Source organism: Mytilus trossulus, chromosome 9, assembly GCF_036588685.1.
Source record: "Mytilus trossulus isolate FHL-02 chromosome 9, PNRI_Mtr1.1.1.hap1, whole genome shotgun sequence".
Lineage (NCBI taxonomy): Eukaryota > Metazoa > Mollusca > Bivalvia > Mytilida > Mytilidae > Mytilus > Mytilus trossulus.
This window is the reverse complement of record NC_086381.1, coordinates 51,277,896-51,349,984: the sequence shown is the minus strand read 5'-3', so window position 1 is coordinate 51,349,984 and position 72,089 is coordinate 51,277,896. Positions and strand designations below refer to the sequence as shown.

At 32.2% G+C, this 72,089-nt stretch overlaps 4 protein-coding genes across 4 annotated transcripts; 2 read left to right on the top strand and 2 right to left on the bottom strand.

Annotated features, from left to right (window-relative positions):
* Positions 1-18,458: 18,458 nt before the first annotated feature.
* LOC134683988 (GTPase IMAP family member 4-like) lies at positions 18,459-24,577 on the bottom strand. The gene is made up of 3 exons (XM_063543292.1): positions 24,513-24,577; positions 21,953-21,990; positions 18,459-19,776 (listed from the first exon to the last, which is right to left on the bottom strand). The coding sequence occupies exon 3, from the start codon at positions 19,745-19,747 to the stop codon at positions 18,977-18,979; it is 771 nt and encodes a 256-aa protein (XP_063399362.1). The 5' UTR covers positions 19,748-19,776; positions 21,953-21,990; positions 24,513-24,577; the 3' UTR covers positions 18,459-18,976.
* Positions 24,578-40,316: 15,739 nt separating this feature from the next.
* Positions 40,317-46,174, bottom strand: LOC134683987 (fucolectin-6-like). Its single transcript, XM_063543291.1, has 3 exons — positions 45,944-46,174; positions 41,500-41,721; positions 40,317-40,623 (listed from the first exon to the last, which is right to left on the bottom strand). Exons 1-3 carry the CDS (start codon positions 46,083-46,085, stop codon positions 40,400-40,402), a joined length of 588 nt encoding a protein of 195 aa, XP_063399361.1. The 5' UTR covers positions 46,086-46,174; the 3' UTR covers positions 40,317-40,399.
* Positions 46,175-51,185: 5,011 nt separating this feature from the next.
* Positions 51,186-52,985, top strand: LOC134684734 (uncharacterized). Its single transcript, XM_063544041.1, has one exon. The coding sequence runs from the start codon at positions 51,186-51,188 to the stop codon at positions 52,983-52,985; it is 1,800 nt and encodes a 599-aa protein (XP_063400111.1).
* Positions 52,986-53,016: 31 nt separating this feature from the next.
* LOC134684733 (uncharacterized) lies at positions 53,017-55,470 on the top strand. The gene has a single exon (XM_063544040.1). The coding sequence runs from the start codon at positions 53,017-53,019 to the stop codon at positions 55,468-55,470; it is 2,454 nt and encodes an 817-aa protein (XP_063400110.1).
* The last annotated feature ends 16,619 nt before the right edge of the window (positions 55,471-72,089 follow it).

The following is a 72,089-nucleotide window of genomic DNA, read 5'->3' as shown; positions in this document are numbered from 1 at the left end:
CTGTTTTCCATATCGTTGGTACTATTTCAGTTTCATATGATCTTCGATATATCATCGTTAAGATTGGTGTTATATGTAAAGCCATCACTTTATGAACTCTTCGTGTCAAGTTAACTGGGCTTGCTGCTTAATGTTGGTTGAGATGCAGAAGTCATTGCCTCCAAGGTTGTAACTCCATATAAGATAACCCAGGCGTTCCGAGTGATTATTATTATAGTATTAATGTATGGACTTTTTCATATTGGCCCTGTAACATGCCCGAGGTGTTAATAATGGCCAAGGATGGTTGTAATGGCCCTGCGGCAACGCCGAGGGCCATTAAAACTGTCCGAGGCCATTATTAATATCAAGGGCATGTTACAGGGCCAATATGAAAAAGTCCATATATTGATACTTTTATTAACCAACTATAAAGGCAACTTCATTCAAGAACAGTCTTCGAGTCTCGGATCCAAAATTATACAGCTATCCACAAACAACAACAGGACAAATACAGAAAAGCCGGTTTCATAACCTTTTTATTAAATGGTTTTAATTCTTCTATTAAACAAAGAGTAAAAAACTAACCGTGAAGAAGATACAGGAATTTCATAGCTGATCTACAACTTGTCTTTTCGCATTCTATTTCGCATTCAATTTTGGTCAACATTGTGACTGTCAGATGTAATTTCTGATTTCTCATCCAAGTACTTAATTTTATGCTATTAAAATTCATTTCATCTACCAAATAAAAAGTAGCTGGGAAGAATAAATCAGACAGTTTAACTATACTAAAGTCTGCATTCTGAGGATTGAACAACGGAAATGAAACAGTGATAATAATCGAAAGTCGTACTCGAAAAAGGCTGTGAAATATTTCTGTTTCAAGTCGTTAAAAAACGATGTCACTAACATCATTTAAACTTGTTTTTGTGATATTAAATTAATTTTTTTTTTTAAATGTCACACTTATTTAAAGAAATAAAAAAAAAATTGATTTAATCGACGTCCCGTTTCATCTGTTCATAATGCATGACTGTGATTTCGTAATGCACGGGTGTGATTTCGTAATGCATGACTGAGATGTCGTAATGCATGACTGAGATTTCGTAATGACTGGCTGTAGCAATTTCTCCGTTCATAATGACCAGATGTCGAAATTTTCCTTTTATAAAGCATGGGCATTTCTATACATATTGTAGTAAGTTGGTTAATAATGTTTTGTTATAAATTATAAATTCAGATTATCGATGCTGTTGTTTTCAAGATTATTTTTTTATCAAATATCAAAAACCTATAGGATATAGTATGCTTGGAATTACTTTCTTCATTTTAGCCCCGTTGTTGATACTGAGTCAAAGAATTGTATTATTGTATTTCTATCATTGCATAACAACAAGACAACAAATAATAATAATAATGGTTAGAAACATGCACACACGAACCCAGGACGAACGGACCAGCATTCCTCTGCCCCACCTATAATATCAAATAATCATCCCTAGAAGCATTGAAATAATTGTCATTATATGTATGTCTTAATCACGATACTGCACATTGATTTAAAAAAAATGAATCAAATATATATACAAATGGTATTAGTGCCAATGAGACAAATCGACATAAGAGACCAAATGACACAGAAATAAACAACTATAGGTCACCGTACGGCCTTCAACAATTAGCAAGGTCCATTCCCCTTTGTCAGCTATAAAGGCCTCGGAAAACAATGTAAAAAGTAAAAGCACAAAAATACTGAACTTAGAGGAAAATCAATTCGGAAAGTACATAATCACACGGCAAAATCCAATAACAAAACGCATCAAAAACGAAAAAAGGTTTAAACTTCAAATACAAAACATGTAATACTGGTCTTTGTATATAGATTTTGAGTACTTCGTACGAAAAAAACATACAGATATTCTATAATATTGTCTGGGTTGATCTTCTTTTTAATACCTCGGCTAGAAAATCTACATTATTTGTCGTCGGTACTTTTCGGTAAACGAATAAAAATAAACAACAAAAGCGCGCCATTTTTCGTTTGTCGTCGGCAGATGCAAAATAGATTAATTTTACGTGCAAATGAATAAAAGTTTGGCAAAAAAGAACATTGCATAATTCCTTTGAAGTGATGAAGTTTACCATCACACGGAAAAAATTACGAACGCCACCACGAGTTGGTTGACCATAACTGTAGGTATTTACCGTCTCTAGGTAAACAGATACGCATATATATTTTTCGTCACTTCATAACTTGACTAACGTAAATAAAAATTTGTACTTACAACTATGTGCTTACATAATTTATGTATGATACAAATACAGCTTGTTATGGTTCAAACTTAGTTGTCATTGGCAATCAATATGCACGGGTTTGTCAGTAAAACTTTGATTTTGTTTAGTATGACTAAGATGCACTTATCTTACCTGGGATGAGGATCTGCCAAAATGTTTTAAACTGCAAAAATAAGATATGTTTGAATTCTTCATATCTCATATCAAAACAAATAATAAGTACCCAACATTTAAACATAAATTACAATAAATCTCTTAAGTGAAATAATCAATAATTTAAATATTTTTTAATATACTTACCTTGTGTTGTCTCATAATCCTTCTTTTGTGTTTTTTTTCAATTTGAAAATAAAAGTAAATAACACTTAAATTAGTTCAATTACTTTGAAATTGATGATTACCTAATCGCACTATTTTACTGAACATTCATTTTATTTTGATACAAAGTCAGTTTTGGATGTTTGTATGTTCTATTACCAGATGTAAAGCTTAAGGGCTACAGTACTGTACACATCCATGTAATGTAAATTTAAAAGTACATCAAATAACGTGACATAACATTTATAAGTATTTATCAAAATTTACCATGTAGTCTTTTAGGGTAAAAGATATGTAAAGTACTCGAATACTTTCTTGGAAGTTCATATACTGTGATTGTGCAACAAATATTTTTTATCACACCAGGCTGAAACATCTACCTAAGAGCCCTGCAGAATAGCTAGTGAACTCACTTATCAATTGATTTTGCAGAGAAACTGTTTTACCAAAAAAGAATAAAAATCAGCAATAGCTACAACTGTCGTACAGGGACACTTGCCGCTATGTGGTGTGGAGGAGATGGATTTTTAAACCTTATGAACAGTTCCATGTCTATTTGTCATGCTTTTTAACTCGTAAAACGGTTACATTCCGTTTCGAAAAATTAAATGTTGACCAGAATACGCGTTTTGATTTAAAATATCGTCTGCTAAGAGTGCTTCACTCAAAACGGATTCGTTGATCTTTACTATTACCGAGTATTATATTACTGACAACTAGGAATACGTAATATGTTGTGTATGAGAGCAATGCATAAGGATAAACATTGGTAATAAACTGCAATCAATGGTTAGTGAGTTTAAATCAGAACAAGATTTTGTTAGCAAGTTCATGATAATGCCTGAAACATGGAAAGTGCTGGTAAAATATGAACAAAATTGGGCAAAATTTGAATGTTTTTGACGTACTATCCAGCAGTTTTCCAAACCCGTGTTTGGACAAACTTCTGTTTGTAATAATTAATTTCATAATGAAGGACACTTGTTTGTAATTTTAATCTTTCAGCTACTGTAACAGCAGAAGTGCCCAAGAGACAACATTTATTTAATGTGCCTGATCATAAATTAATACGGAATGTTGTACGGAACGTTGTAATGAAGTTGAATTCAACACGATGAATGACGTCACGACGGATTAAACAATGTCGTATCCAACAAGTACTTTGTTAGGCGAGAAAGTAACCAGATGCCGCTGTATGTGTTCCTTATGGCATGAGTTGGAATTGATTTGACCACAGATCTTTTTAACTTATCTAATGCTATTTTATACATTTGTTCAGAAAGCAACGTCATGAACGTTATTTTGTCTGATGTTTATCCGGTTATTGTGTTTATTAACTAATGAATATTCGTTGGATACCAATTTTCGTGGATTTCGTAGGAACAGAAGAACCATGAATTTAAATGATCAACAAATTATAGTTTGTCTATAGTAATGTATTCGTACGATCCATAAAATATAAACGTCATAAATTTGGCAACAATGAATGTTTTACTTAAACCAAAAGGAAGCTTTAGTTATTACCTACAATGCTCCTTTTGTTTCTAGTCGAATAGAATCATGCAAATGTATAAACTGATGTTCACATAATGACATATGACAATATGTTGGCAGTTTACATACATTTTTAATGTTTTAGTTCGCTCTTTTACCAATCATATAGTATTGCGCGATTTGTTCATGCGCAAGAAATTATAAAAAGCTTGTTTATGATTTACAGGTAAAATACTAATCGACAGTAATTTTATTTAAACAAATCTACCAAACAATTTTATTTTAAGATCCCTAAAGCGATTTTGTAGCGAACATTCTCACATGGTCGTAAAGTTGCAGTAACGGAATAGAAAGAAAGACAAATATTCAAAGAGATCAATTTCATTTCATTATACACGGTTTATATTTTGCAGTCCTAAAAATCTGATTTTAATTGAAATTAAGATTGTTCGTCAAAAAGTCGTATTGTACATTTTTATGTATCTATTTTGGCGTTTAGGTAGAAAATTTTACTTCTAATGCCGATCAGAAGTATCATGCAGTGTGACTTTTGATAAAACGACTGCACTCAAATAAGTGTTTGTCAAAATGCTATATAATCAGTGTAAATTTTCTGATAACACGATTGGTTAAACATTTTTAAAAGTTTTATACTTTTGTGAAATGGCCAAGTTCAATAATTTGTCAATATTTTATGAAAATTAATCGAGCCAAATTAATTTAAATGAATGTATTGGGTACCACCTTTAGTCAATGTAAGTAAAAACAATCTTGATTGGTACATGTATGTCACGTCCTTGATAATGTCATGTAAATGGTTGTATTTTGAGTCTTAATAGCTTACTTTTAAGTTTAAGTTTCAAGTTTGAAGTTACGGCGAAATTAGTTTGCTCTTAAATAGCGAATATTCACCTACCATTTCCTTTTTAAAACTACAGTCAATTGTGGGGGAGGGGGGTTATACATTATTTGCCTTTGTTTTGAGTCGAAAATGAGGTAAATTGAAAGCTTTGTGACTACCAGTGAAAATGACATAATAGTAGATCTGTAACACATGATTTTTTTAATAATCACTTAGGTTACGATAAGATCTTCAAATAACACGTTATCTGAAATACTTAAGCATTCATTATATTGCAGGTCTTTTGAAAGATACCAGGATATAGCTTGGAAGATAGGCGAATGATAAAAAACTAAATCTAGCATATACGTACAGTTATCGACAACAAAAATCGCAAATCTTTTTAAAAATTATGTTCATAATGGTTATGTTGCATGGAACATTTGTCGACTGGCTGTCAACAGATCTCGGCATGAACAATTAGTTATTGATTCATTTGTTAAAAGAACGTGCCAATTTCAAAGTAAATTATATTGTCATGCTAAAACAACATAACTTGATGATACACAAAAAAATGTGCACTCCATGACAGTTTATCACCTTCTTTTTTTTAGATCCAGGCACAATTTTCCATTTTCTGTTTATTGAATAGGTGAATCCTTGATTGCTTTAAAGTTAAAAAAAAATTTAATCCGTATAGAATTTTCACCAATAGATTGGTAATTTTAAAAGTTGGGCTCGCCTGCGTCGTTTCAGTTAAAAAAAATCGAAATACCCCCATGGTTTCATCTGTTGGTTACGTTTGAATAAATATCGTTAAGTTGAAACCTGTGCAAAATGGCAAATTATAAATATACAAATTACTTAGTCTCTAAGAAAACTTACATGATTTGAACTATTTTCTTTAATTTTACAGAATAAGTGCAATTTGGGACTCTGGCATGTCTGGTGTGTATCAATGATCATTCTGTTTAACGTTCAGAGTGAGGATTATTTTTCGGAGTTTGGTATTTTTGTGATTTTATTTTTTTCTTATACAGGGTATCATTGGTACTGTACAAAAATTAATATAGCTTATTCATATTAATAACAGTAGATAGAACATGTAAACACTCTGTTGTTGTGATGTCATCAACAAGTCAAATCTACTTCACATATGTGTATACCGTCTTTTGTGTGAAATGACATTCTATAACATGTATAACATGCAGTCATTTTTTTTCAAAACCATTTCTTGTTTAATGTATCCTCTGTACATGAACAAAATGCAATGCAACATTTTGTTGTCTTTTCTAAAGTTTCTAAAGAAATGACACTTTTGTAGTAGTTATCAAAGGTACCAGGATTATAATTTAGTACGCCAGACGCGCGTTTCGTCTACATAAGACTCATCAGTGACGCTCATATCAAAATGTTTATCAAGCTAAACAAGTACAAAGTTTAAGAGCATTGAGGATCCAAAATTCCAAAAATTTGTGCCAAATACGGCTTAGGTAACCTATGCCTGGGATAAGAAAGTCCTTAGTTTTTGGAAAATATAAAGTTTGTAAACAGGAAATTTATAGAAATTACCACATTATTGATATTCATGTCAACACCGAAGTGTTGACAACTGTGCTGGTGATACCCTCGGGGACGAAACGTCCACAAACAGTGGCATTGACCCAGTTGTGTAAATAGTTATCAAAGGTATCAGGATTTTAATTTAGACTCATATCAAACTATTTATAAAGCCAAACAAGTAAAAAGTTGAAGAGCATTTAGAATTCAAAATTCCCAAAAAGTTGTGCCAAATACGGCTACGGTTATCTATGCCTGAGATAAACAAATCCTTAGTTTTTCGAAAATATAAAGTTTTGTAGACAGGAAATTTATAAATATGACCACATTATTGTAGTTAGCTGATAACAAATGAAATTTAATTGTTAAAATGTTTTTTGCTGAACCATAATATATATTATTGTTAAAGGTACAGCTGAAGCCCTCCTTCATGTCCGTTTATTTTTTAGCTCTTTTAGAAACCAATTGATGGCTTTGGGTTGTTTTTCACTCTTTGATCTGATTGTTCTCTTTTCTGCAAAACTTGGAGCAGGATCTGCTTACCCTTCCGGAGCACATGAGATAACCCCTAGTTTTTGGTGGGGTTCGTGTTTATTCTTTAGTTTTCTATGTTGTGTCATGTGTACTATTGTTTGTTTGACTTTTTCATTTTTAGCCATGGCGTTGTCAGTTTGATTTAGATTTATGAGTTTGACTGTCCATTTGGTATCTTTCGTCCCTCGTTTCATACCTTCCCCGTTTCTATTCTCAGTTTTATATTACAGTTTGTGCAAATATTCTTACTTACGTGAATTGTAGTTTTTCTTTAATCTCTGAGACACATATTAATTAGCTTCATGTAGGCCATGTAAGGGTGATTGTGTATTTGTGACGTAAATTTGCAAACAATTTTGAGCAACTATGGGCTTTTTTGTACATATTTCTCTAATCTCAGCTTAAGAATATGCAGAAATTCATATCACAACTCGTTGAGAATTACTTTGTATATTTTTTATAGATAAAAGAAGATGTGGCATTAGTTCCAATAAGGCAACTCTCCATCTAAATCACAATTTGTAAAATTTAATCATTATAGGTATTTAACACTGAGCCTTGACTCACATCCAACAACAAACTATAAAGGACCCCAAAAATAACATGCGTAAAACCATTCAAACGGGAAAACCAACGGTCTAATCTGTATAAACAACGACAAACCAGAAACATTTATTAACCTCATCCACAAGCGACAGTTTCAAAATGGGAAACCGATGTGCCATTTATCTATTTTAAGATTGATTCAAGGAAATATACTTTTCTGCAAACTAAGGTTACTGCATGTCTTCAATGCGACGTTAATATCCTGTAGGTATAATTTACACCCGTTTGTGCCAAATCTCATAATATTTCGATATTTTATATATTATATCTCTTTGTGCTATTTAAGGTATACATTCGAAAACAAAGGTAGGGAAGCGGACAGTTGGTATTTAAAGAGTGGTCGGGAGCTGCTGAATATTTCCCTTTTCCAGGCTTCATGATATATGAAAAAAGGTTAAGGAATTAGGATTAAATATATTAAAAGGTTGATATTATAACTTGCTTCATTATATCATAAGTAACAAAAACTATTCAGATGTCAATACATATATATGGGAAGACAATTCTGCAGAGAAATTCCAAAATGCTCTAGCTTCACCATTGGTTCAAAATAAAATAAAAACATTTAAGATAACACAAACTATACTGGTGACTCAAATATTATGATACAAGATCTGAATAATATCTTTTATGAGGCAGCTAATATTTCTATAAAGAAAAAGATTATAAAAAAGGTAATTAGTACTGCTAAAGTGAAGAAAAGTCAACAGTCTGAATGGTTTGACCTACCCCTTATCAATATGAAAAAACAGTTATGCGATAAAGAAAAGTTTTTAAAAAATATAATAAAGATCCTTTTATTAGATCCTCATTCTTTGCTTTACTGAAAAAATACAGAAAAGCAAGAAAAACTAAATATAGAAATTTCCGTGCTGATCTTATAGATCAACTTGATAATTTGCTTGAGGAAAACCCAAAAAGTTATTGAAATTTATTAGAATCCCTTTAAAATTCAGACAAAAAACAGAAAAATCATCAAATATAACAAGCACGGAGTGGGATGAAATTTTTAAAGATCTAAACAAAAAACAAGTAACTCCTTCTCCTTATATAATAGAATTTTTACGTAATTTAGAAAATGCTAAAATGTTTACTGAGTTAGATATACTAATCACAGATAAAGAAATTTCTGATGCAATTCATACTTTGAGGAATAATAATTAATGTGTCCCTGACAGTATCTCAAATGAAATGATAAAAAACAGTCAAAGTTTTCTAATTAAAAGTTTAAATCATGTTTTTAATAAAAAAACATACTTTCAACTGGAAACTATCCTCAGATATGGGCTAATGGTTTTATAACTTCCTTATTTCAAAATGGTCCAAAGGATGATCCATCAAATTATCGTGGACTAACTGTGACTAGTTGTCTCAGTAATGTATTTACAAAAATTCTTACTAAAAGATTAGAAAAAATTGAATTAAAAGAAATATCAATTGTCCTGTGCAAATTGGTTTCTGCAAAGGCAAGCGTACTTTAGAGTATATGTTTGTCATGCAATGTCTTATTGATAAATATACTCAAACAGGTTCAAAACATTTGTACAGTATACCTGCTTTATTGATTTCAAAAAAGCCTTTGATAGAGTTCTGCATGAAGGCTTATTGTATAAATTAAGAAAACTTGGTGATCTATTTTATAATGTTGTTAAAAATATATATATAGTAAAACTTTATTGTCAGTGAATTTCAAAATTGACCCTAATCATGTAACTGACACTTTTTCATATTTTATAGGAGTGAGACACTAGTGTGGATCTAGCCGGCGTTAATATGCATGAGGCAAGCCCTCAATAATATTCATGAGATGAAAACCGCGTTCGATGAAATGTTTTGGGTAGTTATTAGATTGTGACAATAAAATAGCATTTTGCTGTTAATATCCAATATGGTTATGCTATTTATAGCAATATAAAGTAATTAAGAAATATTAAGTCAATAGGTGTCTTCTGCAAGGTCCGCGTCATTTAAAATGAAAGTAAATGAAAAGTTTAATTGCCTCAGTACACACCAAACAAAACAAAAACAATTCATTAAAATTTTGTTATTATTATATCAATGTAAACTATAATAATTAAAAAAAATATATATATAGAGGAATTAAAGGGAATTAATTGTAATATGGACATTCCGTATTCTGTTCGTTGTCTACAAATACAAATGTATACTCCAATCATAAAACTAAAATATACAATACATACGATAGTATCATCCATTTAAAAAGATCAGAAAAAAACCAACATAGTTAATTGAAGGAATAAAAAAAAAGAAAAAAAATAGAAACTGTCAATCACTATTTCAATGATATAATTCTTCAAAATTATGGAGATCAATCAGAGTCTTTAATCTAAATATTACTATTCCATATTATTGCCTCAAAAATTTCCCATAGGTCGTATGGCCTAGACCCGTACGAGTTAGTCAGGAAAGGATAAGGGGGTACCCTGGTATATCACAAATTCGAAAATAGACTATTGCTGGCTGGCCAAACGAAGAGATTTCCACGTGGGCAATGATACCAGAGGAAGAGGTACTTATTGCCTTTAAAATGGCCAATAGCACTTGGACCCTCGACCCGAACGAGTTTGTCAGTAGACGGTTAAAAGGGGGGATATGGTATCCCGGTAAACTACGAATTCGAACTGAACTATTGCCGGCGGCCAAACTAAGAGATTCTCCACATCGATCATAGAGGTTGGTATTACCTCTAAAATGGCTCATAACACTTATGCCCTAGACCCGTACGAGTTAGTCAAGAAAGAATAAGAGGGGGGTACCCTGGTGAATAAAAAAATCGAAAATAAACTATTGCCGGCTGGCCAAACAAAGAGATTCTCCCCTTGGGCAATGATACCAGAGTAAGAGGTACTTATTGCCTTTGAAATGGCCCATAGCACTTATTGCCTAGACCCGTACGAGTATGTCAGTAGAAGGTTAAAAAAAGGGATATGGTATCCCGGTATACAACGAATTCGAACTGAACTATTGCCGGCTGGTCAAAATAATAGATTCTCCACATCAACCATTATACCAGAGGTAGAGGTTGGTATTGCCTTTAAAATGGCCTATAGCACTTATGGTCTAGACCCGTAAGAGTTAGTCAGGAAAGGATAAGAGGGTACCCTGGTATATCACAAATTCGAAAATGAACTATTGCCGGCTGGCCAAACGAAGAAATTATCCACGTAGGCAATGATACCAGAGGAAGAGGTACTTATTACCTTTAAAATGGTTCATGGCACTTATACCCTAGACCCGTACGCGTTTGTCAGTAGAGGGTTACAAGGGGGATATGGTATCCCGGTTTCAACGAATTCGAACTAAACTATTGCCGGCTGGCCAAACTAAGAAATTCTCCACATCGACCATTATACCAGAGGTAGAGGTTGGTATTGCCTCTAAAATGGCCCATAGCACTTATGCCCTACCAATACGAGTTAGTCAGGAAAGGATAAGGAGGTACCAAGGAATATCACAAATTTAAAAATGAACTATTGCCGGCCGGCCAAACGAAGAGATTCTCCACGTTGGAAATGATACAACAGGAAGAGGTACTTATTGTCTTTAAAATTGTCCAGAGGACTTGTAACCTAGACCAGTATGAATTTGTCAATAGAGGGTTAAAAGGGGGATATGGTATCCCGGTTTACAGCGAATCAGAACTGAACTTTTGCCGACAGGCCAAACTAAGAAATTCTCCACATCGACCATTATACCAGAGGTAGAGGTTGGTATTACCTCTGAAATGATTCATAGCACTTATGCCCTAGACCCGTACGAGTTAGTCAGGATAGGAAAAGGGGGAACCCTGGTATGGCAAATTCGAAAATTAACTATTGCCGGCTGGCCAATCGAATAGATTCTCCCTGTGGGAAATGATACAAGAGGTAGAGGTTGATTTTGCCTCTAAAATGGTCAATAGCACTTATGCCCTAGAACCGTACGAGTTAGTCAGGAAAGGATAAGAGGGGGATATGGTATCCCGGTTTTCAACAAATTCGAACTATTGCCGGCTGGCCAAACTTAGAGATTTTCCACATCGATCATTATACCAGAGATAGAGGATGGTATTGCCTCTAAAATGGCTTATAGCACGTATGCCCTAGACCCGTACGAGTTAGTCAGGAAATGATAAGGGGGTACCCTGGTATATCACAAATTTGAAAATGAACTATTGCCGGCTGGCCAAACGAAGAGATTTTCCACGTATCCAATGATACCAGAGGAAGAAGTACGTATTGCCTTTAAAATGGCCCATAGCACTTATACCCTCGACCCGTACGTATTGTCAGTAGAGGGTTAAAAGGGGGGATATGGTATCCCGGTTTACAACGAATTCGGACTGAACTATTTCCGGCTGGCCAAACTAAGAGATTCTCCACATCGACCATTATACCAGAGGTAGAGGTTGGTATTGCCTCTAAAATGGCCCATAACACTTATGCCCTAGACCCGTACGAGTTAGTCAGGAAAGGATAAGGAGAATACCCTGGTACATGTATATCACAAATTTGAAAATAAACTAACTGTAGAATAGAATAAGTGGTTTAGAGGATAACTTAAAGCCAAAGCAAAATGTTAACTGACCAGCACCAACAAAAAACGAAAAAAAACCAGTGTCTTTACATTTTGAAATAAAGTTGAATTTCAAAATAAAATAATGATATTTTATGTCCGCCTGTTAAAATTTAACCGGAAGTAATGATTTTTAAGACATATGTCTTATTTATTTTATCCATTAACAGCATCAAAGAAAGGTTCCTGAACAATTTAATGATAGTAGCAATATGTCAAAACATGTTTCAATTACCGTCCCTAAAAAATTAGCTTATTTTAGTACAATGTCCGCAATGTTGGATTATACCGAAAGTAACATTTAATCCATATAATATATCAAAAAGAAGTACATCACAAAGGTTTGTACCAAATATTATTATAGCAGAATGATAAAACCCGCTTTTCATACACTAGCCTCTGATATTTGGATGATTTAAGTATGATGTCGGCCAATTTGAATTTTTACTTGAAGTGAGACATTTTTTTTTCAAATGCCTCCTTTTCTGAAATAAAAGAGTAATAGCTGAAGAATGTCTATGCCATATTTTATTCCTATAGCAGGATTTGCACATTTTTTTAAAAAGCGTTCGTATTTGTTTCTGGTACATCCGATCATCGAATCAGCTATATTTCGGTTTATTTTTAAAATCTATACGATGCTTTTTTTTTATCTAGTTTCCTAATGAAAATAATATTAAAAGAGACGATAAATACCTTACAGCTTCCTTTACCGCCGATGCTGAAATGTTTAATGTTAGCGTCTTTGACCTACTTTATCTTTTTATTCGGATACTTGCGGTTATCTTCCCCAGGTTCAACGGGAACATTAGAATGATCTAGAATCATAGAACCCAGATGGAACCAAGAAAAAAGGTTGCTATAACCCGAATGTTGAACCAGTTACCATGGTTTTGAACCAAAGAACTAGGGTTCAGAACCAAAATACCCAGATGGAACCAAGGTTTAGAACCAGAGTGCACGGATAGAACCTATTTGCATTTTGAATTCTCTTGGCTTTTTATACCTTCAACGTATTTTCCAAAATCATTTATTTGTTTAGTATATTTATATATGACTTAATAAAAACTTATATACCTATATGGAGTTATTTTCTTTCAGAACGTCAGGTCATTCTTTTTAAGAATCAACCCGGGCGATACCATGTTTCAATGGTATATGCTCCAAGGCATAAAATAATGACCTGTGTAAGGTCATTATTTTTCTTGATTAACATGCAATCTATGATATACTTTAAAATTTTATTCGTCTAATAGTTTTTTGGTGCCGATTTGGATATTTATTTTCTAAAGTTCAACCGATGATAGATGTAAAAGAAACCGTCATTGTAGACGCGCAATTTAATTTTAGAAACAAATAACGTGAAGTTTTGTTGCTTTGTCGCTATAATAAAGAAACATTATCATATAGGTCAGATGAATTTTATTGTAGACTTTCATAAAATAAATCCAGATTTAACATATTCGTGTGTAAGATTTTGAAAATCTGATTGAGTCAAACTGAATAAGTTGATTGCTTAACGTCCAGTGGCAAATATTTCATGCATGTTCAGAACGATACACACTGAAAAGGAAATCACACTGTGACCTACATGTATTTATATTCGTCTTCGTGTCAGTTCGTAACTTTTTAAAATTTATGTTTACCTTTTACTCTATCAAATGATCAACAAATAAAATAATCTTATATTCTATTGAATCACACGAAAGGGTCGGTGCGTAGGGTATATAATTTTATCCTGATTATCTTTTAATAAAATGTATTGCTGTTCGAAAGACAATCTCTCTGAATTTTTCATTCGATTCAAGTAAAATGGTTAAATAAATAACAACTTTTCCGCGATAGAAATAACATAACAAAACGAAGGAAAAAAACACATACCCCTCCCCCTTTTACATAAGCTAAGTGATACAATAAGTAACTTACAATGTGTCTTGTATTTGTCATACACCGTTATCGGATGGTAACAATACATGTGTGTCTTACTTCATGCAGTTACAGTAATATTTTTATTGTGTATGGATAACAATTTTTAAAAGGTTTATATCTAAATTATTTAGTGAGTTTATTTCACATTTTAAATGAGCCGCAGGGCGTTTTAAACCTGAACGCATTAGAAAGGAATATCCCACTTTAGTATTGTCGGTAAAAAAGAATACTTAATTTTACAAATCTTTATAAAATTAATATTTATGACGGTATATAAGTCAGATAAAGCATATTTTAAGGTTTTTCTTGTCGTAGAACACACCTCGGGGTGTCAGGATTGTTCAAAGAAAGACCTCCCTCCGGTCGGTTCTTTCATTTGATCAATCCTGTCACCCCTCGGTGTGTTCTACGACAAGAAAAACCTTAAAATATGCATTATCTATAACATAATAGTTTGCGTCATCATATAGTGCTTGTCTTTTAAAAAATACCATTTACGTTAAACTATCATATGCTATTCACAGGTATTCGAGAATTTACAACAGTAAAACTAATTATAACGATTGGTGTCTGCCTAGCTTCAAAAACAATACAGTGTATTTCTATTCTAATGCAAAACAAGTATATTATTCGATTCCAATCATTATGTAAGTGTAAAATTTTCATTAAAGAAAATTCTTTGAAGAAATTTTATCGTCTTTGGTCCATAAAATTTAGGCAGCGTCAGTGGTAAGGCTTCTTTTGCCGCTTCACAATGTGATAACCTTTGATAAAAAAGAAGATATATAGGTGCTACATGTGAGTTTTATTATTATTGTAGAAATTACTTGTCAACACGTTCCGCAATTCAAAATGTCGGCTTCCTTAGTTCCTTAGACAAGGAGATAAAAGATTTTACGCTAAATTTCATCCAATGAGAAAAAATTGATACAAAATAATTGCATTTGAATTGAGTTTATTGATCATAAACCAGCTGGGAAAGTTTGTTTTCTTTTTAGATAAACTGCATTAACCCTCCTGCTGCCGGAATAAGACATGTGTCTACACCGAATGTGGCAAAGGGACACATTTGTCAGGGTTTTGATTAATGCTGTTATATTTTATTTATTTTGCACACAAAATGCGAAACTGAAAAGCAACTGGCAGCAAGACAAATTTCTCTAAAAAGAATAAACTCAAATGTAATACAATTATACTTAATCTATCTTGTCATGATAGCAGAAGGATAAATTGTTCTAACAATAGAACAACTTTTCCAGAAAAAGTGTGATACCAATTATCGAACGATTTACAATCCGTTACACTTCCCATCGTAAAAATCGAGAAAAACTCATTGATTTTTATGCAAAACGTTAAAGATTACCAGTAATGTCAAGTACCTGCCACTGTTCTACGGCTAAACGTGACATGCAGCACCATTTTGATGGCGTCATTCGGAAAAACGTTACAATTTTGAAAGTAAAAAAAACAACATTAGTTTGTTATTCAATTCAATCATGGGCACTAATTTCACTAAGTTTATTAAATAAATAAAGGCATACACAATTTATTTTTGGAGTATAGTTTGTGTTTCAATGTGCACGTAACCTCTAAACAAAGTGTTTTCTTCCCCGAAAATTCAATACATGTATATAGGAGCTATTATGTTTTTTTATGTAGTCTTTTAAGATGGTTTGAGGCTTCTGCTAAAAAAAGACGAATGAAAAAAAATGAAGTTTGGGAATGCAAGCGGTAAACGACAAAAAAATCGTTATGTTGCCGAACGGGTTAACGTCATATGGCAAACTTTTTTACCGTTATTCGGCTTGAAGGTACACCCATAACTGCTCACATAAAATATCTTACAACAGATCGAAATAAGTAAAATGACAAAAATACCGAACTCAAAGAAAAATCCATAACAGAAAGTCTGCAATCTAATGTCAAAATCAAAAGCTCTCACATCAAAAGAATGAAAACTAAATGACATATTTCTGACTTGGTACAAGGATGTTCTTAGAATATTTCCTAGCATTACACAAACAAACTCACTATTTGTTTGTACCTGTCCTAAGTCGGAAACCTGATGTTCTTTGGTGGTTGTTTATTGATGTGTGTCTTGTTTCTCTGCTTTATATGGATATGACTGTTTGGTTTTACATTAGGCATGTCTTATGCCGTGTTGCTTATTGCTTTTGGTAATTGTGTCTCAATTTTTGATACCTTAAACACCAGGTTATCTTTTTTCTTACAGTTGGTATATGGTCATTGGAATTATTATGAATATGGTCTCCATGTATGTCTACTGTCTGATCCCTATTTCATTGCCATAGATAATTAATATGTTTTTCTGCTGTACCCATATATTGACAATTTTTATCATGTCTATTTAGTTCACGCATCGTTATAAATATAACGGAATTTGATGAGACTGTCGAACAAAGTGAGAGATTTAGCGCTATAAAACCAGGTTTGATCCACCATTTTCTATATTTAAAAATGTCTGTACCAAGTCAGGAATAAGACAGTTTTTGTTCATACATTTTTTATGTGCTTTATCATTTGATTTTGCTATGTCATTAAGGACTTTCAGATTTAATTTCCTCTGACATGTCTGAATTCAGTATTTTTGTGATTTTACTTTAGTCACGAAATTTACATGATTATACATGTATGTTGACATCAGAATCTCTAGAAATGATTTGCTATAAATTCAACACCAAAGTATCAAAATCAGAAAATATGATAACAAACATCAAATTGTTTGTCTCTAATATTTTATTAACTGTGCATTTGTATTCAGATATCGCAGATCAAATTTATTCGTTCATTGTGTAATCATACGTTTTTTGATTGAGTTAAGTCTGCCAATTGATATTTTATCGTATGTTTGTCTATGTTTTTCTATGTTGTGATGTTATGCTATTGTTTCAGAAAAAATTAAAACGTTTAATCCCGCTGCAAATGTTTGCACCTGTCCTAAGTCAGGAATATGATGTACAGTAGTTGTCGTTTGTTTATGTAATATATACGTGTTTCTCGTTTTCTCGTATTGTTTATATAGATTAGACCGTTGGTTTTCCCGTTTGAATGGTTTTACACTAGTAATGTTGGGGTCCTTTATAGCTTGTTGTTCGGTGTGAGCCAAGGCTCCGTGTTGAAGGCCGTACTTTAACCTATAATGGTTTACTTTTTAAATTGTTATTTGGATGGAGAGTTGTCTCATTGGCACTCACACCACATCTTCTTATATTTTATCAAGATTTAACACGGAAAGTATTGCAGCAAGATTGATTTCAGTATGATGAAGACATAAGCTTTCAATCAGTTGAAATGCAGTCTGGAGCTGGTGTTTCCATTGCTGTGAGTATTATTCTGTTATTGTGATATTTTTTTTTTAAAAGCTGCATGTCAGTAACTGCCAGTACACGTAGTCCACTGTTATTTTTTGCTTATCGTTGTCATTTTGTTTAGTGTCTTCTGTTTCCTGTTCTAACATTTGACTCTTACTACTTTTAAAATGAGTTTTACAGTGTGTTTTGCTTGGTGTTTGTTTATTCGACATTGGCTATAGGTTTAGGGGGTTGAGATATCACAAAAAATGATCAAACCTGCATTTTGCACAAGTCTTAATTTATGAACCTCTAATTGCAAGTCTAGTGTGTGTTTTTTTATTAATTTTTTTTCATATTTATGTTTCGAAATATAGCCTGATGTCTATTTCGCTAAACAAGTATACAAAATGTGTAGGAGCTAGATAGCCTTGGTCTGTTTTTTTTCTGTACTTTGGTCAGATTATTGTGTCTTTGGATCTTTATCCTTTCCTTTCTATTACCCATTTTACACAAACCTTATATAATTTCATAATGATTGATAATGTTCGTATCATACCTATGAAGAGCTGGCATTTTAATGTGATGGATAATTTCAATAATCCTATAAATGCAGTGTAGTACTGTAATAGAAATATTCTCGAAAGTGAAGTACCGTAATAGAAAATCCAGGACATTGTAATTGGCTCGATGATGTAGTTCTTTAATAGAAATCTATTCATTTTGGCGACAAGGAACGGTACATATGATATACTATGTTCGACTAGAATCATTTTTGTTTTAATAGGTTAATTTCAGACATCCTAAGAATCCTTCTATCTCAAAATAGACTCATTCAAGACCCGGCAAATATTTGTTTTCTGTTTATCAATTCTTATTGTAAAACTAACTTACCGTATGGACATTGTTTTATTCAAGAATAAATCATATTGACCAGGCCGGTAAGTAGCATCAGACACAAATAAAAATTGAAATTCATTAATCCAAATAATTATTGACATGAAAACTAATTATTTTAGAACGGCATTTAGTTTCATATAAATATTCATTATTTTTATATCGAGCGTCAACAAAATCTCATCTGTAATAAACCATAAAGAAAACAGTTTTATTTTCTTCTTAGAGAATAGAGCACCTGTCACCTCCTCCTTCTCCTCCTCCAGTGTAAATTATTGGCGTAGAAAATGTTTCCAGTTGTCTTTGATGGCTCGCTTCGCGATTCCTTAATTGCCGTGCGTGCTGCTTATTCATATCCTGTATCTGTTGTGTAAATCGTCGCTCGCTTTCTCTTTGTTCCTTTCGTTGTGCTTCTCTACTCTCGTTATCTCTTTTAATTTGTACTTGTAGTTGTTCTGCTTGTTTTCTTTCCAAATCATGTATTTGTCTTTCTAGTTTTTCTTCTTGTTCTTTATTTCGTTTTATTTCAGTTTCCTTACAATTTTTTAGTTCAGTTTGTAACACAATAATCTGGTCTCTTGTCTGTGCTTCGCGAGACTCTACTGTTTGCTTTTCAGACTCGATTTGTTTTATTTCATTGGAAAGCTTTTCCATTTCCCCATTCACCATTGTAATCTTTTTTATCAAATTCAGCTTGTAGATGTTGTACTTTTCTTTGTTCCTCATCTTTCAACTTTAGCTTAACTTCATCTTCACGTCTTTGCAATGTATTTTTGGCTTCTTCATACATTTCATTTGTGTAGCAAAAACCATTATTGTTTTGCACCATCTCATCAATTTTTTCTATCAAATCTTTCACTTGCAGTTCTTGGCGTGAATCGGAAAGAGTATTATTAAAAGGGATATACCTGTTGTGACAAAGTTCGAGAATTTCTTTAAGGGACTTAGGACAATTTCGGATATACTCTTTGATGTCTTGATCATTAAATTCAAGCTCATCTGCTCTTGTGAAAACAACAAATAGGTGATCGTAAATGCACTCTCCAAAATGATTTGCAAAATGTTTAACAGTATCGTGTTCTTCCTGTGTAAATCGGCCAACGTTGACCGTTAGCAAGATAGCATGTGGTCCTGGTGCAGACATTGCTATGCATTTTACAATCTCCTTTGTACAAAATGTAACCTGCTCATTTGTCATTCCTGTATCATATAGTCCTGGAGTGTCAACAATCGCAATTTTGCGTTCGAACCTGGTGTTCATTTCCAGTTGGCATTCGGTTGTTATGGAAGAACCGCTTAGTGTAGATTTGAATTTACGTGTGCCCAATATTGTATTTCCAGTAGCGCTTTTGCCTGTTCCAGTTTTACCAATTACTACGATTCGCAATTCGGTTTTGTCAATCATTTCACCTATTATGGGGTATTCACTTGTATCTAGAATAAAAAGGTAATCTAAAGCTTGTTTATTGTGTGCTCTTAAATATTATAAAATTATGATTCATACATGTATATTGTAGTTCAAAACTGTTATTTCCTTTCATTCTAAATAACAAAAAAGGCACAAAGTATGACGCATAAGATGTATTCTTTCAGTTGCATTATATTTGAGATAGCTGTATCTTAATTTGAAATGATTTTTTCAACTTAATTTAATAAAAACACAAGATAAAAGCTTTATTTGACTCATCTAAATTATCGATAAATTGCCATATCGCAGTGAGGATTTTACGTCGTGAAGACAATTTCCCCATTACGCCATACACTTTTTTTCAAACTTGAAACCAAATAAATCTCATCATTAAGGTACGTACTTGACCGTAATATTTTCAAAGTTTTTTTTAACGCTATGCATAGATAAATGGCTCCATGGTGCTGATTGTGATATGACACTAGATGTCAAACGCTGAACAATCTGGACAAATATGGACACTACATTCAAGCTTGATACAGATCTTAACTTCAATTTTGATTGAGTAATTGACACATTAAAGGTTTCTGACACAGAATATATGTGGTCGAAGAACTTAAAGATCATATTTTTACTTATAATGGGTCAATATTCATGATATTCAAAATATATTGATACAAGATCAGATACGGCGTTACTTAGAAACTCAATTGTCTAATCGTGATGAGATGAAAAAAATGTTTGATTTTGGACCTTTTGAGTCTCAATGTAGACCAACTTTACATCCGTTTCATCAATAAAGAATCTGATTATAAGGTGTGGTTCATCATACAAAAATTAACATATATTCTATTTGTGTAGCCCATTTTAGACATATTCTAGTTTACCAAACATGTAATCAATGTATTTCTTATTTGACAATATTTGCTAGGTTTTAAACTGGTTTCACTTTGTCGTTACATTTTTCTTTAGCATTCTAAAAATATATATATATACATAGAATAGCAAGCAAACCGAATACGAAAGTATACAAAATATTATAAATTCTTCAGAACTGTTCTCCATTAAAAGTACGGTTCTAAATTTATTTTAATTTTACTTACGGAAACGCAGTTAAACCACTTAGAATGTTTTAAGTAAAAATACAAAATGTTCAAACAAAATTGTTATAACAATTGAAGATGTGTTTGTAGATGATTACAATATGTTGGTTTTTTTTGGAACTGCATTGAAATTACTGTAGAGTTAATAAACAACGTGCAATATCCTATTACTGGTCATATATTTCTAGCATAAATTATACAGTGGAATATGATTCAAATTGATAGGATACTACCTGTATTACTTTAATACACGCGAATTCAGGAATAAAGTTTATTTTTAAACAAATCATCAACAGTGTACCAAGATGAAAATTACATAAAAGTGATTTAATGTGTAGTATTTTCAAATGCTTTTCGTCAAATTTTGAGAAGTTATGTGATTTTCAAAAGTGTATAATGAATGATTATACGAGTATATGACAGATATTTTCAATTTTGAGTTCAACCAAAAGTATTCCATTGATACAAAACAGCTATATCAAAAAGGGTTGTAAAAGTGTCGTCCTTGCGTACGTTTTAGAATGATCTTCGGTTAACACCACAATAGATTTACATAAAGAAGCATTCTATACTTAACTGAGATTGCGTCACAGGACCTTTGTTATATTTTTACCGTCGAGAAGAAAAACAATACAACGTAAAAACAAACTAAGGATTAATCCAACTGGAAATATATGTGTGGTTCAAGCCAACACTAGTATTAAACCTTAACCCTAGATTCTTGAAAATAAGTTTATAACGATCCAATTTTATGTAAAGTGAGTTTCAATAATTGTATCCACAGAATTCTGACAACTAAATGTCAATTAGAAGCATGTTCTACGGCTAAACATGTAACATTCCCGTAAAAGGATGCAACAAAATTTACTGAATTAACCAAAAACCGTTTAACAATAGAAAAATGTTGAATTACCGGTAAGAGCAAGTATAACACTGGAGTCAGATTCGGTTCACACACATTTTTTTGTCTTTAGAGATTTACTGTCTCATCAAATGTTTAAAAAGTGAAGAATTTTTTTTTCATAATGTAATTGAAAACACATACATTTTTGTTTTGCCTTAATTAACTGTTTTTTTTTCAGATAAAAGTTATAATTACCACTTGAAAACGTATTCTCTTGAGATGATGACTCCAATCTATTTTGTACAAGAGAAAATGTATGATACTATTAGTACAATGTGTTTGTAAAAATGAAAACAAACTATTATAAACTTACTGCATCCGAAGAGTTTTTCTAGACTTTCCTTAATCGGAAACACCCAAAGGCAAGTATTTGAAGGTCACGGATGCACCAGAATCGCAAAAGTTGCATAACAAGAAAGGACCTTGAAAATAATCTTATTGATCTCAAGTCAACCTCGCAAAAGACATTGTCATATTGTTTTCGTATACAAGTTTCTCTAATTATTCGTCAATTTATCCCTTTCTGTACCCGTTGTATAAAAAAAAATTAATCAACGTGTGGTTAGTTTGATCTCAGTTCTTCATTGGTTTAAATCCGATTATGACGTCGAATTTTCTTGATTTCCTCTGAATTTCCAATTGTGACGTCACATAGAAAGAACACATCTTTTGCAGATCAGTCACAAAGAAGAAATAACTTTGCCTGCGTATTGTTTAAAATTCATTAAAGAAACAAATTCTACCACCAAAGCTCGTGTATTACGATATTTATCCATTCTCGACAGTTAAATTTTAAATTTTAAAACGCTCGGACAAGCCTCGGGTTTTAAATTTGAAAATTTAACTGTCTCGAGTGGATAAATATCGTAATATCGATGCAGTGGTAGAATCTATACTTATCGCTAAGGCAGTTTAAGGTGTCTTGGATGACCAACGGATAAATTAAAATAGACAAAAATGAAATAAAACAAGAATGTGTCAACAAAACAAAGATGATCCACTCGCACTATCAATGTTTTATGTTATCGTGAAATTGAAAACTAAACTTTATTTGGGCATTACAATTAGAAAGGTCATACCATAGGGAACATGTTTACTAAGTTTCAAGTTGATTGGACGTCAGAGTTATACAAAAACTACCTTGACAAAAAACTTTAACCTAAAGTAGACAGACGGACGAACGGACGAACAGATGAAAGGAGGAACGGACAAACAGACGAACGGACGGGAGAACCAGAAACAATATTAAAAGGGTGAAAGAAAGAGGAATTTAACTTCAAGTTGATGTTACAAAAGCGATTAAAGTATTGCGTATTTGCCTCCAATCTACGGTGCAGATTCGATATAAGTTCTTTTTTGTGTTCTGCAATAGTACACTCAATATGACATTGGCGCATTGTGAAAGATTTGAATTTGAATTAAGCATGTATTTACATGTTTTCAGGGACAATACGTTTATCTATGTGTGTGAAACAACTTTTCCTGTTACAAAAGAAAAATATTGAAAGGGGCACTAATTACAAGATAAATAAACAATTTGAATCATGATTTATTTTGGTTTATTAATAAAAGTCAAATAATAAAACAATAAAGGAGGAACGAAAGATACCAGAGAGACAATCAGACTCATGGATTTAAAATAAACTGATAACGCCATGGCTAAAAATAGAACACAATACACCACATAGAAAACTGCATACTACGCAATACGACACCCACCAACAAATTGGGGTGATCGCGGGTGCTCCGGGAGGATAAAAAGATCCTGCTCTACATGTGACACTCGTCGTGTTTCATATTTCAATAAAAATCCGGTAAATAGTCCAATAGGTTATGTCATGACATTCATGATTGGGGAAGGGTTTTTGAAGGAATGGACTTGTTAATTTGTCATAAATAATAATTTGATTTTCTCCGGCAGTATGATTACATTTCGACAAATTTAGTTAAAAAATTGATCATGAATTATGCACTTGCAAGTGTTATAAATCAATGCTATAATTTTCATAAAAAAAGTCTTGAAATAATTGCATAATGAATACGATAACGATGCAATTGCTTAAATGATGTTTCAATATGCGTTTCTCTCTTTAAAACATTGTTTGGTCGATAAGTTTTTTCTAACTTTTCAAAGACATTGCAATTATAAACCTGGGATTTAAGTGTCATAAATATCATGCAAGAATTGTATAAATGAGAGCACTAACGAAACAATCTTCATTAACATTTTTTTTTCAAAGAGGTCTTATTCTTTTAAAACAACTAATCGGCACTCTTACAGAACTCGTCTAAGGCATTGCAAATATAAACTATGAAAAAAAAAATTCTGACAAGAGTTATTTAAATCATAGCACTAACAAGATCGGACGAACAGACGTACACATGCACAGACATTGGGACACACGTAGAGTCGAATGGACGGACGCACCACAATTCAATACCCCTCAACGCGTATTATGCACGTAGTTGATATTAATTGGCAACTAATACAGATACGCATTTATCAAGTAAAACAAAAACACATTTATAGTTTGTGTTATTTGTACAGGGTTCAAAATACCGTACTTCGATTGACTAGGACAACGACAACATGCACTTTTTTTAGTTAATTTTTGCCAAAAAAAATTGACCATTACATTTCTTTAATTTTTTTGGCTTCATACAATTAAAGTAAAAGGAGATATTTGTTAAAAAATCAACAATGATAATATATTTAAAGATGGAACATATGCCCTAAAATGTAAACGTTACATACTCTGTAGTGGATCTTTGCTTTTCCGATGTCACGTTGCCACCATCTTCTACAATAACTGTGTCGACAGTACTGAAAAGTAAGTTACATAAAAACAATGTTGCTTTACTTAACTATAAATGTTAATTATATACTATGAGGTCATGCCAGATCCACTCAATTGACAGCTGCTATTAACTTCTTTTAACAGCTATAATACATTATGTAATGTATAGGGAATTTAAATGGCAAATGCAACGATTAAGTCCAGGTACTGTGTTATTGCATACGATTTTGTAAAGAATATTTGTTATAAGAAATACAACACACCCTTTCTAGAGATACCGTGTTGTTGTTACCATGGCCAGATCAAGCTATTTGATAAAGAATATTTATCTTACATTTACAAAGTAAAAAAATAAAAGGTAGTTCATACGGGCATATTGTATATATCAAACTGTTAATAGAATGATATACATGTCAATTGAAATTTTACATTACATACATTTGCTGTATTAAAAAGTTGATGTTTAACACTATTACGTTTAAAAAAATCAATAAATCCCTAAACTGCAAATTTTTCATTTAAGTGGTTATTGCATTTAACCCTCGATATATTGTATATTTACACTTGTGTTTCAGAAATTAAAAAGTTTGACGTCATAATTAAAAAGTGTTGATTGTATTTTTTCACACATTTTAAGACATATCAAGATTCACTCGAAGACCATTTATTCAAACACTAAATGTAATTAATACGTATATTGTCGCATTAAACTATGCAAATAGCCGACATACATTTAATTGATAAAAACAAGCATTCTGTGAGTATTGCATGGCAATACATAGTTCCCGCCTGGTTAATATTTGATTGTAATGGAAGGAAATTGTAACTCGATCTTTAACGTGTTATGGTGTAAACTACACGTTATAACAAACTAACCTAGTACCATTAGATTATTTATACGATTAACTAAAACATAAGTGAAAAAAAAAATGCCATTTATATTAATACAATGTCTCTTATAAATCTTTTGAAAATGGGTTATGTCCCTTTGAACAGAAATCTAGTACAATAAGTATTTCATCAAAAATCTAATTATAGGAGAGTTAAGAAATAAGTTATTGGCCTCTAAACAGAAAACTAGTAATAAATTAGTGATTTAATGCAACATCTAATTCTAGGTAAAGGGCGTTGACTTGACAGGCAGAAACGCTGAAGTCGTGAAAATCGAACTTGACCTGTAACTTGTCAGGCTCAAACAGTACACTTACTATCTAATCAATTTCTGTAAGCATATAGTGGAAAGTCTGGAAAACTAATTAGCCGGACTTACAGATGGGCAGACGGACAGACACACGGACAGATTTCAACCATAAAGTCCCTATCAATTACGTCGGTAGAGGACTACTCAACATGAGCATAGTTTCAGGTTTCTCAGTAGCTGAATTTCACCAGGTAATATTATGGTTATCTAAATAAATTTCAACCAGTAAAGAAAGTCCCTATTGTAAACGTTCGTTTTATTTAATTTTTGGGTCTCCTATATACAATTCAAACAAATGAACGAAAGTTCTTTTTTTATTTAACCTTTTATCAGGCAATGCAGACTTATACATTATTTTTTATCAATAATTATTGAGTAATCACCTATCGAATAAAGGAGAATTAAATAGAACCATACCTTTCCATGCTGAAGTGTTATCTAATGAACATTAACTCTGTATAACTTTTATAAGTGTAATATGATCATACAAATTATGGTACATTTTCAGTTTTCGGAAAATCAATTAGTCATACCTATTTTAAGATTGAAAGAAGGGAATTTCCTTTCGGTTTCATTTCATATTCAAACAAATGCTACCTGTTTTATAAGAGACTTTCCTTTTGAATTTTCCTTTTTTGAAACAGTGGCAAATGAAGGAATTATTTCTTAAATGAACAAATCATGCATTGAAGTTTATTTTTGTCTGACGTTGCTGACGTCTGACCCTGTATGCTAACATTGCCTATGTAAATTTTAAAATTGTTTGTATGCACAATGAACGACAAATCTATTTGACGTATAAAATTTTCTGACGTCGGACACTCAAATCAATGAATGTGTTTGAAGATAGTAGATGTTTTGTGTTCTGTTAAAATGTTCCTTTTAAAATTGTTATACGATGATGACTGATGTACCCATATTTTGATTACTTTATTTATTGTGTCTGTTTAGTTAATGCATCAATGTAAATATAACGGAATATGATGAGACTGCCATCAAAGTGAGAGGGTTAGCGCTATTAAACCAGGTTTAATCCACCATTTTCTACATTTGAAAATGCCTGTACCAAGTCAGGAATATGACAGTTTTTCTCCATTCGTTTTTGATGCGTTTTGTTTTTTGATTTTGCCATGTGATTATGGACTTTCCGAATTGATTTTCCTCTAAGTTCAATATTTTTGTGATTTTACTTTTTTTATAGACTGACGCAAACAGTCTGTATGTGGATGTGGATTTTTTAAAGTGATGTTTATCGTGCAATCAATTTTAATAATAGTGTGTTGTCATACAATATCATTTCATGTTTATATCAGTTTCAAATATTTACCTAACGATAACATACATGATCTTGTTTAATCTGTAGGACATTGCTCATATAAAGTAACATAAGGAAATGAAACTACGGAAAATTTGTTTTACGATAAAAAGGTTTAAAATAAAGGAGGAAAATCAATCGCCAGATCTTACAGTGATATTTCTTGAATCACACTGTAGCAAACCCGTCGTTTATGGAAAAAGGAGAAATATGAAAATACTCAGAACGTATTTAAATGCTTTATGATTCTCGCTTCGTGTTAGGTTTGTTTTAACACATGTTTAATAGACTTACAGTATTTGTACATATATATCTTTCCTACTCGATATAGGCTAGAAGATGTTTTGATATTCAAATACTCTAAAACAAAATCATATTTGAGTTGTTTTTTATTCCATTCTCCTTATACACTTCATACTATATATAGAGTAGACTTTGATTTACATAATTAATTATCAGATTATAGTATTTACTCAATTGTCAAAGATTTATTTACAGCATTGTTCAAACTACTCCACGGTTTATCATTACTACTTATGTCATAAAGTCTTTCGTATCAGCCTTGAGTATCAACAAAACAGTCACACTCATTTATACATATAACTCATCGGTAATTCTAATCAAAACTATAGTATACCTATATTAAATTGGGAATCCTTGTTTTATATTGAGGTAAAAACTGTTGCCGTATATGAATTCTCTAAATTTCGTTGTCAACCTTGTATTACAAAGAAGTATATATAAGGCAGATTTTCAAATCTGGTAGAATAGATACACGTTCGTTTAAGTAAAATGATCAAGCAAAACTTACTTTATTAACATCTTTTTGAACGTTTGAACGTTAGGCTCTTTTCTGGTATGCTTTCACATTTGTTAAAACCAAATATTAATAAGTACTAAATGTTTGAATATGCCTATTTCTATTGCCCGTTAAGTTTTAAGCAAAACAATAAACATAAAGATGCAATAGATACTCAACGTGTATTTCTATATTGATAACTTACGTGTCGTTTTTTTAAACAATTTTATAAATACTTGAATTTTCGAAAATTTACTTTCACTTTCACAATTGCAGTTTTCATAAAAGTATACTAAGATTATACTTTGTTTTACTTTCAGTTACAATATTTACATAGTGTATCCTACGGTAAAGAAATATAGATTCCACAACTACAACAAGTGTATTAGGATATTTCTACACTCGAGACAGTTTAATTCAATATCTAAACCGCGGGGCTTGCCGAGCTTTTTAAATAATTAGAATTTAATTGTTTTGTGTGCAGAAATACCGTAATACACAAGTTACAGTGGTAGAATATGTTTCTCTTCTGAGTTTTATCCTTCCTTTTTAAAAATTTGAGGAATGTAACTTTGATGGGACGTCATCAGAAATGGTTTAATTTTTCATGACGTCACAATCAGAAAATTCAGAAGAAAACAAGAACATTCAACGTCACAATTAAATTTCAACCAATCATTTTTCGAGAACATATTTTCCACTAGTCAGGAGAAATATTTTTCTCAAACCGTTAAGAAAATGGGAAAATAGAACAAACATTAGAGAAATAGTATGTGAATACAGGAACCGATTAATCTTGGTTTTAAAAAAGTGTTCCTAATATAGTCCATGTGTGTCTAACTTTTTTTGGAAATCAAAACATATTGCCACGACGTACAATAAAACTAGCATTTGATGGCTATCAAATCACAGCGTCAAACAGAAAATACAACAGTCCAAATAAATTATGTAAAGAACATAAACTGACAACACCTTGGCGAAAAATGTAAACAATCAAAAGATAGAGAATAGTATAAAATACAACATAAAAAAATCTAAAGACTGATCAACATGAACCGGGTTTAAAACTGGTAACCTGTTTAACCCCACCACATTCTGTATGTATGTGTCTGTCCCCAGTCAGGAGACAGTAATTCATTGGTTGTCGTTTTTTATGTGTTACATACTTCGTTCACTTTGTACATACATAAGGCAATTAGTTTTCTCCTTTGAATTGTGTCACATTTGTTATTTCATGGGCTTTTGTAGGTGCCTATGCGGTATGGGTGTTGCTAATTGTTGAAGGCCGTGTGATGACCTTTATGAGTTAATTTCGGTAGAGATTTGTGTCAATGTCAATTATATCACATCTTCTTTTCTATATAATCTCAGATTCAATATCTTGAAAGGTTACCAGATCCTGGTCCTCTCATTTCATCTGTATTGTTGCTTATTAAAGTTCATAACATGGAACTCTTTTTGCATCTCAGATGGCAGCATCAGATTTATTTGTTAAAATAAACACTATGGTATATCAAATTGTGTGAGAACCTCTTTTAAAGGTATCATTTCACTGATTTTATTCTCTCTACATGTAGTTATTAGGAAAATTATTCAAGATTATTATATTTTATTTTAAGTATCTAATCATACTGCGTTTTCCCCTCCTCATTCTTTAGATATTTTTCGATTTTTTCATGTTTTAACAACCTATTTGTTTTTCTTTTTCTCTAAAGTTACACTTAGATTTTCCGAAAATCAACAATGACTTTTACAATTGCAGGTTTGGTATGCAATACGTATCTCTGTAATTTATTAATCAGTTGCAAGTATTGACACAATGATTGCTGACATTTTTAACAAAGTTTAGATATTGTAAGGTACAACATGCAAACGAAAATAATGATTTGAATATTGTCAATATGTTTTTGTACTAAATTTCATGTGTGTCTAATTATTCACGAAGTACATGTACGATACAAATTTGACACCAAGTACAACAATAAATCTACATAAATGTGCTGGTAAATATAATTCGTATTCAAAAACTTCTATTCAACTTTTCAGTTTAATTGTAAACAGTTTTAATGTGTTTTAATGGTTCAGGTGTTATGGGTTTTTTTTCTGATTTATCCGACTAATTGTTTTCGTTTGACAGAGGGTTTATCTTTTCACTGAATTCGCAGGATTTTGCAGAAACCAATATACAAAAACCTTACGTCGTAACTACAATCCCCTTCCCTTTCATGAATGTGAACTCCCGAATCAGACTATTTACCGGGTTTTTTTATCACATAAGCAACTAAACGTGTATGCATAGTTTCATATACTGCATCGATTGAAATCTTTAAAAAAAAATTAGAAAGAAAGATAACTCGTAAGAATGTGAAGAGAAAAGATCTGTTATTGACATTATGAATGCACCGAGATAAACAGCCAAGCAAAATGACTGACCTCAATTAAAAAGTATCACTAAAGATCGGATTATATAGCAACGTCGCTAAACTGACGATAAGATTGGAGGTATTTATATAATTACGAATGGTGAATGTACAAAACTTGTAAAAATTGGTATTCTTTTTGTTTATTTGTAAAAGACATGTGTAGTAATGAATAGGAATAATACGCTAAATTAAATCTTTGTCTTTTTTTTTATTTAAGTACAGCAAACTGACTCATTAAGGATGACTGAGATGCATTTTGCTAACGCCACGATATATCCAATTTTCAGAATTTAGGTTATATCACTTTGACGTTGCTCTGTATTTATACATCCCTTTGGTGTGTGACTGTGCTATGGTAATTATTCAATCAGTTGTGTTTCGTTTTTGCTTATTAGCTTTGTCTAAATGGTTTTTTTTTATTTCTTATGAGCCATATGCTTATGTTTTATAATGATTAAAGCCTCGGTCACACCTTACCGGATAAGACGAACGGACGCCTAACAGATGAAAATAAAAGTTGTCTGTTGACAAAATTGTTATCCGTTGGGAGTCCGTTGATGTACTGACCAACTAAAACGGACGTCTCACAAATGCATAACGGACATGCAACGGACGAGAAACGGAGAAGTACCGGACAGAACGGATGTCGAACGTACATCCAACGGACGAGTACCGCATAAAACGGACACCTAACGGAAGCGTACCAGATAAAACGGATAAATAAGATATACGAAAAAACTAAAGGCGACAATAATAATACATGTAAATTGCATTACTATTTAAAATGATTTGTGTAACTGAATTTGGTTTGTTCTTCAAAATACTGCTAAAGGGCAGTGTCTGACCTGAATAACAGCTGCTTGATTGTGAAGATGTGCCCTTACTCTAAGATTATGAATAATAAGAATTCACGAACCTTAATAAATCTAATTGGCATTTCTGATGAGAAATTTTCAATTGGCATTTATCCGCTTCAGATCCATTCATCATCCGTTTTATCCGTTAAACGTCCGGTAGAAATCCGTTTCTCATTCGTTCAACATCCGTTTTATCCGTTAGACGTCCGTTGGTGAATTTATCTGCCAGACCTCGAATGGATGTATAACGGACACGTAACGGATACAAAACGGAAACGAAACGGACGAGTACCGTACAAAACAGGCGCCTAACGGAGCCTAACGGACGTCCAACGGACATTTCATCCGTTGGACGTCCGTTCAAAGTTTTGAACATGCTCAAAATTTTCCACCGGACAGAAAGGACGTCCACGGATAAAACGTACGCTTATTGGACATGCAACGGATATGGACGGACGCCTAACGAATAAGAACAGACGTCTTACTTTAACCTATAATGGTTTAATTTTAAAATTGTTATTTGGATGGAGAGTTGTCTCATTGGCACTCACACCACATCTTCCTATATCTATGAACGAATTGAAAAAAAACGTTATCCGTTAGGCGTCCGTTCGAGCTATCCAGTAAGGTTTGACCGAGGCTTAAGAGATAACACAGTCTTGACTATCTTATCCCTATTTTTGACATTTTTAACCTATTATATCTGTTTAGGTTTTTTTCACCCATTGTTTCCAGTAAAATGATTTCTTTACTGTCATACAGGTAACCTGTTTACCTAGCTGTCAAAACACGTTTAAGGTAGCACAATACAAAGATTTTTTTACTTCCAATCACTAACATTTGAAATGCTGTAACTTTCTTATGAATGCATAGAAAATAATAAAAGAGGTACCTATAGATAGATAAAAGATTAATCTTTAAAATGAATGTAATATTTTTATTATGCAATCATTGTGTAATCAATTATTATGTAACTAGTGGCAAAATCTTGGTAAGGTCACTTGAATGAATTTAGCTCTTTCATCTCTTTAACTATACAGAAAATTTTAACGAAATCTTAATCAACACATCATGGGCTTCAAAAGGATGTCTCAGATTGTCTCTATTGTATTCTATTCTCTCATAAATCTCCAATTAGTGAAACATCCTAACCACATAAAAGAAGATAATGTTTAATTAGGTGCACAATTTGTTCTATACATTCTATCTTAAATCTGAGACACCCTTTTGTAGATAATGACCATAGTGTGTGTGTTACGTTTCGGTGTTGTGTCTCTGTTGTGTCGTAGTTCTCTTATATTTGTACTTTTACCTCAGATTTAGTTTGTAACCCGGATTTGTTGTTTTTTTCTCTATCGATATATGAATTTTGACCAGCAGTATACTACTGTTGCCTTAATTTATATGCATTTTATAGATCAGAACTATTGTCTAGATCCGACAGAATTTATAGTATACCTTATCAGGTTTTAAAACATAATATGCGATCAAAGGTCGTTAAATGCTTGAGGTCATGATTGAACATATCACAAGAAACGAAACGTATGTACTTAGTTGATTAGGTCAGTTAATCTACAGGCTGCCCTTTTATATACATTTCTGATTTAGCTAGATACTGACAAGACCATACCTAGACCATGACCTAGATCCCACTAATAAAAAACATCCATAAGATAAGATCTTGGTAAGATCGTGATGTGTTTGGCGTGAATATTCAATAGCTCTTAGTTTGCACATGCATACCACATCATTGCCAAGATCCGGTTAAGATTTCGCTACGATAGAAATACGATCTTGTCACGCTCTTGCCTTGTCTTTATTTTTCTATGTTGTGTCCTCTGTACTAATATTAGTATGTTTGTTTGGGTTTTTTAACCATGACGTTGTCAGTTTATTTTCGATCTATGAAAATGACTTCCATCTGGTATTGTTTGCCCCTCTTCTAACGACTAATAAGACTATACCACGACTTACACTATCTATTTGCGCTTCCACCAAGATCTCCCTCCCCAATCGCATTACGATCTCAATACCAGTCTACTACGATCGAACCACGACTCCCCTGCGTTGTCATTGCGCTCTAGAATATGACTTCATCAAATAAGTTATCAGCCAGAATGTATCGTCACACCATAGTACAATAACACAATGACGGGATGTATAAACCGATTCACGCGAAAGGGGTGTTTCAAAATTTGACTAAAATGTAAAAGGAATAATTTGAAGATACAAATAAAAAACCATGTTACACGCAATTAAGATGATAAACAACGTCCTCAGAGTAACGCATTAACGGAGATATGTAAACGCCATACGAAGGGACAGAGAGTACATTACTGCAAATGAATGGGCAGTTGAACATTTGAAAGATAAAATCTATTAACAATGATTTATATTATCTTGCAAACTCTACTGTTTCAGCATATCATTTTTCCTCCTTTCCTCTCGACTAACAGATTTTACTTATTTTTCCTTTAATTTACGAAGAACTATCCACCTGTTCTCTTTTTTCATCTTTGAAAATGTATCTTGATAGCGCCCATGTCAATTTACTTGCTCATAATGATTGAGTTGTCAAACTTGTCAGGTACAGCCAACTTTTTAAATCAATAAATTAAACTTTAATTTAATTCGTACAGACAAAGTCACAGGCTTTTGTCTCAATTTTTTCCCCTTTTATACCTTAATATAACACAAGGTACTTCACTTGCATATTTGAAAAATGGCAGCCGGTCGCAAAATTCTGTTATATGCCGATTGATCAGTTTACTAAAACTTGTTGTGTGGTAAATTCAAATTGATTTTTCTACACAATGGTGTAAAATACGCCTACCTTTGTTGTTCGAATGATCTGTAGCAGGCCGATGTACGTCAATCGTAAGTATTTCTTCTACCGACGTTTGATCGGAGACACAAAACTCGAAGATTACTTATTAAAGTTGTTTCAGAAAGAAAAAAAAACTTTTAGTTTTTGTCTGAATAGAACTTATAACCCAGTTAGTAAAATTGTCAAAGTTACCGGGAAAAAAATCTAACAAGTATTATTTGTGGTACGTCTAACAAGTTACAGGTTTCCGTTTTAAGACACAGATTTCACCATTACGTCAATATCATTCAGACTCTCTCTTGACTTTAAGTATGAAATGAAATAAGATCAGATAAAACCGAGAATCACTTCGACTTTCCCATAAAATTTGACCATTTGGAAACCGACAATTATATAAAGAGAATAGGACGACACCTTTTACTGCGAGACGTTTATTTCCAATCCAACGTCAGTAGAAGAAATAATTATAATTGTCATACTTTGGTAGGATTGCTACGGATGATTCCGAAAACAAAAGAAAGCGTGTTATACACCATTGTGAAGACAAATTAATTTAGATTTTCGACATAGCAAGTTTTAGTGGGGTTGACAGCCGAGAAATATAACAGAATTTCGCTATCGGCTGATATATTGCTAAATTGCGAGTTAAGAACCTTGTATTATAAGTATATAAAAAACATATTCTTAGACAAGTACCTGTGTACAAATGTCGTAAATTTTTCCAGAACTGCTCTTCCTTATTTTTTACTCTAGTGTTGACACATATGTCAGCATTAGTTATGAACTATATCAAAGGAACATGGGTTATTGTCTACATATTCTTGAGGGTCTTCAACAATGATCAATGAAACTCAAAACTAACACTGAAAAGGAAAATATTCTGCGTTGTTTTATGTAAAACCTACGAAAACGATACATCTGCACAGGACATTATTACATGTATGAGGACATATAGATCCCACAAGAAATCTCAGTATTCACAGAAACATTGATAATATTTTAATAACAATGACGCTATAATAGAAAAAAAGGTCAAATAAAGTTCAAAGTTAAAGAGAATTGATAACCCAATATTTCGAAGGGTTTTGTCAAAAACAGATAGGGTATAAAAACACAAGGAAAATAGAAAATAATAAAAGGTATGCTACAAATATGTAATATCTTTTTATTGATTGTCGGTAGCACTAAATAATCTGATACATTGTACGTGAACTAATGTCGATTTGGCGTGCTTAACACTTTTTGTAACATATTGATAAATATTTCAGAACAACAAAACAATTTGTTGATTTGTGCAACTTTAAAAATTGCATTCAAAACGTGAATATGCAAAGTGTGTCTTTTTGTTCTTATCTTTTGTTTGTCAGGTTTAATTACTTTGGATTTCAAATATTTTGGCCACGAGCATCACTGAACATGCTGAAGAGACTTGTATTGTCGAAATGTGCATCTGGTGCAACAAAATTGGTACCGTTGATTTTATTTAAAAGGATTTAGTTTTACAATCTTGCAAATAGTAGAATCAACGCTTAGCCAAAACACAGATACCTTAAACATGTTAAAACAGCATTCGAAAGTTCTGCACACAATACTACAAATACTACAAATATATTATATTTACAGTATACAGTCTAGGTCATCATAGTAGATATTCCTAAAATGCACTGAAAGTATCAAAGGTACCAGGATTGAAATTTGATACGCCAGCAGCGCGTTTCGTCTTCATACGACTCACCTGTGACGCTCAGATAAAAAAGTTATGAAGACAAACACGTACAGAGTTGAAGAGCATTGAGGACCCATTATTCTAAAATTTTGTGCCAAACTAAACATAGTTGTACTTCCTTTTATGTACATGTATCTTTGTCATGTTTGATAAATACACTAATCGAGTAAATCAGGGGTTTATGTACCATATAAATATTTAATCCTCGCCATATGTTTATCTTAGGAGCATTTTTTGTAAGGAGTATGCATGTTAAGAACCAATTTTGACCTCAAATTTCAGGTTCATCTGACGAAAGATTTTAAACTTTTTAAACACGTAAGTGTCTATTTTGGTTGATTCAATTAGCTTATGTGAAAGATTTTAACTGATGTAGTCATTAAAAACGCCCCGATGCAAGCTTTAATATGAAAAATCTATCAAATATGCCAAAATATATCACTTTTCAGATGTTTTTTTATCAAAAATGAAAGTGGCCGCATCCTTGTTCATTTTTAACCTTTATATATGTTATGTATTATCATCAAATACAACTTACATTTAAATATTAAGAATAAAAACTGATGCGGCAACTTTCACCTAAGACGGAAACCGTCTAAAATTTAACACAAATGCTAAAATTGTGAAGACTTCAGTCATTCTGCACGACTTCATAATGCTAGTACCCGATTGTATTGTCAAAAACAGCCCATATTTATGTCGCAGAAACATTCTACTTTCCAATAAATAACTAAACGTTTACGTTTTAACAATTTTGTAAAACTGCTTTATTTCGGAGCCAAAAAGGGGTCTTACTGGACCTATTGCTTTTCTTTTTCTTTTTTTTTTGTTTTGAGGGAGAAATGCTGATGATAACTACACTGCAGTAGTTTTCAGCAAACTATACTCATTTGTAATATTAAATTTTTCAGGAGAAAGACTTCATGATTAAGATATAACATTTGGACCCGCAAAAACCTCATGTCTCTATGTGCTCATTACAAAGGACCCAGAACAAGATGATGCACATCTTATATTTGAATATTACTGCCACCCTAAAATCAATTATGCACGCTATGTCAAGATGGTCATAAAAGGGATGGAAATGATGAATATTAGAGTAGTGAAAATGTATGCAGAAGATGACTGATGAGATTAACTAAATTATAAATAAAATCATACAAAACAGTGGATGGTTGTGTGTGATAATAATAAGATTTGACAACTTTTTTTCAAGAAAACATCACTGTGTAGAATTTGTATTTGTATCTATTTGATGAGTTTAGTCATTTTCAACTGATCTTTATAGTTCGTTTGTATGTTGTACTGTAACACCCCTGTCCAAGGTGGATGGAGGCCTGGGATCCCGTTAATATGTTTCAATCAGCCACATTATGTATTTATTTGCCTGTCCCAAGTCAGGAGCCTGTAATTCAGTGGCAGTCATTATTTGTAACATTTTGTTCCATTCATTTTTTGTATACTAAGGAGTACGTCCGGTGAGGGCCGATTTCGACGTCAATTTTCAAGTTCATCTGACAAAAGATTTTAGACGCTATTCAAACACTTATTATAAGTGTCTATTTCAGTTGATTCAACATGACAGTGTTTACCGAAAATTTTTAAAAAAATGTCACTTTTTAGATGGTTTTTGTGAAAAATGAAAGTGGTCGCATCCTTGTTCATCCTCAACCTTTATGTATAATATGTATTATCATCAAATACAACTTATATTTAAATATTTAGAATGAAAACCAATGTGGCCACTTTCATTTAAGACGAAAGCCGTCTAAAATTTAATACAAATGCTACAATTGTAAAATCTTCAGTCATTCAGCACGACTTCGTGATGCTAGTACCCGATATATGTGTATTTTACTGTCAAAAACAGCCCATATTTATGTGCAGAGGCATTTTTTTTTTTTTTTTTTAAATATAAAACATATTTTATTAACAATCCCCTGTTACATCAACCCTCAGTTGCCCAGGGGAGCAACTAAGGGGGCCCCAATTGTTACAGTCTCATTTGTCGGGGAAAAATCAAATGAGAAAAAAAACTCCCACCATAAATTATTAACATCAACCCTCAGTAAAAATATTATCTGTCCTTGTACAAATGTACATGTACCTGCAATCATTATCGATCTATATATCTTTACCTCTCACCATATATAATTTTTTTAAATAAAGTTTGTTTTGTATCTTTATTTCTCACAAAAGCTACCTGTATTTATTAAGCAGTTTCAAAGTTACCGTACATCAAGTCTTTTGTTATGTTAATTTCAAATACATTTAAATTCTGGTCATGTGATTATTTACCACGTGCGATTTGTTAAAGGGATGTGTTACAGTAGTTCATTCATAAAAAAAATGGATTATTTAATGATTTTTGATTTCCAAAAGGTTTTATTTCAAAGATATGGTGAGTAAATATTTGTTTATGAAATTAACCTGTTGATACAACATGTCTTGTTAAAATTAGATGATAAACATGAATTACATACACAATAGAAATTACATGTACATAGGGAGCTGAGAGCAGTATACATATTATTATTCAATCAGTATCAAAGAGGTCATTGCACTGACCTGACCACACAAAATGTATATTTATATACAAAAAATGTCACACATAATAGAAAAGGCTTCGTTTTTTGTATTCGGTTTAAAATATTTGAGCAAAAATTGCATTTCTTGTTTTATCATATTTAAAATCAACGATTTACTTATCCCTTTATTTTGATATTTTGCAGAGGCATTTTACTTTCCAATAAATAACTCAAATTTTACATTCTAACAATTTTGTAAAACTGCAATATTTTGGGGCAAAAAAGGGTTCTTACTGAACGTACTCCATTGGCCGTTAGTTTTTTCGGTTGAATTGTTTTACATATCATTTCAGTGACTAACATAGCTGACTATACGTTATGGACTTTGCTCATTGTAGAAGACCGTACGGTGACCCAAAATGTTAATATCTGTGTCATTTTTTCTCTTGTGGAGAGTTGTCTCATTGGCATTCATAACACATCTTCTTTTTTATAGTGGCAATACCATTGAAAAAATATAAGAAACTACGAAAAGGCAAACAACAGTAAGAAAACCAAATATTTAGCAACTGGAGTTCTTCAAAAATTTGGACTGATCACAGGTGTTTGGAAGGATAGGCAGATCCTGCTTTACACATGGTGGCCCTCATGTTTCTCGTGGAAGTACAATCCTGGTGATAAATTCCACTTTGTAGGTTTCTTTCGAGGATGTTGTATTATATATTCAGTACCTTGAAAGAATAGCATTTGCTACCAAGTATGTTCATTAGACTGCAACCTCAACAACAGTGAACAATACATGCAAGTCACAACCAGATAAATCATCTTTTTCGGAACTAAAGTACTAGTATACTAAGGTTTGCTTGTCTACCTATTCTTTGTTCTGATATTACACTACACATTGAAAATTGCAACAATACGGGAAGAGTTGTCCAACGAAATAGATGGTGCTTGATTTTTATATGAAGGAGACATAACCTTTCAATCAATTTGATTGAGGTCTGGATCTGGAATGTCAGTAACTGCTAGTAGCTCTTTGTTAATTTGTGTATCGTTGTCATTTAGTTTTGTTTATTTTGTTATCTAATCTTACATCGGGCTCGGCCGTCTTTCAAATTGAGTTTTTTTCTGTGCGTTTTGTTGTTTGTTTCTTGTTTCACCATTCGCTAGGATGATATAGGGGAGGATTGAGATATTATTTTACATGCTTAAACCCACCGCATATTTGCGATGGTCCCAAGTCAGGAGCTTCTGACCTTAGAAAGTTTTGTATTTTTATTTTTAATTTAAGCTCCTTTACAAGTATATTTTTTGTAGTTTATTATGACGTACATGTTCACCTAACTAGTACATATTTTTGTTTATGGGCTAGCAGAAGGCCACCTCCTGAAACAGAAATGTCACGTTGTGTTGAAGACCCATTGTTGGCCTTCGACTGTTTTCTGCTCTTTAGTTAGGTTATTGCCTCTATGACACATTCCCAATTTCAATTCTCAATTTTACAATGTATCTTAATTTTGAAACAACCCAATTTGTTTTTTTAGGAACTCACTCTGTTTCGAAGTACGTAATATCTTGCATTGAGATAATACGAAAACCATTCAACGTGTTCTTACAACAGAAGATGCCCACTGACTTTATATCAATTGTGCACGGTGCCCTTGTGTTGTTTTTCAACCAATGCTCTTTCTAGACGTTCTTATAGGATCTATTCAGAATATAACATCGACGTTAATGTTACGCCAAAAGATATAAGAATTTTTGGTATGACTGCCAATGAGACATCTCTCCATCGAAGTTACATTTTGTAAACGTGAACCATTAGAGGTTAAAGTACGGTCTTCAACACGGAGCCTTTACTGACATCAAACAGCAAGTTAAAGAGCTATCAATGCATTAATACACGTCAGAATTGAAGTATAACATGTATACAAATGTAACATGTTTGTTCTTGTAATTATAAAGATGTGAGGTTACTTCGAGTTGTGGTACGTTCAGTTGGAATCAATTCAGACAATAAAGTCTCTAACTTAAAGCTAAAATAAACATACTCAGGTTGTGTTAATGCTATATTTAAATATTTATTTCTGAAATAAAATAACATGACACACATATACTTCAAGTTGCGAAAATGCGTTTTATAATAAAAAAAACCAAAACAAGTCTAATTATCCAACCGTCCTGTCTACTACAGCATTCACCTTAACCTCAAGTAAAGCTAAGTTTGATGCATGATTCATCTTTTGAATCCTGACGTAACGGCCATTTATTATCGGATTGCATTCAAAAACCAGGTGGTCTCCTGTCCTAGCTGGTCCTTTGTAAAAATTACACTTCGTCATCTGATTATGTGAGGACCCAGCAGTTATATTTAACTGACGGATACGGTGACCTGAAATATAAATCTTTGCTATTAATGTTATTCAATATAAAGTAGCAATAGTAAATGCAAATAGGGAATGTGTCAAAGAGACAACAACCCGTCAACAGAACAGAAAACAGCCCAAGGGCACTAATGGGTCTTAAAAACAGTGAGAAAACTCCGCATCTGCACAAATAAGCATGCTCATACTTCAAGTATGTTGGTGCAAGTTAAAAATTAAAAAAAAACAAGGATTCTATATTTTCAAAAATTGCCTTTTAAACAATAATTAGTATATTATAAAATTATGAAAACAAAAGTAGGGTTTAACATGTTAAATGGACAAAATATCGTATCAGTACTGCACGGATAAAACTAGAGGATTCCAAATATCTTACAAAGGACAAAAACACTGAGAAGCTCAGACTGTGGAAAGCAAAGCCGATTTGAGAAATAAATAAACCATGGTGGGCGTACTCGAAAACTATAATAACTGTGCGATTTGAGGTTTGAAACTATGTTATGTTTGTAATTATAAGCTCTGATATGAGTTCTGCGTAATGTTGAATGCCAACAGAGACCTGAAGTTGATATTTTCTGGGCATGTAGTCTCTAGTCCTTCATTTTCCCATTACAATCACACCACATGAGCTCACTTTTATAACAAAAAGTTCATGCTATATAAATAATGTTGATAGTATTTCAATAATATTCTGAATACATTAAATGCTTTCTTTTACGACCATTGCTCTTTCAATAAAAAATACTTTGACTATGTATGTATGAACCTCGTTGTATTTGATGCACAACATAAAGATGTATGACTTTTGTTTTAGAAAAAAATTAAGTTTCATTAACAATGACACAATAAAGAAATTAGCCATAACATTTCAAATATAAGCTTACCGCAACAATCTTTCCTAACAAATATTTCAACCTGTCTTATTTTAAAATCATGACCAAGATCCACCTCCCAGTATGGCGACAGGTCATCATTCGTATGTGTGATAGAAAACGTATTCAAATTTCCGTCGTAAGCATATCCAGATCGAAAATGAAGATCCTGCAAACTCTGTCTAGATGCTTTTCCTTTTGCCACCTCTTGCAAAACTTCAACACCCGATTTACCTTGAATGAGATACATGATCAATATTGATAATCTTATTTTGATATTAGCTGATCTAGCTTTCAAAACCATTAAATCAATGTGTAGTAATTTCACTTGTATTTTTTCATAAACATATTTATCTCAACTTAAGCTAAGCATCAAACATTATAAGGTTGCTGTATTCACACAAAAAAGCAGCAGTAGTATACCGCTGTTTAATTGTCATAATGCCATTAAGAGAATAAAATCTGGGTAACGAAGTTAAAACGAGGAAAACACAGTCACTAATCATAAGAGGTAAACAACACAACAACAGAAACACTGATCGACAACAAAAGCAAACGCCAACATACATAGAAATGGACTGAAGATACAAACTGTTATGTTCATCGCTCAGTACAGGACATGTAAACAAAAGGGGGGTACCTTGTGCTATGGACAGCCAAATCTCCCACGCTTATGGCAATATTATGACAGGAATCCAGTACAAACAAACGCAAGAATACTCACTACAGATAAATACATAAATTAGAAAATATCATAGTACGTTAAATGAACTATTGGCACAGAAGGTTGTCTATTCGAATTAGAATATATGCATACATTTGCTCTAACTGTCATTTAGGTATTCATTTTTGGATCCGTTATCCGTTCAAATCATTGCATTAATGAATACAAATTCTTTTTCTTTTTTTTTACTTTTTTTACTAAATTCACTGAGAATAAGATTAACAATCGTTACTAAGATTACTATAATTGTAACCTATGAACTAGAAAAATTAGTTCAAAGTCAGATAAACTGCCTGACAGACATGTTAATCTTGCAATAATTTCATAAACCTCACATATTTAACCTAATGCTTAAAGATATATAGAGTGTGGGTCACCGACAAAAATACCCCATACGAAAACAAATTCAAAAAGGAAAAGCCCGTACAATCTTTACTGACAAAATCAAACGCTGTCAATGAACGGAAAAAGTGAAAAACGACGAACATATTCCTGACTTGGCACATGCATGTTCCAAAAACAAAAAATGGACTAAAACTGGTCTTACAGCTAGCAAAACCATGAAAGTGAAGGCAGAAAATCATAAGCCTTTGTCCCACTAGACCGTGATCGCACCACGCTCACCGCGATCTTAAATAAATTCAGATCGTGGTGAGGTCGCGGTATGAACGGCATGAAAATGTAAATGTTTGTTGCTTTCACGATACTACTATGTCCTCATTCCGCCTCTACAACTATCCCGCTACGATAATATCACATTTTTACCGCGCTTATTCTGCGACCTCACTACGCTTATCAAGATAGTTTTACGCTCATTGCACGAGTTATCCGATTGCAACAAGATCATACCACGCTTCTACTGCAATTATAGCACGTTCTTTTTACGATTATACTACGTACATCCCGCGATCTTACTGGTTATCAGTAATAACGTCAACAGTGTGTTCCATATCAATACGATCTCATTCCTACAATTTCTGATTAATATGTAGATTTCCCGAAAACAATACAGTCACGCCACCAAAATATACAAGGACACATGAGATGATGGTAGGGGTAGATGTAGAGGCAGAGGAACCTTTGATAGTAACGAATTCTGATCGAGCAGAGATGTCGGAAAAAAGGACAAGAGGTCCAAATTACACGCTCTCGCTACGATGGTACAGCGACTTTTGCAATCTTATCACGACCTAACTGCGCTCTCACTACGGTTCTACTACGACATGATTTCGCCACGACCGCACCACGAATGTTATGAACATGTTCACAGTTGGCCACCCTCATCACGATCTTGAAGACCTCACCGCGACCGTGGTACGACCTTTTGCGATATACACGAACGCACTGCAATCATCAAAATGTCCCTTTTTTTAAATCGTAGTGCGATCATGGCCTAGTGGAACCCCGATATTACTATCATTTCATACACCAAATCTAGACGACCTCCTGCGTACAGTATTTGATCAGAAGTAAGAGACTTGACCACAAAAACTTCTCCTTGATACTGGTCCATGAAATGAAGTCGGTGTCAGAAAATTTATGCATTATTTACAATATATGTTTTGCTCTAAGATATCATCGGTATACACATATACATCATTTTGTAACCGGAGTGTTTATATAAATTATAAATGTAGTGAAATGCTTATGCATGATATGTGAATACTCGTGTGATCAATGCACTATGTTATATTAATCTGAAAATTAATGCTTACATCTTGGATTAAAAATTACCTATTACGATGGCCACATTAGAGAATTATTGAAATATTGACCAACATATCATTTAAACAAAATCAACAGCATAGTTAACGTTAGAGTTGATCCTTCGTGGTTCGATAAGCTTAGTGAAGTGACAATGACATTAGATATGTTTGTTTAAAAAGAAAGTAAAATACCAAAAAAGTATCATACCAATATATTCAGTTATAACATTAAATGTTAAAATAAACCGTTACTGCTATTTTCATCAATATATAGTTTCTCCAATTTCTGCAACATAACATTTATTTAAACATGTCGCTACTTTATATATTCACTAGAACACACCCGCGAAATCGCGGGCATTGAGAGCGTAGTTTAAAGTATGTAAAGTGTTGTTGGGAGAATTTTGTAAAATATTGAATGACTGGAGAATTTCAGCAAAAGTATCATAAGTCATAGGTTATTGGGGACAGGAAAATGCTTTTTTTGTACATAAATAAGGCCGTTAGTTTTCTGGTTTGAATTGTTTTACATTGTCAGTTTTGGGCCTTTTAAATCTCAGAATGCGGTATTGGCTTTGCTCGTTGTTGAAGGTCGTACGGTAACCTATAATCGTTAATATCTGTGTCATATTGGTCTCTTGTGGAGAGTTGTCTCAACATGGCAATCATACCACATCTTCTTTTTTTTTGTAATCAATGAATTTTGTAAAAGATTTAATGACTGGAGAATTTCAGAAAAGGTATCAAAAGTTCACATGAATATTTTTAGCGCTTATCTGTATATTATGAACATTCATTAAAATATAGTGTATTTACTTTCAATTCTAAGTTTACTACTCGATCCATAGTGGTCATTGATATAGTATACAGACCCTCTCTATTTAATAAACTCTGTGACTGCCGTGGATAGTAAACTTGAAAATGATAGCAGATAGAATTCTGAAAATACACTTTATTCTTTGTATATGTATGTTCAAAGTATACAGAAAAACGCAAACCGGAGGTCTAATCTGACTTAACATTTTGTCCAATGACGGGACAATATCCGGATGCCTTTTTCTCGTTCTTCTCCCAAAATAACTCAATCTGAATATTCATATGAATGGATGACAAATGGCACTTCGCACTGTACATATAGGACACTGAGGCGTGTTGATTAATTTATTGTGGAAAGAAGAGAAGCGACACCCAAAATGAGGTCTTCTCGTTTAATAGTATAGATATCAGGCGCTTGAGGGTGACTTTATATCTAACAGATGTAGTCGACAATTTTCATATCCCATAGTACTGATTTGGAAAAGCAAAATTTAAAATTTAAAAGCAATATCAGTATAATAAGAATAAATCATGATCTTTTTTCTGTATAATTTTCCTTTAGCAGTAGTAAAATTTCGGTTAGTTTCTATATTTTTACGTCACGTGTATGTTTAAATTTTACGAAATTCAATGACAGTGTCGAGATCCTAAACAATTTTCAAACAGGGCTATGAGAAGAACAACTGACTGCAATACATCATACATCCCATTGTCACAATCACTAATTGAGCAACAAAAACAATCAGACTGTGTCTCAACTTATTAAAGGTAGTTGTCCGAATTTAAAGACAGAAAAAAACCTTCTGATCGGTGAATTTAATAACTGTGCTTTTTATTCACAATCATGACACATTAAATTTTGTATTTACAAAGAGTATTGACACCCATGATTGGTTACTCTATCGGTCTGGCTCCTTTCCTTTTGGCGTTTCGGCGATTCCTCATTTTTTTATGTTGTGATATTTATGTATCTTTGAGTAATAATCATCAGTATACAGCTTCAAATTTTAATGAAAAACAAGATTTTTAATGGAGATAGAAGAAACAGAAAAAAATAATGTCAATGTTAAATATTCTGACAATAAAATTATATATTTACTGTAAGTATTTGATTCCCTCCCCCCTTTCTAGTAAGGATTTGTGTAAATCTCCAATTTTAAGATAGCACTATCAAAATAGCATTGTTATTTGGATTTACAAATATACATACCATTTGGAAGTCGGCTGAGTATTTCTTGCAGTTTTTCAGAGTTATCATCCAACTTTGATTCTAGCTTTTCTAACAGTCGAAAATAATCTCCTTTTGTTATCGCAAAAGTAACAAGAAAAAGAAAAACAAGTGAAAGTCGCATTTTCTTTATGCTTGTTTCTTACGAAATTTGCACTTTTTGTTATATCTTTTGAAACGTTACTTTTGAAATTAAAAATAGTTCGTATTCTACGAAAATAAAATGATCACGCAACGATGTCAGTAAATGACGTGTCATTAAACAAGAGATAGTTTGCTGGTCTATGTATTTTTTAAACAACTTAAATATCAATATACATGTATTGACAATATCGATTTTGTCGAAAATAAGATTAAGATAAGTTTGCAGTCCTAAAGTCAATGACGTTTTTAAGTGAGTCGTAAAATGTTCTGCTTTAATCTAAGTATGCCCACTGGTGTATACTTCTTTGTAATTAATAAGGGTATATAGACCTTGACCAGACAACGAATAATGACAATAATTGTTCATTATTTGAAATTAATTGTTCATTTTTTGAAATTAATAAAATGCCACCAATATCTAAGTTTAACTCGTTGTTTTCCTGCAAAAAGATATCATACAGAATTTAAAAACAAGTCTTTTATTCCAAATATATGAGTCTTATGTACACGAAATACGCGTCTGGCGTACTAAATTATTATCCTGGTACCTTTGATACATTTGTCTAATTTCACATTTGTAATGGAAAGCGTAGCATGCTTTAACTAAGAAGAGAGTACTATATAGCTTAATATGTGGTCGATTGGTTAAAAAATTATAACAATAATCCTATAAAAGTGGCAGTATAAAGAATAAAAAAAGATGTAATAAAAAAAAACATAATTAACAAAACAAGTATAGATTTCTAAAGATAAACAACAGACAGTATGGAAACAGCGATTAAAACACTTTTATTCGTCATTTAACGCTTGTAATACTATTTTGCAAACATGCAAACGGTTTCAAAATGTCAAACTATAATAATGCATTTGAATAATAATTTGTTATTGAAAAATTATTGGATGCATAGTGTATTTGAAATGAATCATAGTTTTAAACGCAAATCTTATCAGCGAAACATATTTTTGCAATTAGATAAGTAAAATTAATAAGAAAGAATTTAAATAATTCATGATTTGGTAAGATGTTATTTGTTGAATTAATACTGCATTTATAATGCACGCAAAACAGTTTTTACATTTTATATTTTGAATTGTTCGTTTTGAAAATATTTTCCACTTGACATCAAACAACCAAGAATTGAAAATTCTTTCAAAATGCCGTATTCAGATCTCCTAAACTCAAGAGAAAAATCTTTGATTTCCCGCGCATTTGAAAGCTGACACAGATTTCTCTTAGATACGCTTCCAGAAGTTCTATTAATTAGTGTTAAACTCTACTCCTTTGACCATAAGTAACTCAAACGTTCGGGAATTTTTTTTCTGAGTTATACTCAGTGATGTAGTGGTGTTTAAAGTTTTATAAAGACAATTATTTAAAAGTTTGCTTACAATAGCTCCAAAATTTCGTTGATCATAATTATAAATGACAAAGAGGAATAAATATATAAAAAAGTAAACTTACAAAAATATCGAACTCCATGGAAAATACAAAAACGAAAAATCACTTATCAAATGACAAATAGCACCAAAACACACAAATGAATGGAAAACAATTGTCATTTTCCTGACTTGGAACTGGAACTGGTTTATGTAGACAATAGTGGATACATTGTAAGGTCTGGTTTTATGACTATCTAAACATTTTACTTGTATGACAGTCGCATAAAATTCCTTTATTTTCACAACACTGTGTGAGCAAAACAATCAGTAATTATAGTCTGCCTTAACTGTACCTGTAGTAATCTTTATTTCTGTTTCGATGAGATTGGTATATTGGTAAATTAAGGCGGCAATAGTTATCATCTGTATCTCATCAATAAAGGATCTTCAGTTATTTTAACATAGTTTTCCAGCGGATTAGTTTGGTTTTAGATTACAGTCGGTTGTACTGTTGCCTGGTACTTTCTACAAAATCATTTAAAATTAGATACATTGATAAATTGAGGTACATTTTAAGAAGATCACATAATGCATAATTTTCATTTTTTGTTGTTGTATAGGATATTATGAACAATATGTCATTTCCTGGCAATAAGTTAATAACTATTTAAGAGGCAATGCCAGAGAAAACCAGGCAGAAATTGGAAATTTGTTCAACAGCCTTTTTGAGATAAATGTGTTTTTGTAATGTATCCACCTTGTTTTGTTGGGAAATGACATTTTTAAAAGTCATATTTGGTTATTATTAGTGTTGTCAAATCGTACACTTTAGCCTAACCGGTTACTCGGATAATCGTTCGACCGATTAACCGGTTAACCGGTAGTTTTAAGTTGTTGTTTGAAAGCCTTTTCAATAGTACCATACACGTACACATAGTTATAATATGTGGTATAAGTGTCAATTTGACAACCTTTCATCCAAGTCATAATAACTTTGTTTTGCTTGTTTCTTTAAGCATGTTACTCGTACTATCACGTATAACTTGAGTACATTCACATAAGTTTGCATTTCACAATTTTTAAGGTAGCATTTCGTTTAAAGAAAGACTAAACCTTGCACTACTTAGGTTACACATTTAGATCTTGGTTTACACAATATTAGATCAAAAACGAAATAATCAACTAATTAGTTAAATTTAATCGCATCTCTGATTTAAAGTTATTGTTAAAAAACATGTTTACCAATCATGTTTCTTTAAGGTCCTGCCCTGAGCTCTAATTAATTTTATTTATTTAGGATCAACAATAGCAATCAATATACTAATGAATACTTCAATCAATCAATATACTGGACAATTGATCTGTCAAATAAATAACTACGACGACAATTTTTAGATAAAACATATTATTTAATGATTTCCATGCTAATTTATATCAAAACTATCAAAATTGAAAAAAAGTCATGTTAACCGGTTAGCGTTTTTGGTATTCGGTATTCGGTCGCTCGACCGGTTAACCGGTTAACCGGTTTACCGTTGACAACACTAGTTATTATGTATAAAAAAACGAATTTGATTTTTCAGTAAATTTGACTGCTTATATAGGGAAATATGGGTATTAATTTCTCAACAAAAACAGCCTACAATATAACAATTGATATATATTCTAAAAGGTGACCATAAATAAAGCAAGAAATTATTATAACATCTCTGGTATCTGTTGATATGTAAATGTTCTAATGCAGTAAACTGTCGGGAAACAGCAGTTTGTTTTCGACTTTTTGGTGTTTAGACATACCAAAAGTGGTGCTCTTCAATTTGAAAACCGATAAAGGTTGTAATCAGCTGTCTGGTTAAATGAACTTCTGCTGCATATTTTTATACATAATTGACCTTTTTGATACGATTTAACAAAAGTATATAACTTTGTGGTGTTGGGAAACTTATTTCCCTCATCAAGAGATTGTTGCATACATGCACGGGTGATCTAGCTATTCCTAGACACATTGGTTTAATAAAGGCAGTTACAAATTCTGTAATGAGGATTATTTATAAGACTGAAATTATTGTACTATTTGTTGCGAAAGTACGCAATTATAAAGACATTGGACTTTTATTTTGACATTGTGTATATAAAATTACATTTTTATTTTAATTATAGTAAATGAATCATACTAGAATATTCTAGATGGATAGTGAAAGTACTTGTATATATTTATGTTCAAGAAAGCTTTGGCAATTTCCGGAATTTACCCTGTTACTTAAAATAGATTATTTCCCATTTCTCTAGTTAATTATAGTTTGTTCTAGATTTAGAATGTTCTTATGATTTTAGTATATCAGATAAGGGTTTTTATGGATAATTGTCATTGTAAAAATAGTAGTAACAGAAGTATAGAAGTTTTATCAGTTGAACTAGAAAGAAAAAGACGGATTATTCCAATGTGGTATTTATTAACGTTTACAAACTGTACATACTGTAAATAACTGTTAGTTATTTGATTAAAGATATAAAAGGATTCCGTGTTAGTCTGATTTCGCCACATTGTATGGTGCCGGAACCCGGGAATAACAGAAAAAGAAATTTATAAAGAACACGGAAAAGAAGTAACCACAGAAAAGATGGCAGTCTCATATTTGAAAGGACTCTGTACAAGGTACAATAATTTGTTAGCCAAAGAATTAGATAAAAGTGGAGATATAATAGCACAAGGGATTCAAGATGAATGTGTGACAACATAATTAAGGCAAGTTTTATCAGCAGAGAGACGATTAAAGGATTTTGCAGCAAAACTTGAAGAAAGTATGAAAGAAATTTCACTTATATTAGAGGAGAGAGAAGATAACGAAGGTGACATCGCAAAATTTACAAAGGCAAGTGAAACATATTTTGAATTGCTTGACGGTGTAACACAGCGCTTAGACTAATTAAAAGTATTCGAGGAAGAAATTCAGGATAAAATAACAGATATTAAGAAAACAGAATCAGCCGCAGACCACAAGGTGGAGCATTTAATACAATTACAGACACAAATGCAAGAACAGATAGTACAGTTTCAACAGTTACAACTCCAAGAATTACAGAGGAAAAGTCAACCTTCAACAGTAAGTGCAGTTAAACTTCCTAAATTAGACCTAGTTTCGTACAATGGAGATAAGTTAAAATGGACAGAATTTTGGGATTTATTTGAAGCAGCAGTGCACACAAATCAAAGCTTGACAAAAATAGAGAAATTGAATTACTTGAAAAGCAAACTTTTTGGAACAGCTAATTCTGCTATATCTGGCTTACCGCTCTCCCATGAAAAAGGAAAGATTTGGAAATGTTCAATCTGTTGTCAACAAGCACTATTCAGATTTAATAAACCTTCAGTCAGCTTCAAATCAAACTACACATCTACGTAGACTTTATGATGACTTGGAACGACACTTACGTAGTTTGGACGCAATGCATCAAGATGTAACCCAAGATGTATTCATCTCGATGATAACATCTAAGCTACCAACGGAAGTTCTTATTCAACTTGAAATACAGAAAGGTAACAGTGAAAGATGGACAGTAGGGAAGTTGAGACAGTGCTGCAGAAAGTCAGTCTAAGGAAACACATACTGGTCCCAGTTCTGAAGAAAAACAGCAGTCTAAAATCCAGTCAAACAACAGTAATTTTCAACAAAGAAAACACTTATCTGCAGAAGCTCTGATGACAATAAAGCCATTTGGAAAAAACGCAGGCAGTGGAAACTCAATGGTATGCAGATATTGTGATGGACACCACTGGAGTGATGAGTGCAGAAAGTTCAGTACAATTGAAGACAGAAAGCAGAAAATCAAGGGTAGTTGCTATACCTGCCTGAAGCCAGGACATGTTAGTAGAGACTGTAAATTTGAAAAAGCATGCTATCATTGCAAACAGAAAAGGGGACACCATAGAAGTCTATGCCCGAAGAAAATTCCCTCTCAACATAAAGAAGTTTCACATCTAGCTGATGAAATGTGTGAAATAGCTTCAAGTGAAGAGAACGTACCAGAGAATAGCTTGTTGTCCTCCGGGGATATAGTTTTGATGCAGACAGCTCAAACAACTGTGTCAAATACAGAAGTTAATGAAACAGAAATAGTAAGACTATTAATGGACTCCGGATCTCAGCGAACATATATAACAGAAAATTCGGCCAAGAGATTAAACTTGAAGAAGAAGGCTACAGAGGAGATATCTCTTGTAACATTTGGTGCAGATAAGCCAAAAACATTAAGAACACAAAAGGTGTCATTAAAGATCAGACTAAACGATGGAGTTTGTATGCTTATTGATGCTAATGTTGTTCCTAAGATAACAGGATCAATACTAAGAAGACCTCTACAAATGGATGTATGTGAAAATGTGAAATACTTATGTAACAATCTGCAACTTGCTGACACACTGCCTAGTAGCTTAGAAAGTTCAACAATAGAGATTCTTATCGGAAATGATTATTATTTAGATATCATATTGCCACAGAAAATAGATTTTCAACAAGGGCTTTATCTACTTGGTTCTAAGCTAGGATGGATTCTTACAGGAAGGTCACAATTAAGTGATGAAGAAAGTGAGAACAAAATGTCCATGACAGTAAATGGCTTATTAACTTTAACAGAATGCTGTCTTCACTCTACAATTGACACGTGTCTTCAAATCAAGCCTTCCATTGAAGATTTCTGGAAATTGGAAACTATTGGAATACAAGATTGTCCATATGCATCAGACGACGAAAATACTTTGAGTAACTTTGTCACCTCACTCAAAATGGAAAATGGAAGATATCAAGTAGCCTGGCCATGGAAAGAAAAATTACCGGAACTTCCTGAAAATAGGGAACTTGCATACGGAAGACTAAAGTCACTTTTTCAGAAAATGAAGAACAATCCTGACATATTAAACAAGTATGATGAGATTATTCAAGATCAGTGCAAAAAGGGCATCATAGAAAAAGTGTCTAACCAATGTAGTAAGGATACCGGAATCAAACATTACATACCACATCATGCTGTAGTTGACCCAACCAAACCTACAACTAAAGTAAGGATAGTTTATGATGCGTCTGCCAAATCAAAACAAGAGAATAAAAGTTTGAATGATTGCCTGCACAGAGGACCAGTAATGTTACAAGATTTATGTGGACTCTTGTTGCGTTTTCGAATGAACAAAATTGCAGTAGTTGCTGATATTGAAAAGGCATTTCTCCAAATTGAACTACAAAAAAATGACAGAGATGCAACCAGATTTTTTTGGCTAAGAAACATTAATCATCCAACTGTAGAAAACAATGTACAAGTTTACAGATTTTGCAGGGTGCCATTTGGAGTTATATCAAGTCCTTTCCTACTTGCAGCAACTTTGGACTATCACCTTGACACATACAAAAATGCAACAGCAGCAAATATTAGAGAAAACATTTATGTGGATAATGTAATTACTGGAGTGAATTCGACAGAGAATGCAGTTACATTACATAAAGAATAAAGAGGCAAAACAAATATTCAGTGATGCATCAATGAACTTAAGAAAATGGGCATCAAATTCACAGCAATTTTTAAAATGCATTCCCAAGGAAGACCAGGCGAATAGAGAAAAATTAAAGGTTCTTGGATTAACTTGGACAATAAAAGATGATACATTGACGGTGAACAGTGCAAGAAATGATAACATGTTTCCAACCACCAAAAGAGAAGTATTACAGAGAGTGGCTTCTGTGTTTGATCCACTTGGATTTTTTACACCAGTGACTTTAAGAACCAAGCTTTTCCTCCAAATGTTGTGGAACAAGGAAATGGAATGGGATGAACAACTGACAGAGAAAGATATTCAGCAATGGAAAGAAATCTCTTTTGATTTAGATGAGATTCAGGAATATCATATTCCTAGAGCTATTGGGCTACCAGGTACAGTAACGTTCAGATTACTATGCTTTTGCGATGCTTCAACCAAAGCATATGCTTCTGCTGTTTATCTACATCAACTCAGGGAAGACAACTTATGTAAAATTGATTTACTGTTTTCCAAGACACGCCTGGTACCAAATAAGAAAATAACTTTACCACGACTTGAGTTATTAGCAGTTGTCATTGGTGTCCGTTGCATTGACTTTGTTAAGAAGCAATTAAAACTTCCTATCTGTGAGACAATTTTGTGGACAGATTCTCAATGTGTTTTACACTGGATAGGATCGAAAAAAACTCTAGCAACATTTGTTGATAATAGAATAAAGGAGATTAGGCAGCAACACGACATTCAATTTCAGTACGTCTATACGAAGGAAAATCCAGCTGATATTGCAAGCAGAGGCACAACAGTATCACTATTAAAAGAAAACAGCCAATGGTGGCATGGTCCCTCTTGGTTAACAAAACACAGAACTGAGTGGCCTAGATGGGATCCTCACAATATAAGTGTTGACAATCAAAATTCGATTGAAGCAGAATACAAGGTATCTAAAGTATTACATGAAGCAAAATTGCTTGCTGGAGAGGGTCCTGACGGAGAAACAAACAGTGTTAGAAATTCGAAATCTAGTGTTGGGTATCTGTTAGACATTGATTGTAGCAGATTTTCCTCATTTATCCGCTTGATCAGAGTATCAGCTTGGGTATTGAGATTTATTAAACGGTTAAATAAAGAGACGATATCTGGTCCTCTAACAGCTGCAGAGCTAGAACACGCAAAGTTATTGTGGATAAAATCTGTTCAAAAACAATGTTTTGGTGAAGTGATGCTAGCAATTAAAGAAAATAAAAGACACAACTTAGAAAGTCAGTTTGGACTCATTTTAGACCAGGAAAATGCGATCAGGTGTATTGGTAGATTAGGAGCTGCTCAACTGTCAGAAGGGGCAAAAACACCAATATTACTTCCAAAGAAAAACAAAGTTACTGAACTGTTAATTGAAAGCATGCACAGAAAAAACTTTCATGTTGGTGTCTCACAAACTTTATCAGCGATGCGTCAAACATACTGGATTCCACAAGGACGTTCAGAAGTAAAAAGAGTTTTGAGAAAATGTACAATCTGCAAACGGTGTGAAGGCGGACCATATAAAATGCCATTAATGCCTCCACTTCCAAAGAAACGAGTAAACGAGTCAGCCCCATTTACATATACAGGAGTAGACTATTTTGGACCATTTTTTGTGAAATCAGACACTGGAAGCAAAACAGTATGGGTTTGCTTATATACATGTCTAGTGGTTAGAGCCATACATATGAAATTAATGCAAGACATGTCAGCAGAGGAGTTCTTACTAGGCTTTCGAAGGTTCATTGCTCGCTGGGGTAACCCAAAACAAATTATTTCAGATAACGGATCCCAGTTCAAGTTAGCTAGCAATACCTTAGAAGAAGCATGGAATGATGTAACAGTGAATTCAGATATGCAAACATACATGGCAAATGAAGGAATTCAGTGGCAATTCATTGTTGAGTTAGCACCTTGGATGGGTGGATTTTATGAAAAATTAATTGGTATTGTAAAAAGATGTTTACGGAAAACAATTGGAAAGTTATGTCTAACAAATGAACAATTTAGAACTCTCTTAGCTGAATCTGAAGCAGTGGTGAATTCAAGACCACTGGTATATATTGGAGATGACATAAATTCTAATATTATTCTTACACCAGCAAACTTTCTAACTCTGAACCCTAAAACAGGATTTCCAGATCAAAACGAAGAAGATTCTACAGATCCAGAATACTTACCGCAAATCAGTAGTGCTAAAAAATTGCTATTGACATGGAAGAAAGGACAGAAACATCTAAATATGTTTTGGAAAACATGGAGAGATGAGTATCTCCTTAGCCTACGTGAAAGAACTGCCAACAAACTAAGGAGTGGAAGAATTCAGAGCAAAACTCCAGCTAAGGTTGGTGATATAGTGTTAATTAAGGAAAACCTTCCACGAGGAAGTTGGAAAATTGGCCGTATATGTCAATTAGTAGTCGAGATGGACAAATAAGATCTAGAAAAGTTATGCTACCTAATAGAAAGACATTAAACAGAGCTCTGAATATGCTTTATCCTATAGAATGTGAAGATTTATGAGGGCTTAAAAAACTCAAATACGGAAAAGGATATTGAGTTGATAAATGACAAAACTAAACATACACGAGAGAGAACACAAAGACAAGCAGCCCGAACAGCAATGAAGAAGATACAAGAACAGTTGGAATCATGATAAACTTTCTTTGGCCTCTGGAGTGTTGCGATAGTACGCAATTATAAAGACATTGGACTTTTATTTTGACATTGTGTATATAAAATTACATTGTTGTTTTAATTATAGTAAATGAATCATACTAGAATATTCTAGATGGATAGTGAAAGTACTTGTATATATTTATGTTCAAGAAAGCTTTGGCAATTTCCGGAATTTACCCTGTTACTAAAAATAGATTATTTCCCATTTCTCTAGTTAATTATAGTTTGTTCTAGATTTAGAATGTTCTTATAATTTTAGTATATAAGATAAGGGTTTTTATGGATAATTGTCATTGTAAAAATAGTAGTAACAGAAGTATAGAAGTTTTATCAGTTGAACTAGAAAGAAAAAGACGGATTATTCCAATGTGGTATTTATTAACGTTTACAAACTGTACATACTGTAAATAACTGTTAGTTATTTGATTAAAGATATAAAAGGATTCCGTGTTAGTCTGATTTCGCCACACTATTTGCTGGAAATGTGGAATATGAGGAATTTCAAGCCATCCGTGAGAAGTTTTGATGATTCAGCTGGAAATGATACAGTTTGTTCCCACCTTAAAACAGTACATGATATATCATGGACAGGACACCAAATATTTTTTTATAACATGTTTATCTCTTAAAGTACATTTTTTACATGTTTATCTTCATTTAGATAGAGTACCATATAAGATAAAGTATGTGGAATCTTAAATCCAGTATATATATACTAGACATTATACATCAGTACATACATGTACATAATGCAAATCATAATAAGAAGGCATAACAATTGAACTGTTAAACAATTATTAGATGACCCGTGTCACCATAATTGAAGAAAAAAATAAAACACACAGAACACACAGACAAAAATTAATTAGACCATGTACTCCAGATATACAAAAAGGGTTTTAATCTCCCACTACAAATGAATATGAAGCTCTGAATGTGAAATCCTCTAAAAAATTATATTAAACTTCAAATATGTGTACTTGAATACATGTATATATAATATTCAAATTCATCTTATTTAATATAATTAATTTAAAACATTTTCAAGCAAAACACTGATGTATAAATGTATAGCTTAACTTTCCTTTTTTTTTTCAGGTGACTGAGCTAAAAGAAAAACACACGTGAAAATGTAACCAGTTTGGCACAATCAAGGTGACCAACATAACATTTGAATACGTTTTAAGTTTTTTATGTATATGTTTCACTTTTGGTAATATTTCGGCAGTTTCTTCAGTAAATGATACACATCTATGTTGAAAATGACAATTTTGATAGAGGAGAATTATAAGACTACCAACTTTATTGTTTATGGATCTTTATCTTTTAAAATACTAATGGATGTCTAAAAGAATATTTCAATTTCTTCTGAAACTATTTAGATATTTATTATGTTTCATGTGTTTATAGGCAAATATTTATATATGTCATTTATGTTAAGCAAGGGTTAATATCATGTATATGAATTAAAAAAAAGATGTGTATCTGTTGAACTTAATTAAAAAAAATCAAATTATTATAGAGTAACAGAAAATGGGATCAATGTATATTAAAACAAATATGTTAAAAGGAAAATAAAGACAAAAGTTGTATTTTTCAAAATAATTGTGTTAATATTTCTGTGCTATTTAGAAATATGTGCACCGAAATTTTTTTTTTTTATATAAGTTTCATTGTGGTATGCCCTTGTTTATTTTTTGTTTTGTGCAGTACATGCATTTGAATCTTGTTCAAAATCCATCGATTGAATAAACATGATAAACTAATTGTTATGTTAACACTGTAGCTAAGTATATGTCACATTTAATCAGGCCAAGATATCCATCTTATAAAAAAAGGGGGATTTGATATGATTGCCAATTTCACAACTACATGTACGGTACCTATCAAAGTTATCTTTACGTCAAAATCCTTGTGACGTTTGGGAAGAATTATCTGTTGGGTTATTCTGACTTTTATACAAACCAAGTGATGAAGATAAACAATGCTTCTATTTCCAAAGGTTGTGAAGAAACTGCTATGGAACACAATAAAATCAGAAGATGAAGTATAATTGTAATGAGAGAACTCTTCAGTAAGAGACCATACAATGTAAAAGTTTATAGTAATAGGTACAGCCTTTAATAAAGAAAAAACCACTCTGCATATCATATTTGATTTTGCAAAAACCAAGAGCATGCTTATTTTGTCACTATCAAGTATATATGTGCATATACTAATGTATTCATCTTGTGTCCGTCCTCTAACGAAAGCTGACCTTGGAAAAATTATTTTAAATCCTCCCCCCCCTCCCCAAAAAAAAAATAATTAATTGGACAAGATGTATGGTCATGCCAGTTGGGAGTTCAGAATATATTAAGTTAAAAAAAAAATTTATTTTAGCATTTTTTTACCTTATTTTTGGAAAAAAACAGAGATACCAAAAATTTTATTTTTATTATTTTTAACACCAACATAATATTAGACTTCCATATAGGTAGTTTAGTCATATCTGCTGTTTTTCTCCGATGACGGATAATTGAAAACAGTAAGAAACTGGCTTTTCTCAATATTCTCAATTTTCCTTATTTTAGCATTTTTTTACCTTATTTTTAGAAAAAAATCCAAAAGATACCCAGAATTTTATTTTCATTATTTTTACACCAACATAATACTAGACTTCCATACAGGTAGTTTAGTCATAAGTGTTGTTTTCCCCCGATGATGAATCATTGAAAATGGTTAGAAACTGACTTTTTCCCTATACATTTCAATGAAAATTAGCAGTTTGAGCTCTTATATTGAATTTCATTAAAAAAAAATGTCAAATTCACAAATTTAAAAAAAAAAATATTTTCCCAGTCAGTATGTTTTACTGAAAGGGTAAAATATATGTTTGACCAAATTAATTTTTTTTTAGTTGAACAGTCCTGCCTGGTGCTCTCTGACATTGCCTCTTAACAGATATATTGTAAGTTAAATTTCAAGTTTGACGATGTCCGCTTCTTTTGTGTAAAATTCTACAAAATCATGTTAAGTCGTAGGATGAGAAATGATTGAGTTCAATTGTCTTCCATTTTTCTTTCAGTATCTTAGTCTATGGTGGATTTTATTTCTACGATACTAACATTGATTTTGTACTGTATTTTTTGTTGGTATATAATGTCTTCATGATAAAGTGGTATCTTACTTTTCACTTATTATGTCATTAACTAATACAATTGATTAAATTGTAAAAGGGTAGAGTGGGGAAATGTTTCTCATCATATGAAATATTGTTTCTTCTATGTCGAAACAATTTAAATTCACGATTGATATAAAAAAAAATTATATCATACTAAATAAAACAAACATCGCCTTTAAGATTAAAGGGTCATAAAACAAATTTTGATTACTTCGAGGCTGTTTTCAGCTGTCGTCCAATTTTGATTTCAATTGTCGCAGTCCTTACTTTTAATAAATAAAAAGTCCGACCTGATTTATACCTATCCACTTACATATGCATGGGTCTTTAAAGCAGACATTTGAGTATTTTGTTTACTCTATACAAAATCTTCATAGACTCTGAAAGATTAATAGCTTCACATATATATCAAAATGACACCTATTTATTGTAAAAGACTGTCTTTCATTTAGTTTTGTCGTTTGGCTCCTGTCTTATAGATGCATATCTGTATCTCATATTGTCTTAGATCAAATTTCAAGTAGTACAATGCAGTCGAGAAATTAACTATATATCTAATAATTTGGCCTTTTGACTGTTTTTATCCAAACACAAATGATTCATTCAGCAGTGAAACACATATAGAATTGACGCCCGTCTTGCCAAATGGCACGTTTGATATGCAGTCACGCCCGCTTGAAAGGAGGGTCATAATCTGACGTCAAGAACTTGTGAATGCATTCTCCTCTGAACGATGAAATTACAAAATAAATCAGACATATATATTTGAAAGTATAGTTGAGTAATTGTTTAAAAAAAGTAATATAAAATGACCAGAACTCTTGGCTTTGCAATTTTAATACGTGTAAATGCTATGATTAGTCTGAGAATAATTAGGGAACGTTCGTTTAATGTTACTTATATTACTAAGCTAGATGTTTTATTTTCATACAGAAATGGAAAAAAAATCCACTTTTGTTTAATATATTTCATTTAGATTATGTACTTTGTTATTACATTACAATAACCTCATCATTGATACAATAACTAAAAGTGTGTACGTCAAGAGCGCGATTTGTTTTAATACCATAATACATGTACATGTATATTCGTTTTTCTTTAAATTTGGTAAAAATGCTTTACCTTTGAATAGAATACCATCAAGTTATTTGAATATCAAAACATAAAAATGTTAATAAAAGTAAAAGGACAACATTATTGTTGTTCAAATGCAGTATTATTGTACATTTTATTAAATTGAGTTATCAATATTTTTACAATTTATTCATACGGCTTCCAAATATAAATTTTGGATTTATTTTACCTTATCTGTATACATCGCGTGGCAGTAAATATCTGTTAATTATATTTTATCGACATAACTGTAAACATGATATTTCTAATAATGTCAACGAAGACATGTGTAGAACGTTTTATTTCGAAGCAAACTAAAATATCAGATTGCAATAATCAATCGGCTGTATTTAAAAATCGTTCGTAATATCTAAATAGTTTAAAGTATTTCTAACATAAAACAATATTCATGTTTTTATCACTACCATTGGAACTTAATAATTTTACAATTGTTGCATGTTCGTGTAGTCCATTAATTGATAATCGGGTTTTGCTTTTATTATCATGAATGTAGAAATATCACAGTGAACTCGTTTCAAAATATTTATCCATCTCAAATGTTAAAGTGGTCCTCCAAGTCACCCTAACCTTACCTTGATCAAGTTTCTTGGCACAATACCTCTTCCGCTGAAAACTCTCCACATAATGCGTTCTTTTGTTTTACTTCCCGCAAATGGCACGATCATATTAGAGTAAATGTCCAATAACAAGCATTATTATTTTCCGACAAAAATACAAAATACTATACTTTACTCCTTTCACACCAGATTGGAGATTAATTTTGAACTTTTTCAGCGAACCGGGATAATCATGAGACGGATTATTTGATTGATTATTAAAAGGGCAAGACATTATCACTCTCCAATAAGTGTAATCGTTTGGAAAGTAATCTCCTTTAATCTAAGCACAGTTAAGGTGTTCAAACCATGTCGACGGAGGGAGTGTTTTCCTATGTTTATCAACCTATGGGAAGTCTTTATTGCCCATTGCTTATTGTTCATTGATGAAGGCCGTACGGTTACCTATATTTGTTAATGGGTGTGTAATTTTGGTCTTTTGTGGATAGTTGTCTCATTGGCAATCATACCACATCTTCTTATTTATATTTATATTAGAAATTATTTTTTCCAATAACATTATCAAAGCTCAAAAACTTTCGTTATTGAAAACCTTTTTCTGAGTAGAGATTGGTTCCAACAATTGTAGACATTGTTTACTATGGCCTTTAATCACCTTTGTCATAATGGTTAAAGATGACAAACATGTTGTTTTCTTAACTAAAACTTACTTACAAGGCTTTAGCTGTTTTCAACCTTAGATTTATGTTCCACAAAAACCTGAGAAGAAAACACTACTTCATTACCTCAAACATGAATGTACGTACAACTGTCTATTCATATACTTTTACCAAACCTATTATCATGGTCATTTACATTGTCTATGTTCTTAAACGTGTCAAAGTCTACAATTTGAAATAATTCTGAAGTGTAACGGTCGGCTTAGAAATTCAATTTATATGGACATTTTCAGGGACATCATTATCTCTGAAAAAAGTCTGCATTGGTGTAGTCGATTTAAAGCAGCTTTTGCAGCCCTCAACTGCATCATATTTCAGGTGCTCTGTGGACCCATAAAAACATATTGCATACTGGATTTTCAATCACAAGTGGGAAAACAAGTCATTTACACTCTGGGATTTAAACCTTCAAGTTGCTTCTTTGCATCGTCCAAATACATATAGTTCCATTGGTCTTGTTATATCTGGACATATTGCCTTGTAAATATTGAACAACTTAGAGATTTGATATTCAAAAACTGCAAAAAAAAATTCCCACCAAACTGGTAAAACCATTCATTTATTAGTAACTAATTAATCTACCTGAAGACTAAACCAGGTGACGTGTTAAGCGCGTGAACGATGATCATCTCATAACAAAAAAAAGTCTCATTTAAGAACTTGGAACTTTCATATACATGATAGACTCCTTCATCATTCGAAAAGTATTGCAACAACAAATTAAGTCATGAAGTGGGTAAATCAAAACATTTAAACATAAAGAAAATATGATGATTGTGTCCTCTTTTCTTCTGATTTCTTATTTGTCAATTATAAAAGAATATAATTCAGAGATGTTTCAAAAATTACACTCAACGACGAACAGCAATACTGCAACGTTATCTGAAATGCTAAAAGAATTACATTTGAAAATGCCTGTACCAAGTCAGGAATATGACAGTTCTTGTCCATTCGTTTTTGATGAGTTTTGTTTTTTGATTTTGCCATGTGATTATGGACTTTCCATATTGATTTTCCTCTGAGTTCAGTATTTTTGTGATTTTACTTTTTAGAAGAATTCCCACATGTATGTATTCGTGTATCATGTGTATATTGCGATATTTTTAAGCATATAAAGAATGTTCTCCAGGAACTAATTAGATTTATAAAGTATTTCTGTCATTGCAGGACAATTGCATATGTCTAGAATAGCAAACGATTCAGAACTAATATCAAAAGAAAAGAAAAACAACCATGCAAAGCAACACAGAAAGCTAAAATAGATATTATTGATTTTCTAAAAGTTCTGAAATATCAATAAAACTTTTAACCTAGAATATAAAAAAGAAGATATGGTATAATTGCCAAATTGACAACTTTCGACAAGAGACCAAATGACACGGAAATTAATAATTATAGGTCACCTTACTAAAGTACTGCCTTAGACAGTAAGAAAATCCACTACCGCATAGTCAGCTATAAAAGGTTCCGAGATGAGAAATGTAAAACAATTCAAACGAGAAAACTAAAAGGCCTAATATATGCAAAAATAATTAACGAAAAACAAACATGTAACAATATGTAGAAGTTTTTTAAATGGTAAGCATTTACAAAAACAATGTCATTCTAATGTATGTTTCATCTGAGGAATTTTGCTTCCATATCTCGATTGAAACACAAAGACTTGTCAGGGATGACATTTTGATGAATTCGTTGACAAATTAGAAAGTACTAAATTTAACTAAAAAAGTTGTTAACCTCGTTGTATAACTAGTGCAATTCGACAAGATAAAAAAGCGGTCGTCCAGGGGGTCGTTACTTTCTAAATTTTCTAATTTCGCCGCAACTTTTAATTAAATTCATGAAGTCATAGATTAGCGTCACTTCATTGATGTCTATTTTTTTTACCACAGAGCCAATTTTCGTACAACCAAGAGAAGTTGTGAGTGAAGTGGCATATGGAAAACGAACAAAGCAAAGTTCAGATTATTACGCTTACGCCAGTGCCGCTGTCGAAGGAAATTTAGACACACATAAACATACAGGACTTGACACTGCCCCTTATTGGGAGGTTGACTTAGGGAAAGAATACAAGAGAGAAAGGATAGAAATTTTCAATAGGAAAAATTGTTGTGGTGAGTAATGTGACCACTTGAGCAAAATACTAACTTCAACAATAAGTTCACATACATGTATTAGTAGCTAGATAACATAAGTAACTGATAATAAGTTTTTATCTATGCATACTTGTCAACATTTTATGACGTGTTTTTGATTGTCATACTTGTACACCATATAGTTTCGAATTTCATACCGTTTCCCGTTCTAATTATGATAATACTACCCATATTACTCTTAACATTTGCCAAAGACAGTTTTAATTCATTTTTTTTTGGTGTTACCAATTGGACAACACAAACTAGTTAGTTCTAATTATCACAAGTTTTAACATGTTTTTAAACTTTGTTTCTTGTTTGCTTTGTTCTGCATTACTATTGAACTAACTTTGTGTTTCATTGGTTTGGAAAAAACACAATTATCAGGAGAACGACTACACGACTTGGACATAACAATTGGATCTGCACACAATCAGATGTATTTATGTACGCATTACAAAGGACCTGGTCGCAATGGAGACCGTCTCATATTCAAATGTAACGATAATACCAAATATGCACGTTACGTAAGGTTAACGATCAAGGGGAGAGAATACCTCCATGTTGGTGAAGTGAAAGTGTTTGCAGTACATGGCTGATTTGATTAGTTTGGCGTTAAATAAAAGATTACAAAACTTTCAAAACTGTCAATAATTAGTTTTTTTTCTTAATTAAATATTAGGCCAGATTTTCAGTTTAGTTAATCATGTTAAAGCTATAAATCAGATATTAGAAATGTAACGAATAGTTCATTTTAGATTGGGTATATTTTCCGTCGAAGTATGTAAGTTCTAATATTATCAGATGAGAGGAATTCAAAAGACACTTACTGCGCAAATACAAAATGTCCATCCTGGTTTATATGATGAGTTTATTCACACCCACTGGGTCGATGTCTTGAATACCGAATTGTTTTCTAAATGTATATCCTATATTCAAGTGAAGTTAATATATTACTAGTATAGTAGGGGAACTTGAAAATTTTGAACTATACTAGTTTGGTTTGTTTGTTTGTATAGTGAATAATATTATAACAAAATGATGACTGTTGTACCCATATTTTTGACATTTTTACCTACTATATTTTATTTTGTTCACACATGTGTTGTCACACTAATGGAATTTTTTTGCGACTGTCATCATGGTTATACAAGTGATAGCCTTATTAGCTTACAAAACAGGTTCCAATTCATAATTCTCTACGTGAGGAACTATCCATATCAAGTCAGGAATATGATAATTGTTATCCATTCGTTTGATGTGGTTGATGTTTTGATTTTGCCATTTGATTATGGACTTTGCGTTTAGAATTTTCGATATTTGATAATAATTTACTTTTTCGTAAAAGATCCTGGTACTTAGATGACCTCTGTTTAATTCGAGGTATACATATACAATGAGGTGGAGGTGCATGCTGTTTCTTAAAAAGTAAAATCATAAAAATACCGAACTTAGAGGAAAATCAAATCAAAAGTCAATAATCACATGGCAAAATGAAATAACAAAACACATCAAAACCCAATGGACAAGAACTGTCATATTCCTGACTTGGTACAGGCATTTGCAAATGTAGAAAATGGTGGATTAAACCTGGTTTTTTTTTTTTTTTTTTGAAGATATATTATAGAACTAAATCAGAAAAGTTTGGATTGCTAAGGGAAAAAACATTGTCAATATATATCTTGCTGTGAAATTTAATGATCGGGAGTCAATGACCATATTTTTTGACAAGTGTAAGAAGGAACTCCTAACCAAAAGAAAAAAATTAAGAGGTCAACACAGATTGTTTCCTTAAAAATACCTGCATATTCAACATATAAGTTGTCCATAGAAATTTCAGATTACTGCTCGTCAGTTCCTCTGTCTAGCATGTTTTATCTTATTGTTTACTATTAACAAAATATGTCATTTGTTCACTTGTTGTCAGGTATCGAGTTGAATGTTACAAATAGTACGAAGGTCGATTTGAGAGTTACAAAAGTCGTTTTATATTGAAAAATATTGTGTATTGTTTATTTCGGACAACTTGGCGATTTCACATACATGTATAATTTAGTAATTTTTTGCGGTATTTTAGACATTGTTATATATATATATAAGGTTTGGCTAGCCATATAACCATTTCATCCGACCATTTTTTCAATTAAAGACTTTTTGGTCATATAGCTCTTCTACTGACGTGAACAAGTAGTTATTTATCGTTGGCTTTCATTGTGTGAGTACTGTTGATTCAATAGTATTCGTTGGATACCGTTTTTGGTTGATTTCATGGGCAAAGAAGAACCACGAAATTATAAATATATCAACATATAGCTAGGTTCAAATAACGGCCCCGAACTCACATGTCAACCCCTCAAATTTGTTAAAGGAAGTGAATGGTTATTCAATTCTTTGGAAACCATATAAAAGTTAAGAAGTGTTGAAAGTTGCAAAAAATATAAAATTTTAGCTTATGAAAATTAGAAAACATTCGTCATTAGTAACCAATATTATATTGATGACGAGGTAAACACTATCCTTAATTATTGTTTTATGAAACAAGTAAGAATCAATAAGTACCTTTAGTTTTATCAAACATATGATTGTTGAAAAATGTTGAAAGTTGTATAAAATATTAAATGTTAGCACACAAATAGAACAAAACATTCATCGTTAGTAACCAATATTATATTGATTTCGAAGTAAACATTATCTTCAACTATTTTTTTTTTTCAAAATAGGTTAAAATTAATAAATATCTTTAGTTTTACCAAACATATAAACAGAATAGCACCATCTGCAAATACCCATCAATGTTGTATACTTTGAAGATCGTGGAGTGTAATAATACAGGTTGACATATTGTTTAAACAATCAAATAATAAACATTGACGTAGAAACTTTAATTTATATTTGTGTTTGCAACAATAGAAAAGAAACTCGAACTATAACATGTAATTGTTAAGGAAATTGTCGTTCACATCTGTAATACGAAAAAGTAGTAGATATCTTAAACTGCTGAAACGACAAATTTTTAAAATACATTGCTTTTTAGTATAATCAGAATAAGACAAAGAAACAACTTCTGAAGTAAAATCAGGGGATTAAATGTGATGATATAGATACTAATAATTTACAGTTTTTACACAATTCGAAATGAAAGAAATGAAGGAATGAAAATAAGAAGTGAAAAAATGTCTGAATTTCATTGAAATACAGTTTGATCATGTAAAAATTGATAATTGTGGAATTTGGCGATTCTTTTATGTCCTTTATGAGCTCCTTATGTTGTTACGTACATATACAAACATAGATATCAAAAATATATAGTTTCTTGTGTGTGCTCATAAGTAGCATGCATTTCCTACTGTATTACTTTATTTTAAATACAGTTTTTTTTTCTTCATTTAGCGTGTACACGTTATATGGCGAGAGCTTGTTTAGGCTGTGTCTGTTGATCAATCCTTTTCATATCTAAATGACTAAAATATTTTTTAAATGACACTTCCATGTACGGTCAATTGTATACGGAAATTGAAACCCCTGATTCTTAATAAAGTATCAATTAATCAAGACAATTTCAGAAAGACGTTTTATGAATCATTTCAGTTTCAATTCAATTCAATTCTTTTTTAACTTTGAGCAAATAATGCTCATCAGCACAAATACATGTAATTTATGATATATATGCAAATACAATATATGATTAATAAATACATGTTACATACATAACTGATAAATGAATATATCCGAGGAAATTAATGATCTAAATTAAGTATTGCTGACTTATAACATGTCTGTTCCACGTTTAATGCATGGACAAGAAATTTACAAATGTTACATATGGTTTTTTTTACATTTTGTTTGCTCAACAACTGTATCAACTTAAATGACGACGAACGCCTATAATAAAATGGCTGAATGATCTATCTCATTATGCATGATAACAATTACACTGTAAAATGCAACAATAGTCGTTTTTTCTCGTATTAAAGTATAAAGAGTGCGTTTGGTTTTTTTCTAATTTATTAAAACCGTGATATTGGCCTGTTTCAACAAATTTGAAGATATGTGAAGACAATCTAAATCTCGTTAGATTCACTCTAAAATTCACACTTTTAGTTTTGTAAAATTTTTAACAAACATTATTTACAAAGTATTTATACTTAAACCACTGGCGGCGAGCCATTCAATAATTGATTCAAGAACTGATTAGGTTGATCAAATACTCCAGTTCTGCTGTTTTTATGAAATTCTCAAGAGTGTTATTCACACAACTATATTATCTTAGTGATATTAGAAGTCATTCTGACCCAAATTAAACAATAAATGCTTCAGCTGATAATCCAACATTTTCTGCTATTACATCGATGCAATACCTGTTCCTTTGTAAATCAAATTGAGAATAAAATTATTTGTTGATAAAAGTTTAAATCAATATCTTATAATATTATACAATCTCAGATTTACCAAAGGATATCTACCTTGCTCATAATACACCATTGCAATCCCCTTCCCCTTCATCAATGTGACCTACCGAATTAGACTTTTTACAGGATTTGTAACTCAAAAGCAACACGACAGGTGTCACATGTAGAACAGGATCTGCTTACCCTTCCGGACCATCTGCGATCACCCCTAATTTTTGGTGGGGTTCTTCGTGGTGTTTATTCTTTAGTTTTCTATGTTGTGTCATGTGTACTATTGTTTGTCTGTTTGTCCTTTTCATTTTGAGCCATGGCGTTGTCAGATTATTTTCGATTTATGAGTTTGACTGTCCCTCTGGTATCTTTCGTCCCTCTTTTGTACATTGTTTGACACCTAACATATGTTTGCGAATATCTAACTGAACATTTTCAATATTCGGAGCTTGATTAAAGCCCCATATCTCACAGCCATAGCATACCATTCTTCTTTTTTATGTATCAAACAAATTAAGGTATTTGAAACCATTCAAATATAAGGATAGTACTTTTGATGATTTCAAGGCAAATAGAGCTTTCCTCCCTTGCTCATCTGGTTGTTGTTTTTGTTTTTGAATTTTTTTCGTTTTAATTCAACAGTAAACATAAATAAAAAAAATACATTGACAATGTCAGTAACACTACAATCAAAATACCACTTTTGTTCAACCCTCACATTTCTAAATACTATAATTTTTGTTTAAGCATTATTTACAGTTAATAAAATGTAAAAGAAAGTAAAGGTTAGCCATACTTTGAAAACCATACAAAAGTTAAGGAATGTTGAAAGTTGAATTAGATATAAAACGTAGGCTTATAAAAAGAACAACACATTTGTCGTTAGTAACCAATATTATATTGATTTCGAAGTAAACGTCATCTTTAATTATAGTTTTTCAAAATAGGTAAGATTTAATAAGTACCTTTAGTATTACAAAACATATGTAAAGAATAGCACCATCTGCAAATTCCCATCAATGTTGTATAATTTGCAGATCCTAGGATGCGATAGTATATGTTAAAATATTGTTTAAACAATCAAATAATAAACATTGACGTACAGACTTTAATATGCATTTACTTTGGCATTCAACAATGAGCAAAGCCCATACTGCTTAATCAGCTATAAAAAGCCCCGAAATGACAATGACAACGAAAAAACTTACGGCATACTTCAGGTAAAAAAGAAACGAAAAACAATAATGTAACATATAAACAGACAACACTGAATTACAGGCTCCTGACTTGGGACAGGAACATACATACAAAATGTAAGCGGGATCCAAACGTTTCCCTAACCTGGGACAGTGGTATAAAAGTAAAACATAAGAACGAACTATCAACATCAGTTGACAACGGCATATAACTCACAAGATGGATAACAAAAGGCAAGTGGACGTGGACGTGAAGTTATACATCCCATCAACAAAAAGACACTAGGTGCAGATATGGGAGTAGTCACAATTATCTGACAGTTAGTTCAAAGCCATTTACAACCAAACCAAAATCATGCATCTTAGACTCTACTTGGCAATTCTTTCTGGTCCTTTATAAAAGAGCTCCTTAAATATGAAAACATGGATTTGAAATGGATTTTTTGTTGAAACGATTTTGATGAAGAATAATCCAAACGAAGCACTTTAGATGCATCAAGTATAAGGTTTTTATTTTATACTATGTATATTAATATAAGGATAAGTGAATAAATAATATCAGTTTCAATGCAAAAAATGTATTATTCTGAATTGATTAAATTCATCAGCAAGGATGAAATGATGATATCAAACATGTATGCTGAAAGATACATTAGAGGACCTAAAAGAAAGTTCAATATTCATAATGCCTACTCTCTTACAGACAAAAATCATTGAACAATAACACGACATATTTAATAATAGCATGAAGTTTGCAATATGAATTTGTAACGTGCATGTACCGAGACACTCAATTTTAATTTTTAAAATAATGTACAATAGTTTCGTCCTTACTTGAATAATACACAAATCAGCTTGTTATCCAGTATAGTAAAGCTGTTGATATTTTCAACCCATGTTAAGAATAGCACCATCTGCAAATTCCCATCAATGTGGTATAATTTGAAGATCCTAGGATGCGAAAGTATAGGTTAAAATATTGTTTAAACAATCAAATAATAAACATTGACGTACAAACTTTAATATGCATTTATGCTTGCAACATATCTTAAACTGCTGAAACGACTTGTTTTGAAACATATTTGTGAATTTGTATCAGAATAAGTAAAATCAGATTTTTTAAAAGATAATATAGATACTAATAATTTACGTTCTTAAAACATACTCTCTTCAAAATGAAAAAAAAACAAAACACGAATGAATGAAAATAAGAATTAAACAAAACGTCTGATATTCATTATAATGTACTTTGACCATGCCTAGATTGACATTTGTCAAATTAAAAGAAAAATGTGGTATGATTTCCAATGAGACAGTTTTCCACAAGAGACCAAAATGACAAATAAATTAACACCTATAGGTCACTGTATGGCATTCAGCAATGAGCAAAGCCCATACTGCATAATCAGCTATAAAAAAAACCGAAATGACAATCTAAAACGAAAAAACTTACAGCATACTTCAGGTAAAAAAGAAACGAAAAACAATAATGTAACATATAAACAAAGACAACACTGAATTACAGGCTCCTGACTTGGGACAGGAACATACATACAAAATGTAAGCGGGATCCAAACGTTTCCCTAACCTGGGACAGTAGTATAACAGTAACACATAAGAACGAACTATCAACATCAGTTGACAAAAGGCATATAACTCACAAGATGGATAAAAAAGGCAAGTGGACGTGGACGTGTAGTTGTACATCCCATCAACAAAAAAACACTAGGCGCAGATATGGGAGTAGTCACAATTATTAAACATTAGAGGACCTAAAAGAAAGTTCAAAGTTCTTAATGCCTACTCTCTTACAGACAAAACGCATTGAAAAATAACACGACACATTATTAATAGCATGAAGGTAGCAATATGAATTTGTAATGTGCAGGTACCGAGACACTCAATTTTAATTTTTAAAATAATGTACAATAGTTTCGTCCTTACTTGAATAATACACATCAGCTTGTTATTCAGTATAGTAAAGCTGTTGATATTTTCAGCCCATTTTAGTTGATATACAAAGGCTTAAATCACAGATATCAAATGTTTTATTGAAGTATTGTTATAGATATGTATAACCAGTAATTATATAGGAACAACACCATCTACTATTTCAAAATTTATTTGGGATCAATCTTGTAAAACTTGAACAGTAACAGTCATCGCTGATATATATATCAACTTAGACAAACTAACTTCCTGAAGGTTGCAGATGTTTTTAACAGAATTGAAATAAGTCTGCCAAAAATCATAGTATCAATTACTTGTCATTCACATTGTTTATATTTTCTCACGAACGTTCCTTCTTCAGCGAATATTACTTGATTTATTTGATTTGACTGGGCGGGGCGGTGTTCGCTTAGCATAGACCGGTCCATCTATTGATAGGTGTTTTGGGATAAACTCATCAATGAAATGACTAGTTATGGTCATAGATTTGGTTAAAATTTGTAAACACGTTATGTGTGTTTCGCAAACGTAATAGTGAGACACAACCGTTGATGTTCGTGAAAATAGTATTAAGGTTGCAAACTTTTCACAACTGTCACATTTGAAAATTGTGGATATAAAATTAAACTATTCTATTCGTCCCTTGTCGTACACACTTCTTTTGTAAAACTTCTTTGTGACACTGATACGTGATTAGAAATCAATAACGATAACGGTAATCATTCTCATTACACACATCTTAAAATAGATCAATCAGTTGAAATAACATAAGTAATACACATCACGCACACAAACATCAGTCAGGGGCATTACTTAAACAAGTAACAATTAAAATTACCTATACAACAATGTACAAGTAATGTTGAAAACGAGGCTAAATCAAATATAACTTATATAAGTTATTTTTCTTAATACTATCTTTATAGGTGTCCAAGAAGACAGATTTTACTAGCTTTGAATAATTTTCACAGCTATCTGGTTATTTTTCCCTTGATATATTAAAATTAATGCTCCAGAAACACTAATTATCTTTCCGACGCACTTATCTTTCATACCGACGCTTCTGGGTCAAAGTTTGGTCTCTTGGGACTATTAAATCATCATTTTCCTCTACAATCTTGAA

Excerpts from the sequence above, each read along its gene's own strand:
- LOC134684733 (XM_063544040.1), top strand. The coding sequence starts at position 53,017 with ATGAACTTAAGAAAATGGGCATCAAATTCACAGCAATTTTTAAAATGC.
- LOC134684734 (XM_063544041.1), top strand. The coding sequence starts at position 51,186 with ATGACAATAAAGCCATTTGGAAAAAACGCAGGCAGTGGAAACTCAATG.
- LOC134683987 (XM_063543291.1), bottom strand. The coding sequence starts at position 46,085 with ATGCGACTTTCACTTGTTTTTCTTTTTCTTGTTACTTTTGCGATAACA. Across the intron at positions 41,722-45,943 it reads ACTCAGCCGACTTCCAAATG|GTAAATCGGGTGTTGAAGTT; the intron begins GTATGTATATTT and ends ATCTCATTCAAG. Across the intron at positions 40,624-41,499 it reads TGTTAGGAAAGATTGTTGCG|GTCACCGTATCCGTCAGTTA; the intron begins GTAAGCTTATAT and ends TTTATATTTCAG.
- LOC134683988 (XM_063543292.1), bottom strand. The coding sequence starts at position 19,747 with ATGATTGACAAAACCGAATTGCGAATCGTAGTAATTGGTAAAACTGGA.